This window comes from Hippopotamus amphibius, chromosome 2, assembly GCF_030028045.1.
Source record: "Hippopotamus amphibius kiboko isolate mHipAmp2 chromosome 2, mHipAmp2.hap2, whole genome shotgun sequence".
In the NCBI taxonomy this organism is placed as follows: domain Eukaryota; kingdom Metazoa; phylum Chordata; class Mammalia; order Artiodactyla; family Hippopotamidae; genus Hippopotamus; species Hippopotamus amphibius.
The window spans coordinates 47,825,042-47,897,130 of NC_080187.1; the positions used below are offsets into that span (position 1 = coordinate 47,825,042).

General features: G+C 37.3%; 1 protein-coding gene across 1 annotated transcript; it reads right to left on the bottom strand.

The window, feature by feature from the left end:
- Positions 1–24,519: 24,519 nt before the first annotated feature.
- On the bottom strand, positions 24,520–42,772 carry LOC130846820 (cytochrome P450 1A4-like). Its single transcript, XM_057725284.1, has 7 exons — positions 42,754–42,772; positions 38,842–39,680; positions 37,414–37,537; positions 32,525–32,614; positions 32,315–32,435; positions 29,233–29,319; positions 24,520–26,631 (listed from the first exon to the last, which is right to left on the bottom strand). Exons 2-7 carry the CDS (start codon positions 39,661–39,663, stop codon positions 26,331–26,333), a joined length of 1,545 nt encoding a protein of 514 aa, XP_057581267.1. The 5' UTR covers positions 39,664–39,680; positions 42,754–42,772; the 3' UTR covers positions 24,520–26,330.
- Between the last annotated feature and the right edge of the window lie 29,317 nt (positions 42,773–72,089).

Genomic DNA, 72,089 nt, shown 5'->3' on the forward strand with positions numbered 1-72,089 from the left:
CTCCCACGACTCCTTCCCACCCTCCCTATCCCATCCCTCTAAGTCATCCCCCATCATGGAATTGATCTCCCTCTGTTATGCAGCAGCTTCCCACTAGCTATTTTACATTTGGTAGTGTATATATGTCAATGCTACTCTCTCAGTTTGTCCTGGCTTCCCCTTGGCCCCTCCCCCTTCTCGACCCCATCTCCTCAAGTCTGTTCTCTACAATTGCATCTTTATTCTTGTCCTGTCACTGGGTTCATCTGTACCATTTCTTTAGATTCCATATATATGTGTTAGCATACGGTATTTGTTTTTCTCTTTCTGGCTTACTTCGCTCTGTATAACAGACTCTAGGTCCATCCACCTCACTACAAATAACTCAATTTTATTTCTTCTTATGGCTGAGTAATATTCCATTATATATATGTGCCACATCTTCTTTATCCATTCATCTGTTGATGGGCATTTAGGTTGCTTCCATGTCCTGGCTATTGTAAATAGTGCTGCAATGAACATTATGGTACATGTTTCTTTTTGGATTACAGTTTTCTCAGGGTATATGCCCAGTGGTGAGATTGCTGGGTCATATGTTAGTTCCATTTTTAGTTTTTTAAAGAACCTCCATATTGTCTTCCGTAGTGGTTGTACCAATTTACATTCCCACCAACAGTGCAGGAGGGTTCCCTTTTCTCTGCACACTCTCCAGCATTTACTGTTTCTAGATTTTTTGATGATGGCCATTCTGAGTGGTGTGAGGTGATACCGCATTGTGGCTTTGATTTGCATTTCTCTAATGATGAGTGATGTTGAGCATATTTTCATGTGTTTGTTAGCCGTCTGCATGTCTTCTTTGAAGAACTGTCTACTTAGGTCTTCCACCCATTTGTGGATTGGATTATTTGCTTTTTTGGTATTAAGCTGCGTGAGCTGCTTGTATATTTTGGAGATTAATCCTTTGTCCGTTGGTTATTTGGCAAGTATTTTCGCCCATTCTGAGGGCTGTCTTGTCTTATTTATGGTTTCTTTCGCTGTGCAAAAGCTTTTAAGTTTCATTGGTCCATTTGTTTATTTTTGATTTCATTTATGTTATTCTAGGAGGTGGGTCAAAAAGGATCTTGCTTTGATGTATGTCATAGAGTGTTCTGCCTATGTTTTCCTCTAAGAGTTTTATACTGTCTGGCCTTACATTTAGGTTTTTAATCCATTCGGAGTTTATTTTTGTGTATGGTGTTAGAAAGTGTTCTAATTTCATTTTTACACTTAGCTGTCCAATTTTCCCAGCACCACTTATTGAAGAGGTTGTCTTTTTTCCATTGTATATTCTTGCCTCCTTTGTCAAAGATAAGGTGCCCATATGTGCATGGGTTTATCTTGGGGCTCTCTCTTGTGTTCCATTGATCTTCCTTTCTATTTTTGTGCCAGTACCATACTGTCTTGATCACTGTGGCCTTATAGTATAGTTTGAAGTCAGGAAGCCTGATTCCACCAACTTCGTCTTTCCTTCTTAAGATTGCTTTGGCTATTTGGGGTCTTTTGCGTTTCCATACAAGTTGTAAAATTTCTGGTTCTAGTTCTGTGAAGAATGCCACTGGTAATTTGATAGGCATTGAATTGAATCTGTAAATTGCTTTGGGTAGTATAGTCATTTTCACAATGTTGATTCTTCCAATCCAGGAACATGGTATGTCCCTCCATCTGTTTGTATCGTCTTTGATTTCTTTCATTAGTGTCTTAAAGTTTTCTGCATACAGGTCTTTTGCCTCCTTAGGCAGGTTTATTCCTAGGTATTTTATTCTTTTTGTTACAATGGCAAATGGGAGTGTTTCCTTAATTTCTCTTTCTGCTCTTTCGTTGTTAGTGTATAGGAATGCAAGAGATTTCTGTGCATTAATTTTGTATTCTGCTACTTTACTAAATTCATGGATTAGTACCAGCAGTTTTCTGGTAGCATCTTTAGGGTTTTCTATGTAGAATATCATGTCGTCTGCAAAGAGTGACAATTTTACTTCTTCTTTTCCAATTTGCATTCATTTTAGTTCATTTTCTTCTCTGATTGCTGTGGTTAAAACTTCCAAAACTATATTGAATAATAGTGGTGAGAGTGGGCACCCTTGTCTTGTTCCTGTTCTTAGAGGGAATGTTTTCAGTTTTTCACCATTTAGAATGATGTTGGCTGTTGGTTTGTTATATATGACTTTTATTATGTTGAGGTAATTTCATTCTATGCCCATTTTTCTGGAGAGTTTTTATCATAAATGGGTGTTGAATTTTGCCAAAAGCCTTTCTGCACCTATTGAGATTATCATATGCTTTTTATCCTTCAATTTGTTGATATGATGTATCACATGGATTAATTTGTGTATATTGAAGAATCCTTGCATTCCAAGGATAAAACCCCTTTGATCATGATGTGTGATCTTTTCAATGTGCTGTTGGATTCTGTTTGCTAGAATTTTGTTGAGGATTTTTGCATCTATATTCGTCAGTGATATTGGTCTGTAATTTTCTTTTTTGTCACATCTTTGCCTGGTTTTGGTATCAGGGTGATGGTGGCCTCATAGAATGAGTTTGGGAGTGTTCCGCCTTCTGCTATATTTTGGAAGAGTTTGAGAAGAATAGATGTTAGCTCTTCTCTAAATGTTTGATAGAATCCGCCTGTGAAGCCATCTGGCCGTGGGCTTTTGTTTGTTGGGAAATTTTTTATCACAGTCTCAATTTCCATACTTGTGATTGGTCTGTTTTCATATTTGCTATTTCTTCCTGGTTCGGTCTTGGAAGATTGTATTTTTCTAAGAATTTATCCATTTCTTCCAGTTTATCCAATTTATTGGCATATAGTTGTTTTTAGTAGTCTCTCATGATCTTTTGTATTTCTGTGGTGTCAGTTGTTACTTCTCCTTTTTCATTTCTAATTCTGTTGATTTGTGACTTCTCCCCTTTTTTCCTGATGAGTCTGGCTAATGGTTTATCAATTTTGTTTATCTTCTCAAAGAACCAGCTTTTAGTTTTATTGATCTTTGCTATTGTTTCCTTCATTTCTTTTTCATATATTTCTGATCTGATCTTTATGATTTCTTTTCTTCTGTTCACTTTGGGTTTCTTTGTTCTTCTTTCTCTAATTGTTTTAGGTGTAAGGTTAGGTTGTTTATTTGAGGTAGGATTGTATTCCTATAAACTTCTTAGAACTGCTTTTGCTGAATCCCATAAGTTTTGGCTCATGTTTTCGTTGTCATTTCTTTCCAGGTATTTTTTGATTTCCTCTTTGATTTCTTCAGTGATTTCTTGGTTGTTTAATAATGTATTGGTTAGCCTCCACGTGTTTGTATTTTTTACAGTTTTTGTTTTTTCCTGTAATTGATATCTAGTCTCATGGTGTTATGTTGTAGAAGATGCTTGACAGGACTTCAATTTTCTTGAATTTACCGAGGCTTGATTTGTGATCCAAGATGTGATCTATCCTGGAGAATGTTCCGTGTGCACTTGACAAGAAAGTGTATTCTGTAGTTTTTGGATGGAATGTCCTATAAATATCAGTTAAGTCGAGATGGTCTAATGTGTCATTTAAAGCTTGTATTTCCTTATTTATTTTCTATTTGGATGATCTGTCCACTGGTGTAAGTGGGGTATTAAAGTTTCCTACTGCCAATTTCCCCTTTTATGACTGTTAGCATTTGACTTATATATTGATGTGCTCCTATGCTGGGTGCATAGATATTTACAATTGTTATATGTTCTTCTTGGATTGATCCCTAGTTCATTATGTAGTGTCCTTCCTTGTCTCTTGTAATAGTCTTTATTTTAAAGTCTAATTTCTCTTATATGAGCATTGCTACTCTGGCTTTCTTTTGATTTCCATTTGCATGGAATATCTTTTTCCATCTCTTTACCTTCAGTCTGCATGTGTCCCTAGGTCTGAGGTGGGTTTCTTGTAGACAGCATATAGAAGGGTCTTGTTTTTGTATCCATTCAGCCAGTCTGTGTCTTTTGGTTGGAGCATTTAATCCATTTACATTTAAGAAAATTATTGACATGTATGTTCCTATTACCATTTTCTTAATTGTTTTTGGTTTGTTTTTGTAGGTCTTTTCCTTCTCCTGTGTTTCCTGCCTAGAGAAATTCCTTTAGCAATTGTTGTAAGGCTGGTTTGGTGGTGCTGAATTCTCTTAACTTTTGCTTGTCTGGAAAGCTTTTGATTTCTCCATCGAATCTGAATGAGATTCATGCTGGGTAGAGTATTCTTGTCTGTAGGTGTTTCTCTTTTAAGACTTTAAGTATATACTGCCATTCCCTTCTGGCCTGCAGAGTTTCTGCAGAAAGATCAGCTGTTATCCTTATGGGTTTTCCCTTATATGTTATTTGTTGCTTTTCTCTTGCTGCTTTTAATATTTTTTCTTTGTGTTTAATTGTTGTTAGTTTGATTAATATGTGCCTTGGTGTGTTTCTCCTTGGGTTTATTCTGTATGGGACTCTCTGTGCTTCTTGGACTTGATTAATTATCTTCTTTTCCATGGTGGGGAAGTTTTCCACTATAACCTCTTCAAATATTTTCTCAGACCCTTTCTTGTTTTCTTCTTCTTCTGGAATGCCTATGATTTGAATGTTGGTGCACTTAATGTTGTCCCCTAGGTCTCTGAGTCTGTCTTCCATTCTTTTTATTCTTTTTTTCTTTTTCTTGCTCTGTGGCAGTTATTTCTACCATTCTATCTTCCAACTCACTTATTCATTCTTCTGCCTCAGTTCTTCTGCTATTGATACCATCTAGAGTATTTTTAATTTCAGTTATTGTGTTGTTCATTACTCTTTGTTAGCTCTTTAGTTCTTCTAGGTCCTTATTAACTGTTTCTTGTATTTTCTCTATTTTGTTTTTAAGACTTTGGATCATCTTTACTATCATTACTCTGAATTCTTTTTCAGACAATTTTCCTATTTCCTCTTCATTTATTTGGCCTTGTAGGGTTTTGTCTTGCTCCTTTGCCTGCAAGGTGTTTCTTTGTTTTCTCATTTTTGCCTATTTTATAGTATTTGCTGTCTCCTTTCCCTATGCTTCCTAGTAGTAATCCCTCTTGTTTCTTTACTCTGCCCTCTGTTGTGGGGTTGGTCCAGTGTCTTGAGTAGGCTTCCTGGTGGGAGGGTCTGGTACCTGCTCTCTGGTGTGTGGATCTGAGTCTTTTCCCTCTGATGATCAGGGCTGTGTCAGATGTTGTGTTTTAGGGTAAGTGTGAGCTTAATATGGCTTTAGGTAGTCTCTGTGCTGATGGGTGGGTTTGTGTTCCTGTCTTGTTTGTAGTTTGTTGTGAGTTATCTAGCACTGGCAGTTGCAGGCAGTCAGGCGAAGCCAAGTCTTAGACTCTGATAGAGGCCTCTGTGAGAATTTTCTGTGGTTAATCTTCCCTGTGGCTGAGGACTCTCTAGTGGTCTAGTGTTCTGGACTCGGTGCACCCTCCCCAGAGCCTCCGACTTAACATCTGGTCAAGGAATCTAGACTCCAGAGGTAGCTCGTCCCGGCAATAAAGAGGATTAAAAAAGACTATCCAAGCTCCAGACTAATGGTAAAAGGTTAAGTCAAACAAACACTGAATCAAGGAAACACGTACATGCACAAGAAACACAAAAACAGAACCCAATAGAACATAAAGTACTAGAACAACCTGACAGAAAAACCCCAGAATGCAATCAGTTAATGAGAAAACCAACAAAAATTCAAAACAAAAAACAAACCAACCAACCAACCAGGGAAATTATGAAAATGAGGACCAAATATGATAGGGACCAAATAGAGACAGGGAGCAAATAAAACAAGGAGCAAGAGAACAACCAGATAGATGGAAGATCTCCAAAATGAAATCAAACAATTATAATTATAACTAAGATAAAGACAAAACCTAGTAACAAAAACCAAAGTAGTGCGTCATTTGAAGACTAAAGCAAGGAAACAGAGGAGACCAATAATACTGATTAAAAGTATAAGATAAAATAAAATAAAAAGGGATAGAACACAGAGCAACAGAAGAACATAGTATGTCTGGAAATGCAAAAAGAAAAAGAAAAAAATAGAAACGTATTAAAGATAGAGAAGAAAAGAAGATGGGGAGATAAACGCAACACTACAAAAAAGCTAACTAGAAATAGAAATATATAAAAAGGCTAAAAATAAAAAGTAAAAAATAGAATAAAAAATATGTTATAAAACATGAAGATCCCTTAGGACTAAGATCATAAGAAAATTAAAAAAAAAAAAAAAAGCTAGAACTAACCACAGAATGGATCAGATCAATAGAATTATTAATAATTCTGTTTCCTTGGGGTCTCAGTTGTAAGTGTCCTTGTACACACCTTGAGCCTCAGGCCACCTTCACCACCCCAAGAAGCCCTCTTCTGCCCCTGGGTTGGGCTCTGGACCTGCTGTGCATCCTATGGGGTCCATTTAGGTTCTGATCTGGCCCAATTCCTGTGTGTGCTTGCTCCCACAGTCCACAGCTGCCAGAGCTAGAACTTTTTGATTTGTGGGAAAGTTTATTGTTTACTCTGGTATTCCAAAGACATAGGGTCTACCTAGCTGATCATGGGGATTTAGTCTGCAGCATGTATATCTGATGGAAAGAATTTAGAACCTCTTCTTTAGTCTCCCTGTCCCTGGTGTTCAGCTTTGGTTTTGTCCCTGCTTCTGCATGTGGTCTAACCACCAGAGTCTAGTCCTAAGGCTGCCTTGGAGCTCTTTGGGTCTGCCTCAGTGACGGTTTCCTTTATTGTTCATCTGCAGATACAGATGTGTGGGGAGAGAGAGGTTTTGATAGTGGCTCCTCTCCCTCTGTGTGACTCAACAGTAGCACCCTGCTTGGATCAAGGGAGCCCTGGGTATGACGCTGAATGTGCAGGGATGCTGGCAGCTGTGGGTATGAGAAATCTGGCCTTAGTGTGGTTCTTTACTGGCTTTTTGTATTACTCTGTGGCCAGTAGAGCTTCCTTTATTGTTCGTCTGTAGGCATCAATGTGTGGGGAGAGAGAGGGTACAATAGTGGCTCCTTCCCCTGAGTGTGAGCCAGCAGTAGTGCCCTGCCTGGATCGTGGGAGCCTTGGTGGCAGCAGCAGCTGTGGTTCCAATTGCAGAGGGAAGCTGTTGGGCTAGGGTGTAATAGGAATGTCTCCAGTGCTGTCCTTCTCTGATGACTTCTGGCTCTTGGCAGCAGGCACACCAGGCCAGCCCCCCAGGGGGCTTTTTCTATCCCTTGTCGACTGCAATAGCCAGGCCCAGAGGGGCCTCCCTTTGTTCATTGCAGGCACCAAAAGAGAGGCTACAACAGTGACTCCTCCCCCCTGCTTGTGAGTCAGCACTAGCGCGCCACCACCATGGCCACCCAGCTTTCTGCAGTAGGCATTCTCTGCTGTGGATTTCTTCTCTCCTATCCCCTCAGTCCATCTCCCCACAGCCAACAATGTTTCTCACCCAAAACAGTTCTCCAGTTCCCATGTTCCAGCTCCCAGACCCCCTGTACAGCTGTGAACCCACATCTCGGTCCAGGACACGCAGAGCCGTGGTACGGACCCTCTGCATGTTTCTCACTCTTTCCCATCTGCCACAGTTCAACCACTACACCCTCTTTGGACAATTCCAAATGCCTCCCTTCTGACCCAATCAAATTCCCTGTTGGAGAGGGGGTTTCCCCATCAGATAAAGGGGGTTCCCCAAATTCGGCACTCTCTCCTCTGTTTCAGCGCCTCCCACCCCAGGGTGTAGGACCCATCCCTGTCCTTTCTTATCCTCCTCTTTTTTTCTTTTTTTTTCCCTCTGTCCTACCCAGTTATGTTGGGATCTTTGCAGTCCTGTCTGGTGTTCAAGGTCTTCTGCTAGTGTTCAGCTGGTTTTCTGTGGGAATTATTGCATCTTTTTATGTATTCCTGATGCATCTGTGGAGAGAGATGCACTCCACATCCTTCTACTTTGCTGCCTTCTTTTTCCTCCACCAGGTATACTAATTTTCTATTGCTTTATAACAAGTTACCACAGAGAGTTGATTAAAACAACATACATATAATATTCCAGTTTGTATGAATCATTAGTTTAGGTACAACTTACCTTGGTCATCTGCTCAGGATCCCACAAAGTTGTAACCAAGATATTGGTCTTTCTAGAGCTTGGAGTCCTCTTCCAATTTCATGTGACTATTGGCAGAAATTATTTCCTTGTGGTGATAAGACTGAAGTCCCCATTTTCCTGCTGGCTGTTAGCTAGGAGCTGAGCTCAGCTACTAGAGGCTGCTTGCAATTCCTTGCCACATGGCCCTCTCACAGACCTCTCACAATATGGAGCTCACTTCCTGGGGACCAGTATGAGAAAATCTCTGACTTCAGAGAGGACCCTGATCCTTCCTTTAAAGGGCTTACCTGATTAAACCAGACCTAACCAAGATAATCTCCCCTTTGCTTAACTCAAAGTCAACTGATTAGGGATCTTAATTATATCTGAAAAATTCCTTTTGCCAAAAAAATATAACATAATCATGGGAATAATACCCCATCATATTCACAGTCCTGTCCACAGTCAAGGATAGGAGATTACATAAGGCATATACACTAAAGGTCAGATATGTTGGTCATATTGGAAGATATTAATTTATAAGTCATGAGGCAACAGATTAAAGTTAGTGTGCCCTGGTTTTGATGTTGTTTTGTAGGATAGTAGAGGTATTAATTAGTTTATACTTTTAAAGTTATGTATGTTAATTTAATTTTAAGTCCAGGCAACAAAAAAATTTACATTCATTTAAAAGAAGAAAAATAAAGAGTGAACAAAACATAGACATATAGAGAATAAAATTATTGAAATAAATCCAAATATGTTAGTAATGAAAATATGTGTACATAGACTAAAATGGCTGTGGTCATTCCCATTGCATTTGAGAGTATAGCAAAACTTGTATGACTTTTTACTACAGGTGACATTGTTAAATGCAATGCACTTTGGTAGAAGGAAATTTGGCAATTTGACAAAGCAATTTGACAGCCATTCTGATAGTTTTTTAATAGGAAGATCAGAAAACGTAGAGAAAACTGTGAATGCAATGCATTATTTAAAATTCTAGAAAGGAGGGAAGGAAAGAAGAAAAGAATGGAGGGAGGGAGGAGAAAAGAAAGAAAGAAAAGCAAACAATTTAGTGCTCAGAAATATATGAGGATGTTAACATAAATTATGGTATGGTCATTTGCTAGATAACTTTGCAAGCATTTGATACCTAAGACACTATGTAACACTATGGCAAAAATTACGATCAAATAACAGAGCTGTTTTATGAACACTATTATTGCAATAATATATACAATATATGAATAGGAAAAAATATTTTAAACTATGTAAATATTGTTTAGAGTCATGTAAATATGGGTGACTTTATTGTGTTCCTTCCAAACTTTCTACAATGTAATTTAAATTTAAATTTAAAGAAAGGATTTCTTACTTCATAAATTGCCTCAGTGTACTATACCTCCGAATCTTTGTGAAGATACACATAAATTAGATGGTCTCCGTGTTTTTAGATATCTCAGGTATACATTTCACAAGTGGCCATCTAAAAATATCACAACTGCATTTTAGGCTAACTTACATAAATATTTGCTCCCACACTTTGCATTTTCTTTTGTTCCTATCATGGAGAAGCTAAAGTATACAAAAGTCAGGTCTGCCATTTCTACCAAATCTTCTGGAATAAACCCTTCTGGAATAATATTGCTTCATCTATTGTTATGATCTTGGGCAGAATACTTCACTTCTGTCTCTCTCTCTCTCTCTGTGTTTAATTAAATGTGGGTAGAGGGCTGGCTATATGACCTCTGATCTCTTGGCTCTAATTATCTATAATTCCATCTCACTTGTTCCTTTCATTTTAGTATAGAGGCAAACAGAATGACAGCCAGTATAAATGCTGAATTATTAGATTTCAACCCTAATTTATAAGGTTGGCAGAATCATAGTAAGGATAACAGAGCTGAAAGAAACTTTAGACATGGTATAGCCAGCCCTTCTCTCAAGGAAACTAAGCTCTAGGGAGTAGTGCTCAAATTTTACTTAGAAAGTTAATAACAAAACTGAGAGTAAAATCAAGGTTCTGGACCCTCTGTCCAGTAAATAAAATAATATCTGCAAAGTGATTAGCAGAGTGGCTGGCTCATAGCCATGATAATAATGTTTTGTTTTTCTTTCTGCTGTACTATACACAATACATATTCTGCTATGTATTCAGACAGGAAACAGTGATTAAATATTTTCAAATAGGTTTCTAAAGGAAATCATCAGAATCTCAAGGATGGGAATAGCACCACTATTTATTTGCAAGTAATTTCATGTTTTCCAAATAGTTAATTCAAAAGGCATTTATGAAGTTCCTACTATATATAACCCCCTGCTATGCACTCTGAGGTGACGGAGATGAATGAAAGTATGGACCTTGTCTTCAGAAAGGAATAATAATGGAAAACATTTTTTGCACATTTACCACAAAGAGTTTGTGTACATATGCATCATTCAGTTCTCACAGCATTGCTATGAGTTACGTATTATTAGCATTGCTTTTTTTCCAGGTGAGAAAATAGAGAATTGGGGCGGTTGTGCAGCCTCACAGCTGGTTAATGGAAAAGTTGGGATTCAAGGGAGTCCAGGCGTAGAAATGCTAAACATTAATATTAATGTTTAATATATACAATAATGCCTTTCTGAATCTAATTTGCTACAAGTTATCATTTTAAGGTGAAAACCTGGCATGAACCTCTTCTTTCCTCATCTTCAACCTGTCCACATATCATAAAAGTATTTGAGACAATTGTATATGGGAGTTATATTGAACAGGAGTATTTCTAATAGGTAGAAGGAAATACAGAATGTTGAATGCAGAAGCAATAGGAAATAAAACGATACAGGAAGGAGAAAAAGCAAGAAAATAAATGAAAGTTTGGGGAAAGAATCGGATTCAGGGGTTTAGCTTTGTAACTTGGGGCACTGCAAACTAATGCCCAGTAGGTGGTGCCAGAGCATATATATTCCAACATCCAAAAAGGTCGGCTGGGTCCCTTTCGTGCCACGCACAAAGCCAAAACAAAACAGAAAAAACCCACAACCAATCAAACACGGGGAACTGAGCCTTGCTTATTCGTTAATGATGCCAGCTTTAAATGAAATTATGTTTTCAGTCATATGATGAAAAAAGAGACTATTAGAAGTGTGGTGCTGCTGTGAGAAAGTGCTGGAACACCAACACACATCGCAATCCTTTATTCTGCACTTTCCTCTGAGGTTTTCTTCCAGTTTTCACAGATGTTTTCCGTGGCCACTTCTTAAATACAAAGTCACTGGAACTTTAGAGTTTCCCAGCTCCACACAGTAAATGCGATGTAAAAAGACATTTACAGATACTTGCTTCCCCAACATATTTCTCACACTGAGTGAGAGAGAACAGTAAAGTGTCAATATAATACGATGTTAGTTAAGAACACACTGACAGGTTAAAAAAACAACAAAAATCCAACTTTTAAATTTCTCAATCAATTCACACAGTTATACATCCCCAAGAAACTAAAGCTCACAGCTGTTCCATTCCTGGCCGAGGTCAGCCTCCTACAAACACATATTGAAGCGTCATCTGTCTGTGAGCCCTGCTGCTCCAAGATAGACTTTCTAGTATGCTGAGAATGATCACTCGTCATTTTCAGTGCAACAATATCTTTAATTATAAATGAATATTGGACAAGCCATTTATAAAAAGTAAACATATCTCCATTGGTCTCTTACCAAATTACATTCATCTATTGTTCCTGGCCACATCTTTCCACCTCAGTCTCATCTGCCCATGGGCAGTCAGAGATGATTCCATTTCTTTAATGACCTGAAGGGTACAGCTGGTGTAAAGGGTTTAGATAGATTGCAAGAGAATATGATGCATTTGCTTATGTAGAATGACGTAACTTTTAAATAAATGTGGCATTTGTAATTTAAGTTTCCTTCTTCCTTCTAGTTTTGGATTTCAAGAATAAAAAAGAAATGGTGATTGTAATCAGATTATAAAGGCGAGGCTGCTGATGGAGGTTTAGGGCACTCCTTCAATCACCGACAAATTGAACAGCATGATTGATTGAGATATTAACCCGTGTTTTGTCCTCGATGCACTTTTTCCCACTCCCATCCATTCCAAAAAATGTCAGTCCCTTCATGCTTTCTTGCTTCATAGGAGGTTTTGCTGTAGGAATCAAAGGATAATTGTCTTCCTAGTACTTGAAGGGATTATGTCCAGGAAGGGAAAGGGAGACAAGTACCTCCTGGAAAAGAGGAGGAAGAAGAAGTGTCCTCCAGAAACTGAGGATGCAGAGGGAGATCTGGAAGTTCCCATTTGGAACCTACAGCTGGCTTCCTCACAGCGCCCTAGGAGGTGAGAAGATTTTTTGGTTAGGTGGGAACAGGATGGCTGCATGGTATGCCTGAGAGGCTGGAGTCTGGTCTCAGTTTGCTGGGCTTCCAGATGGGACAGAAACCCAAGCCTCTTGGATTTCAGTAGCCTATATGAGCTAAGATAATGCATCAAGAGGTAGGCAAGTGGGTATAAGACCAAAGGACTTCCCCCAAATGCTTTATTTTTTATCAGATGGATGTGAATGAGACAGCACCTAAATAGATTCAGATTGAATTATCATGGAATTGGAGCTCAGAGAAAGGTCTAAGTTTATTTTAAAAATAAATGCTTTAACCTAAATGCCCATCAACAAATGAATGGATACAGAAGATGTGGCATATATATACAATGGAATATTACTCAGCTATAAAAAGGGATGAGATGGAGCTATATGTAATGAGGTGGATAGAACTACAATCTGCCATACATAGTGAAGTAAGTCAGAAAGAGAAGGACAAATATTGTATGCTAACTCACATATACGGAATCTAAAAATGGTACTGATGAACTCAGTGACAAGAACAAGGAAGCAGATACAGAGAATGGACTGGAGAACTCGAGGTATGGGAGGGGGCTGGGGGTGAAGGGGAAACTGAGAAGAAGCGAGAGAGTAGCACAGACATATATATACTACCAACTGTAAAATAGTCAGTGGGAAGTTGTTGTATAACAAAGGGAGTCCAACTGGAGGATGGAAGATGCCTTAGAGGACTGGGGCAGGGAGGGTGGGGGGACTCGAGGGGGGGGCGTCAAGGAAGGGAGGGAATATGGGGATATGTGTATAAAAACAGTTGATTGAACCTGGTGTACCCCCCCAAAAAAAATAAAAAAAAAATAAAAAAATAAAAAAATAAATAAAATAAAAATAAATAAATAAATAAATAAATAAATAAATGCTTTTTCTGAGATTTTGGACTAAGACATTTACAATTTAGTTCAAGTTTAGTTTCTCATGCTGAGAATTTTTTTCCCCTAGGAATTATCATTTTAACTAACTGTCCATCTCAGCCAAGAAAAATAGTGTTGGTTTCAAAGAAAATTAAAAAATGTGAGGAGAGAGGAGGAAATTATATGAGAACAACCCTTTTTCTTTTTTTAATGTTCTTGCCTGGGTAAATACATTAATTGGAGGATCAAAAAACAAAATGAAAACTCAAGTAAATATCATTATTATGTAACAGATCAATTCTTGTGAAATGGGAGTCAGAAGGGTGGAATCTGTAGATTTTAATAGCCTTGTTACCTGCATGTGTGCACTGCAACCAAAGAATCGTGTTTGGGCTTTCATAATGTGAATCAAGAGACACCCTCATGCCTGAGTTATCTAATGAAATAGAGAAGTTATCGTTGGCAACATTCTCCATTAGGGTAACAAGGAGATGACAGACATGAAGTTAGACAAGGGTTCATTCCGTTCTCTTCAAACCTGCCTTTTTCTAGTTCCTCAAGCAAACAAGGTGTCTGCTAACTTGTGGTTAGAATTCTCAGGGGTAATTTTTCTTCTTTTATCCTACCTCAACTAGAGCTAAGGCCAAAGCAGGCAAGTACTTTCACCATCTCCATTTTAAAGGAAAGACAGCTTTTTTCCCTTGAGATTTTGCCCTTTGAAACCACCAGCGTTATGCTAGGGGTCCTATCTCCTACTCAGCTCTGATCCCAAGCTTTGTTTCCTGTCCCAAGGGCACATCTAGTACTCACTCACCCCCCTCTTCGTGGCTTTCTTATCATTTCAGGCCTCTGCTTTCCCACCAAGCTTTAAAAAAGTGATCATTAAATTGTATTGAAATTTTTCAATGTTCTTTACCAAAAAAGATTTTTCTGAATATCAAATCGACTATCTTGACCCCATTTTTCATTAAATACATTTGAGTCAATCTTTTGCCCACATCACAACACCAAAATTAGTGTTAAAAGATAAGTTTCAGAAAAAAGTAAAAAATCATGATTTTTCATAGAGATGTAAAACAAACACGTGTTAAAGAATTTCTTTTATCCCTATGATAGAACCAGACCAATGTTATAACTGTTTCAAAAGAAAAGTCAAAACAGCACAAATTTATATGGAGTAAAGGAATGTTGAAATGAATTGCAAATGGATACAAAACTGGGCTTTTCCAAGCCAATCAAGTCATTACCAAACTGGATAGAAAGTGTTAATTAAATGCTACCAGACAAGTCAGCATTTACCTGTCACTTACCTACATTTACAAAGAGTTGCAAAATAGCTCAAAGACAATGAACTGGTCTAGAATCTGATAACCCAGAAGGGTTGTCAGGCAAAGCATAGTTTCTACTGAAGCACAAAATTTTTATCTACACTAACCTTGTCAAGTTCATTAATGACTTCTACACCAAAAAATTTAATGTTATTTCTCAGTAATTACCTTGCTCTAGCCATTAAGAGCCTTTTAAAATAGTACTGTGTAACTTTTTAAAAAAATAAATAAATTTATTTATTTATTTATTGGCTGAGTTGGGTGTTGTTGCTGCGTGTGGGCTTTCTCTAGTTGTGGTGAGCAGAGGCTACTCTTCAAAGTTGTGGTGCACGAGCTCCTCATTGCAGTGGCTTCTCTTGTTGCAGAGCATGGGCTCCAGGCCCGCAGGTTTCAGTAGTTGTGGCTCACAGGCTCTACAGCGCAGGGTCAGTAGTTGTGGTGCGTAAGCTTAGTTGCTTTGCGGCATGTGGGATGTGGGATCTTCCCAGATTAGAGCTTGAACCCGTGTCTCCTGCATTGACAGGCAGATTCATAACCATTAGTGTCACCAAGGAAGTCCTACCCATTAACAGCTTTTGACATAACTAATGACTCCCTCCTTTTTGAAAAAAATCTTTTTGCTGTCCCCTTTGCAGGTTCCTCTTGATTATTTTCATAAGCTCTTTTCAAGCTATACTCATTGCCTAGGTGATTTCATCTAGTTCCAGAGGTTTAAATAACAACTATATACTTAAAATTCCTAATATTATATCTTCAATCCTAATTTCTTCTGGGAACTCCAGACATACATCTTAAAAGTTCACATTTACTGTCACCTTGCCATCTTAAAATTATGGTATCCAAAATTCTACTTTGATTTCTTTCAATCTATTCTTTTTTAACACACACACACAGCACTTATTGTCGTGAGGTTCTAGTTACTCAAGCCAGGTGTATAGAGTCATCTTAGATATCTTCCATTTGTCTCTCCAGGCTCATTCTCCACCCTTCCACACCCTGATTCATGACATTGAATGCTGACCTGAAGGAATTAAATAAGGTTCTCCCTTGTCCTTTGTTTTACAATTGGTTTCAGTCAATGGGGAGAATTTGCTGAAGTTTGGAGGAAAGGAGGGAAGTGAGGTCAAAGTACTGATTCCTTCATCGATACATTCATGGGGCAGTTTTGATCTGGGTGCTTTCCTTAAGGCTGGTCTGTTAAAATTCCACTTAACATAGGTTTTCATATTCACTCTTCAGGGAATTGCACTATTCCTTGGATTTGTCTATATCCTGCTCGCATCTTTCTAAATAATTCCTTTATTAAATACACCGCTAATTATCTTAATTTAATGTGCCATATCTTTTCTGATAGAACATTCTCTACATCTATTTTCAAAATGTATCAAGTATGACCACCTCTCACTTAGAGTTCCTTGTCCAAACACCATCATCTCTCTTCTGTGTTACTGTAATAGCCATTTCACTGGTTTTGCACTAGGGTCTGAAAGCCCAAAAGAGGGTGCTATGGAAAATGTGTAATTATCTTTTGAAACATAAAATTTATTTTTTCTACACTAATCTTGTCAAGGTCATTAATGACCTCCACATTGAAAAATTCAATGTCATTTCTTAGTCACCATCTTGCTGGTGTGTAATAGCTCTTTACACCTGCCCTTCTACAGTCTATTCTCATACACAAATAGAGCAATCTTCTAGTACAAATATCATATCCCTTATGATCAAGCCCTCCTCCACCTATTTTCTCTCCTGGATCCTCATTCTACTCTAGCCCTGCTACTTTTTAAATATGCTTAGCATACTCTTTTTGTTTTAAGCTTTTCTTTTTAATGTGGAGCATTTTTAAAGTCTTTATTGAATTTGTTACAATATTGCTTCTGTTTTATTTATTTATTTTTTTGGTTTTTTGGCAGAGTGGCATGTGGGAATTTCAGCTCCCTAACCAGGGATCAAACCCACGACCTATGCATTGGAAGGCGAAATCTTAACCACTAGACCACCAGGGAAGTCCCACGCTTAGCATACTCTTGTCTCAGAGTCTCTTCACTTGTCTGGAACATGCTTTCCTTAGATATCCATTTAGTCCCCATTTCACTACAACTCTCTGCATAAAGGTCACCTTATCAGAGGGGACTTTCCTCACTATCATATGAAAGGGCATGCTCTATCATTTTACTTCACATTCATTCATAGTACTTACCACCACTTGGCATAATTTATATTTTGCTTACAGGTTTATTTGCTTGTCCTCTTTGGAATCTAAGTTCCATGAGAGCAAGATCTTTGTTTTCTGGTGATGTTTATGCCGTGTCTAGAAAAGTACCTGGATTATAGTCACACCCAGTTAAACATATGTGGAGTGAAGTGAAAGAATGAATAAGTGAATTATCAAATGATACAAAAATTATGTTTTGAAACCCTGAGTGATAAATGGTCAGCCCAAATCCTACTTGAGTCTCAACTATTTTTCAACAGGAAGCAGAGGAGTTCCCTAAGTATAATTTCAAACATGATCAAATATTTGAAAGCTGTTGTTTGGTCTCAGAGTGACTTTAAAGCTGAAACACAAACAAAAGCAGAGTTGTACAACAAGTTGTAAGGAAGTCAATAACAGAGAAACCAGCCTGCTGGATAAACAAGATGGGTACAGAAGAAACTTCAGAATGTCACAGTGGATTCAAACTACCTTTTCTTCAAGTAAAAGAATATAATTATGCTACTTATAATTAATGTTTGCTTTTTAATTAATAAAAATGCTTTGAATAAAATAATGCTTGTAAAATGAATTTCTAAACTCTCCATTAGAAAGGAAATATTAATATATCAAATTTATATTGTACGGGCAACAGAAGATGAGTCCTTCATCATCCTTTCATACAACTGATTTGCTTTATTTTTACAGTCTTGAGTTTGGAAACTCCCATACTTTTTATTGTATCAGTATTTCTTAAAACTGGGCTTTTTAATGAAGTAACCTCAGTTTTATCCTACATAGCTTTGCTAACATTTCAACACCTCTCTTAAGTTCAGCTCTACTCCCATTAAATTATTTTTTCCATGACAGTAGCAGAATATAACTTGGATTTTTCTGAAGATTCCCATCATCAAAATCATCTGGGAGAGTCAAGTTCAAATGTCCATACCTACCTTATTTGGTAAGCAAAGAAAAATAAGACCTACTTAAACTTGCTTAAATCAAATGGAAATATGGGAAGCTTATTGGCTTGAGTAATTGAAAGGGACAAATGAAAATGGTTTCAGATATGGTTTGTTCCAGAAATTCAAATAATAGCTCTAGTACCTACTATGTCTCCACCTCTAGATTCTATTTCCTTCATGTTGAGTTGATTCCCAGGAATCAGTTATGTGTTCATGGCAAAAGTTTCCGTAAACAAAATAAAGAGGCAAAGTTAAACATAGGTCTGTAAATTAAGTATGGAAAAGGTTTTATTTTTCTTAGAGACTAGTTACTGAAGAATCATTGCATGTAAGATCCATGTGGAATTGATAAGGTCACCTAACAGAAAGAGAAATTTCAAACTTTCTCAAATTGTTGACAGAATTTCACAGTTAAAACTTAAGTTTTATTGCCCAGAAATACCTTTCTACTCAAGGGAGACTTCTAGAAAAATATGAAAAATTACTCCCTTTATACTAAATTAAGTAAATAATAGGCAGTATGGTATTAGTTGGATAACAGAGTGAAACAGAACAAAACAAACACAAAGGCAATGGAAAATAATTAATAAGATCTCAAAATATTCTCTTCCAGATTTTATTTTCTTGTCAGAAAGACAAAATTTGAAAGGGTCAACAGACTTACACTTTTAACCAAAAAGGAATTCTAGAAATGCGAGTCAATAGAGAAAATATCCTGTTTTTTCAGTACCAACTGTTTCAGTGAAAAGTAGAATTCTGAAAAAAATAAAAGGCATATGCTACAAAACAAATTGATATAAATAACTGCTTCTAGATTACCCTGAAATTATAAACCAAACACAGACATTATAATAACTGAGATACATTTTAAAGGCAGAAATTGTTTTGGTTAAAGGGGGAAGTCCTGTAGAATCTCTCCCCAAGGAAATTTAAACAAAGACAGTCTTGGCAAAAACTGCTTTGTCAGGAGGCCCTGGTAATTGTGAGCTAAGATCATTTGTGTTTGGGGGTGGGGAGTGGCAGGGGGTTTGGTGATCATTCACTTTTGAAGGACTTCAGTGGATGAATGCACTCAATCTGTCCCAGATTCATTTCATTAAGAGAGAATAAACTAGCTAACATTGCCAAAATCAAGTTCATGTAAGGTAACAGGCCAGGGATTTTTCTGACCATCTGTCTCCTTAATAAGGGTATGTTTGCCACCACTGTGGCTGAAACAAAACTACAAAAAACAAGGCGGAAAACATCAACTGCTGAAATGGGATAACCAGAGAACTCTTTCACCTTGCTGGTGGGAACATAAATTGGTACAACCATGCTGAAAAATTAGTTGGAATTTCTCCGTTAAACAAACAAACGCTTTGTGACTCAGCAATTCCAGTCCTATATTTATATGGGCCAAGGAAAAAGTTTACATATATTCATCAAAAAATATGCACGAGAATGTTCATAGCACCACTTGTTCACAACGACCCAAAGTAGAAATGGCCCAAGTGGCTTCTATCAACAAAATACATTGTGGTATAGTCACTGAAAGGAACACTACAGCAATGAACAATGGGAATGAATGAAGTACAACTACACACAACTTTATTAATCTTTCAAATCGAGCATGGATAAATCTTGCAAACACGTATTCCAAAAGAAGTCAAGCACAAAAGGGCACATTTTGTTTCATTCCCTAATGTACAATTCGAAAACAGGCAAACCAAACTATGGCACTGGAAGTCATGATAAAGGTCATCCTTGTGGCACAGAGATGGGAGAGTATAAGGAGGCACAAAAGGCTGGGGGGTCTCTGGATTTCTGGTGGTATTCAGTTTGTGAAAATTCACCAAGCTTTAAACTTACATTTTGTGCATTTTTCTATATGGATATCTTAATAAAAAGTTCCTCAGCATACTTGCATTTGTTGTATACAGCAAGAAGCAGTGGGGAGGAGAAGTGATTAATTTAACTTTCTTTAAATGGTGGAAATATTTTTTAAAAAATCTTAACTAAAAAGCAAACAGCAGCTTTCCATATATTGAGTAATTGGGTTTGTATCTATCTTGCCCAAAAGTCTGAGGAAAACACCACGTTTGATTCTTGTTTCAAAACCTAAAGCTATTATTGCTCCTGCTCCAAAGAACAGTTTTCATATACTTGGCTTCATTTTCCAATTTTCTGAAATATGTAGAGTAAAAATATTGTTAACCAAAGAGATACCATCTTGTAAATCACTTCACTGCCCAGAGCAATTTTAACTTTGGAAAGCATTTTCACACAATACTTTTCCCTGGCCCACAGAGGCCCATTGAAGTGTATTGCCAACAAATACTTGAATGGGAGCGATTCCTCTGAATACATGTTGAAGGCCTTTACATTCCAGACACTAAGCTAAGCAAGCACTGCTAAGATGATAGGTGAAGTTCTGCCCTCCAGCTGTGTTAAGCTCTCTTCCCTAGGTGCTGAATTTCTAACCTGCCCTGTTCTCACCTACTGTGAGATGGTAAAACCTGTTGGCAATTCTAAATAGATAGATGAAAGTTAAAATGCCAGGCAGAACAGTCAGAGGCATGGTGAAACCCAGTGAGGACCACTAAGTATGGAATGCTAGGAAATAGTATAAAATAGGCCAAGTTGGCACAAAAGAATCAAGGAACGAAGACTCCTTAGAAGAGTGACCAGCTGTGCAAAGAGGTAAGTTGGCAGAATCATACGAATCTCCTTGATCAACAAAGGGCATTCACCCTGTCAAGGACTCTTCACAAAAAGAGAAAGTTGAAAAGAAATTTTCAAACACACATCCAGTTGAATGCATGAAGAGGGAAAGAGGAAGCTTGAATTTTTATGACCAGTCTTGGAAAGAACAATTAAAATATGTATATTTAACTACGTAATTATACACACACACATGCTATCTATGTGTGCACACACACACACACACATACACACTCTTATCATTATTCACCTGTATCTTAAAGAGCTTCTGAAGTTTGAGATCATTTTAGTCATCTTTTTTTTATGCCTGGCATCTAAAGAGCCTGGCTTAAAGTAGGCACCTAAAGCACACACACATTAAAAACTGAATAAAGTGTTACGTAGGTGTATACAGCTTTTTAATTGATCAGTTAAAGCAACTAAGCCCCTGAGCCGCAAGTGCTGAGCCTGCGGTCTAGAGCCCATCAGCCACAACTACTAAACCCGCGTGCCACAACTACTGAAGACTGCGAGCCTAGAGCCCATGCTCCACAACAAGAAAAGTCATTGCATTGAGAAGCCTGCACACCGCAACAAAGAGTAGCCCCCACTCACCACAACTATAGAAAGCTGGAGTGCAACAACGAAGAGCCAACGCAGCCAAATTAAATAAATAAATAAATTAATTAATTAATTAAAGAAATTACTAGAGAGGAAATAAATGACACCAAAAGCTGGTTCTTCGAAAAGATCAATAAAATTGATAAATCTCTAGCTAGGCTAACTAAAAAGAGAGACGGGGTGGGGGGGGCGGGGGGAGAGAGAAAAACAGAGAGAGAGAGAAAGCACAAATTACAGATCCCATGGGAATTGGGGGTGGGGGATGTGAGAAGCAAAGTTCGCATGTCGGATTACCAAAGAAAGGATACCGAAGCCCGGAGCACAGTAAGGCGAGACTTTATCAGTCTTGCAAGAACGAATGTCTGCAAACAGACACAGGCGTGATGATCACGGAAATTCTTTTTATCCCTAGTCCGCAAACCCCTCCCCTGCTTTCTCATTGGCTGAGTACTACACGGTTCACACGCTTTCCCGAATGTTGCCTACCAATGAGGGTACAACGTGTACTCTACTACTATTTGATTGGAGGGCTTAGGCCTCCTCTATGACGTGTCGTGACAGCTACCATACCTCCCTTTGTTCTGCTACCTTTGGCCGTTACTTTCTGGTACCAGCCGTTGGTCACGTCCGCAAACTTTTACTACATTCCTCGGAAATGAATCACCAGACATCTGTTATCTCTCACGGGGGAGTAGAGGGACAGGGGATTTCTCTTGTCTACAGGAAGCAAAGAGAGCAGGGAACTGGTCCAGGATGAGGTCCTAGGAACAATCTAGTCTTAGGTTTAAGCAGTAGGGGACAGGGCATAATTTTGTGTGTATGTTTATATCGTCCCTTCCAATATTCTCAAATCTCAAGTAAGCTTTCTTTAGAACTACTCCTAATTTTCAGTTATGCCATTGAAAAGTAGGTAAACCCCAACACCCATCCTTGAGTGTAAACATTACAGGGAGAAAGCAGTGAGCCCTTCTCTCCATCGGGAGTGTGCAGGAGAAGTGACAGATGCCATTAGACAACAAATGTGTCTGGTGAACTTAATGAATCGTCAGCTACCTATCTGTATGCATGCACATTGGCAAGATGAAGGGGTCGGTGCGGGAGAAACACTGACTTTTTGGAGCACATTTGAGATGTTACTTTTGGAAAGTTTCCGAAGCACTAGGACACACTTTGACAGCAGTCTGGGGAAAGAGAGAGAGGGGGGCTAATGATATCCAGCTGGGGTCTGATGCCATAAAAATGTGAGTTAAAAAAAAAAGAACTAAAGGTGTATTTGATGAGATCTGGATAGTATAGCAAAAACAGGTGTGAGAGGACTGAACAGATTTTTAAACTGAGGAGATGTAAGCAACAAGGTAGAAATTTTTTTAATTAATTAATTTATTGGCTGCATTGGACCTTTGTTGCTATGTGCAGGCTTTCTCTAGTTGCAGCAAGCGGGGGCTATTCTTCATTGCTGCGTGCAGACTTCCCGTTGTGGTGGTTTCTCTTGTTGCAGGGCACGGGCTCCAGGCACTCGGGCTTCAGTAGTTGCAGCACTTGGGCTCAGTAGTTGTGGCTCGAGGGCGCTAGAGGGCCGGCTCAGTAGTTGTGGTGCACCAGCTTAGCTGCTCCACGATGTGGGATCTTCCCAGGCCAGGGATTGAACCCATGTCCCCTGCACTGGCAGGCGGATTCTTAACCACTGCATCACCAGGGAAGTTCCAACAAGGTAGAAATTAAAATAGGAGCAGAGATTCCCCAAATACTATCCATACTAGAAACTCTCAGATACTTCCTTCTGCTAAAGCTTTTCTGGCTCCTTCCCATGATTCATTCATTTCATCATTACTTCATTCCCATATTCACTGAACAACCGTTTGTTGGTTGTCTGCTATGTGCCTGAAACAGTGCTGGACACCAGGGGAACAATGGAAGCCAAGCAGACTTGGCCCTGCATTTGCAGAGCTTGCAGGAAGTTGGGAAGATCAGCATTAAGATAATGGATGAAATCAGGTATTGAGGCAGGGATAGAGGATGGGTCAAGAGTGCATCAAATGAGTACAGCCTAGTGCCGTTCCTTTAGTAATAAATGTCAATATCAAGTCCGGAAAAGATAAAACTATGTTTAGTAAATGCGTTTTAAAACATCAAAAAGACTTTAATTAATATTCATTAAAATGAACATTTTGGAACTTGGTCATCACACTTAACTGAAAAATGCATTCACGCAGCATGCTTCCCATCCACAGGGGCAGCGATAAAGGCTACAGTATTGCCCGTGTGTGTGTGGTTTGTGGTTGATGTGGCTTGATAGTAATGCTGAATTAAGGTAAACTATTCTCTGTAAATAACTTGAAGGATAGAAAAAGACCTATAAACTTTTATGATTTGTATTTGTTTTGGCTCTCCCACTGTTAAAAATGTGTATCATAGAGAATCAGTTGCCTGCATCCTGCTTTTTATTCTTATCTGAAGAGGAAGCCAATGGTGCATTCCTCACAGGGCATTTGTTTTTATAGCCTGTTAAGCTGTAAAACAACTCCCTTTAGCTATTTCTGATTTAAGGTGTACATAGTTCGGTGCTTTTTTGTTTGTTTAAAGTATGAATCTTGGATTTTGTGGGGACGTCCTGTGTGAAACATCAAATCACGTATCCACGCATCTGGAGGCCTGGAAGCATCTGTAGATTTTACAGCCTAATTGATAATTATTTAGAGAGTAAAATCCCCGAAGACCCCTTCTATCTCTCAAAAATGGTCCTGATTTCTTACCCTGTCATGTGGGTTGATATCACGTCTGAATTATAGGTTAAACTGGGAAGAAATTAGAGGATTTCAATATGGGAATATATAAATGTCTTTATAAATTTGGGTGTAAGTTTTCTTCTTTGAAAAACACTTGGGACCAGACATATTCTGTGCTCACTTGCATCATGGATTGGATAGTTTCTTATTTGACCTTCATCTTCATGGTGTTACCAAAAGCCCCAAGGAGCTGTAGCTACAAGAAGGGCACGGTGCTATAAGTATCTATATGTACCTTTGTGTAGCTGGATATCTAATTTCTATTACTCTTTTTACTTCATATATAATGGCTTTAAGGACTTCACTCATCTTGGATTACCGCTGATGCATATATCCTTATATTATCAATTGCTCTATAGTCATAATGAATTGTGTGTAGTTTCCAGATTCTTATTTATGTTAATGTAAGTTATTTCAATATAAAATGTTGGTACACTGTGTTGCTTCTAATTATATTTCATAAAATGAATTATTTCCAGATAAGTAAATACATATAATTAAAAATAGCTCATTACATATTAAATGAAAAAGAAAAGTTATTTCTGTTTTGCTTTTAAATGTTCTTTTCCCTGTTTTATTCTTATCCATGTTTCTAAAATTACATAAACTGCAAACTTATGAATTATACAAAAAGCCCAATAGTACACTAATTATGTCTTAGGAGCAGAGTCAAAGTGAAAATCAGCATTTTACAATACAATGTGTTAAAATAAATGCATGGAATCATATTTGCTTACTGCTTAAAAAACAAAACCAACAAAAACAAGAGTTCAGAAAAACACAATTCCTTAAAGAAAATACCAGATAAACAGATAACAAGATTCCTACAGTGTTCCTGTCATTCCCATTATTATTGCCTATACAGAAGACCTGATAGTTTCTTACAGAAAAAAAATGTAAGGATAGTTTCAGTTTGACACACTGTCACGTGGATGATACGAATAATTTCAAAAGCTTTTACAAAAAAGGACAGGCAATCCAATTTGTTTATTCACAGGGATAATGCTAAAATTATTTGTACTTGGAAAGAAAGACGAAGTGGTGACTTTAATCCTCAATGTCTGTCAACATCCTGGTCAAGACGGTCATTATCTAGATGGTCTTAGGTCATTATCCCTAAGTGCTCTCTCCATTTGAATTAGACCCCAGACCTGCTCTCATCTCCCGCCTGGATTTCAAGCCCTTTATAATGCAACTCCCCTCAAAACTTCAGTCTGAAATTCTTAGTTTTTCACTGTCCATTTTTTGTCCCTTATATGCCTTAGCTCATTAACAAGCTAAATTAAAGAAGCACATACTTGGTGCTGGGTACTAGGCTGAAAAAAATTTTAATTGCTGCCTTTTTTTCCCTCATGTTATTATGAGCTGAATTCTATCTCCCCTCTAAGCTCATATGTCGAAATCCCAACCCCCAGTACCACAGAATGTAACTGTACGTGGAGATAAGGTCTTTAAAGATATAGTTAAGCTAAAAGGAGGCTGTGAGAATGAGGCTTGAATTGAATATAACTGTTGTCATAAGAAAAAGGAGAGACACAGGGATGGGTGGGCATAGAGAAAAGGCCATGTGAGGACAGCCCATCTACAGACCCAGGAAAGAAGCTTCAGGAGGAACCAGCCCTGCTGACACCTTGATCTTAGACTTCCTGCCTCCAGACCCGTGAGAAAACAAGTTCCCATTGTTAAAGCCACCCAGACTGTAGTGGTGTGTTACCGCAGCCCTTGCAAACGAATTCACATGTATATCTAGTAGGTATCAAAAGGAATTGTAACACCGTAAAAACACTAATTTGCCCTGAAGTTCAATTCCTAATCCAGAACACATAAGAGCCAATATAAAAATGGACTTTGAAGGACCTCCCCCACTTCACGTGCCTTTCCCCATCTCTCCAGATCTAGCGCAGCCCATCTATTATCACCAGGAAGTGTTCTCTGCTGCTCTGGACAACTCTAGCTCCCTTCTCTGGACCTCTTGAGTACCTAGCTCCTAGTCGTGTGGAAAAAAATATATATACTATCAGAACCTTGCTCTTATTCTGAACCCAACACTTAAAACAAACATCAGTACGCCTGTCTACTGTAGCTGGCGTAAAGGGAAGAAAGACAGAACTCCCCTGCCTGCTCGCTCCACCCACCAGTCATCATCCCCTTCACCCATGCTCACAGTAACACAGTGACACCTGGCACACCATCACCTGACACATGGTTTAAAACCCCTGAAATACATCACACTTCATTATTATCTTAAAATATCCTCATGAGACAAGATCTCTCCTATTAGAACTGGGGCTATACCATCCACTCAAAAAACAACTCTTATATTAGGATGACATAACAATGAACTGAACAGCACAGCTTAGGGGTATGACTTTTAAATTGCTTGTTAAATGAATGTGAAGCCCGTGATTTTTCTGAATTAAACAAAGAAGCCCTCCACCCAGTCTGAGAATCTATGAACAGGAACTTCTCGTGGAGCGGGCCTCTGCTTGAAGTCGGTATGGTTTTGGCTTCATGACTAGTCCATACATGGGTGTCAGGTCAAGCTCAGCTCCGGGGCATTTCTTCAGCTTGAGCTGCTGCAGAACTGTGGTAATGAAAATGAATATCTCATTTCGTGCAACATCTTCTCCGAGACACTTCCGGATTCCCATTCCAAAAATCAACACTTTCTCAACAAGACTTCTATTCAGTTCCATGTGTTCATTTAGAAATCTCTCAGGTCTAAATAAATTGGGATTATCCCAAACAGTTCTGTATAAAATAGACAAAAATAAAAATTATTAAAGAGATCATTTTAGCACTTTTACCTTTGTTGCCAACTTCTCCATAACGATTTTGTTTTGCATAACGTGTTTTGTTCAAGTTCAGAACATCCTTTATAAATTACATATATGTATATAGTTGTGGAGATAAGTAATTATATAATTATTATGGATATATATGTCATTCTTTCCTTTAATATGTTGACGAGTTTAGTTATCATAAAAATTTAGCACAATTATACTTATTTTTCACTGAAATGATTTCTGGCTCATTAAATAGTGAATAAAATACACGAAATGTATTTTAATTTTTTATTATCTTAAATGAATAATTCCACAAAATTCTCGCTAGAATTCTCCAAAATTGTGGTATAAATAAAAGGTAATAAATATTCAATCTCCTTTGCTTAGAGCAAAATGAGCAGGAACAATGAGACTGTTTAAGCCACACCTCTCAGTCTGGTGCTCTCTCACTATGTTAGGAAATAGCCTCCATACATCACACATCATACATCACAGGGAGCAGCCAAGTCTCCTGAGAGCAGCCCTGATTGAGGGGGTTGCTCACAGTTCCCAAGTTGTTGTGCATTTGGTTATCTCTTCTCCCTCCACGTTTTGTTACAGGCACCGCATCTGGCTCATCTATGACAACTAATGCGAGTGTGTTGCCTACATCCTAAGCCATACATCAGGGACTCACTTGTCTTCATAAAGAACTGGGTGTCTTTGCCTATAGATGTCACCCTCTTTCTAGGAGAAAAATTTGTTTTCTCTCTGCACCAGATGTCACGGACTTACAAGTCATACTCCGTCCTCCAATAAACTTCATTTTGTTCTCATACTGTTTTAAAAATAATTCATTGTTGCTAACATTTAAAAATCAGAAGATTCCGCATAAAAATGTACATTTCCAAGTTTTTTTTTTTATAACTGGAAGAGCTGATAACATTGGGACAATGCCCTACTCACCAATAGTTTACTGGGTTGAATTAGATACAACAGATGACCTCTTTCCACTGCTTCAACAAAGTACAGTTCTTTCATTTTGGGTATTTTCCACTGCTCAGTGGGTGCTTGAGTTTGTGACCTTTTAGATTAAACGTGAATATTTTCCCCATAGTATCGAGTCTTGAATTACATACTCATTTAACTTAAACAGGTGCCTCCATACAAATAATATTTCTTTATTAGCACCTGTGTTAACTGAGTTTGATCATTACTCGGTATTCAACATGATCACAAGTTCTTAGGATACTAGAACACTTGGGATATTTGGGGTTGTACCAACAGAAAATAAATGCCATTCAATTTACACTGACTGTATTTCTTCTTATAGTGGGTTTAAAATGCTTAGGTTTATCCAATATGATCACTGAGTGGAGAACAGATGTATCAATCTCTCTGACAATAAGTTTTCCAGTGGGACAGACTATGCAGTGTATTCTACCATTTTGCTGGTTACAGAGATTGTGAAACTGCTCTTAGGTACACAGGATAATCACCTCCCTCCCTAAAAGCCTGGAGCCTAAGCCATTGGTCAGATGAGATCTTGGGTGAAGATGGAGAGGCTGTACAGAGTACTGTACATACAGCCGGCTGAGTGTATAAGAATGCAATCTTGGGAATTCCCTGGCTGTCCAGTGGTTAGGGCTCGGTGCTTTCACTGCCGAGGCCCGGGTTCAATCCCTGGTCGGGGAACTAAGATCCCACAAGCCACACGGTGGCCAAAGGGAGGGAAGAAAAGACTGAAATCTTTACCAGTTTACTGGAGACATCAAGCCCTCACCACATGGAGGATATAATTTCCATTAAATAAGATTTACATATTAAACTGGATTTACCCTAGATATGAGTCCTGCTTCTGTTACCTGCTGAACATGTGATCTTAAGCAATTTGTTCAGTCTGGCTGAAAGTTTCTTCATCAGTAAAATTGGGATCCTGAGAGCACCACTATATAGGGTTACTGCTGAGGTCAGAGGAGATCAGCCTGAGCTTTTTGTGCCCAGCACACAGTGCGGGTCTATAACTATTAACTGTACTCATCGTTATTCCCACCACTGCCATCACCACTCATCACCCTCACTCTTCACTGTCTGAGGTACCTTCAGCTCAGCCTGCCCCTCCATAGTTGACATGGGCAAGCCTCTAGCTGCATTTTATTCACAAATATTTCTGAGTGCCTACCATGTGCTAGGCACTGCTCTAGGTACTGGGGTTGAGGAAAAAGCAAGCAAAGAGAGAGAGAGAGAGAGAGAAATCCCTGGCTTACACTCCAGTGGGGGATTTCAGGCTGCTTTTCAAATATCAGCTGGTCATACCCATGTAGAGGGTGAGCCCATGAAGTCCTTGGCTCACATCTCCCCCAGTGAGCCCACTTTTGAAATTCAATTTACCCTGAACAAATTTGTATTAACATTTCATTATTCCTATTATCTGTGAGGGAAGAAAACTGAATTTCTTTCCAACTTCTTTCAAGAGAAACAGAGGGAATGAAGTTTGGTTAAGAAGAATGTAAATTTTTCCCAGATTAATAAATAGCAAACAAACAACCAGCAAATTTTATCTCAAGAAATAATTTTGGTGACTTACTCATCATGATTTACTTGATACATGTTAATAAAGGTACATGTTTTCCTGGGAATGAAATAACCATTCAGAATGGTGTCTGCTGTGGTACTATAGGAAAGAGAAATACAGCATTACAGCACATCCTGGAAATTCAAATAACCCATCCCTAAGCTGCCTCCCACAATGCATGGACTAATTTTTATTAATCTTATTTTTTAATGTAATAATGATATGACATCTTTATAAATTGCTACTCATTCATTAATTGATATATCTTCTACCTATTGTCAAATCACTAATTTATTCTGTTTCTTGTATTTGTTAAACATATTGAGCACTTAATATATTGAAGGCATTGCTATGAGCTATAATCTCTAGAAAATTATCTCAATATTTCTATAACAGAGTTGGTCATAAGTAGACACATCCAATTACAACCGAAGACTATTAAGGAAATTATAAAGCATTTTCTTTGTACCCCATGTGCTTTTGGCTTTCATTAATAGATTAGAAAAACAAATCAGAACATCATTTAGTACTTGATGAGAGGAACTAGGAATTGAAATGGAATTGGAACTAGGAAATCTGAACTCTAGACACTCCTCTCAGTGAGATGTTGGGTAACTATCCTATCTACTCTATGGTTTCATTTCCCAGCTGTGAAATGATATTGGTTGTATTGGATGATCTCTATGTTGCCTCTAGAACAAGTATTCTATTTTTCTAGTCCCATATTCAGACTTCTTTACGCATACTGTACAGTTTCCCCTTTATACTTCTGTAATTATGCACAATTTATATTAAGTGAAGTTATATTTCCATATGGTACTCCCTAACTTCAGAGGTGGCCCTCACTCTTACTTCTCTACAGAGTAGTGACATTTCAGTGGGATGAGTTTGAGAACAGTCACTGGACACATTTGTCTTAGCCCCTTCTGGGTTCTCTCTCTGATTAGCTAACCTATAGAGAAGGTACATTTGATCCACAGTGATTAATGGGCTGGGCTGAGGAGCAGGGGAGACTGCAGTTGTCCAACTTTGCCAGAGTCTGAGTGGAGGTGTCTAATTCAGGTGAAAAGTATGCATAAGCCTCCTCAGCCTAACACTCAGTCAAACTGTGCAAACAAGCTCTGATCATTAAAAAAGTTAGTATTTGAAACTCCTTCTGACCCACTTTTGTCTTGCAGCTGGTACTGAGCTTTGGCAAATAACATGGACGTTATTCATTAGGTGCCCTCAAAACCTAGCAAAGGAGAAGGCCCAAAAAGGGATGGAGCTATTTGTTGGAAGGATTACCTGCTCCTTTGTGTAGCCACTTGCCTTTCTCAGTACTTTTCTGTCCACCCTCCCTCTGTGGATTTGGCTGCTCAAATTCTAATCTGTATAAAAAAAACCCACGTGCTGCTATTCTGTGGAAACCTAGCATGTAAAATTTGATTTCACTAATATTAAAATATGAGTGACTATATATTCTAAACAAGGACTCAATACACAAATGTATTCCTTGTAGAGTTTCTTTCTCTACATATTTATTTCTGAAACTTCATATATAAAAGTGCCTTTCTACATAACTTTTTAAGAGTGTATATGCGATAAATATTTACTAGGGTATTGTTTGATCTTTCGTTGTGTGCATACATATGTCGTACGTAATAGCAAAACTTTTGCCCCCTTTGCCTAAGATTGTTCCATTTACCTTTTTGAAATTAATTTCATTTTAACCTATTTTCTGCTTTTTGATCCTTTGTCCTTTCAAATGGAAACTGGTAAACATCCAAGTGTAGATTAATTCCAAACAGCATATTAATATATAAGATGCCTTTTATGTTTGTGCTAAAATTCTTGGTTTATATCACACTACTCTCATTGGCCAATGCAGCTGATCTTTTTATTTTATATATTAATTTCTTTCTTCACTTTTAATAATATAATGAATACTTATTTCATAAAATATTTCTCCCTATTAGCAAGGCCCTCAGATATGTTTTCAGGATTCAAAAGTGTTTCATTTCATCCCAAATGATGCCTGCAAACTTGGCAAGTCTGCCTGTTCCTGATTTCTTAGTAAAACTTGCAGGCTGTACTCTTTTATGAAGCACCCAAAGTCACCCTGTGGAAGCCTTTGGGACAGAGAGTTGCATCTTTAAATGTAGGACCTTTTTTATAAACTTAAGTTAAAGATGAAATCTGCTTCAATGAGAAAGGAGATCTGACATAAAGGGATCATTGTGAAGAGAGAACATCAGGTGTGGATATGGGGAGCAAACGAGAGAGGCAAAATACAGGGGACCAAGCAGCTCACTGTCTGGGCTTGATGCTGCTCAGCCAGCGGTCTGGCCCTTTGAGAAACCTGCGCTGAGGCCCCTGCATTCTGCTTGCCAATTACCACGTGGGGTGAGAGACAGTCCCACTTCTTCACTATTTAAAGGTGAGAAGAGAAAAAGCACAGAAAACTTAATTTTTTATTTTAATTTTGTGGAATGGAAACAGTTCAAAATACCAGAACTTTGGTTGTTCACTCACATATTGAATAAACCCTATCTACTTAAACTATATCAGCATGCATTTGGAAGCTAGAGAATCTGGCATACGGTTCAGTAAACTTTCAAATATCTATAAATGTATACTCTGTTTAATCTATTATCTATATCCAACACTAGCTTCCTTGGTCTATTGGCCAGCAAAATTCTTAGCTACTAAAAATGAAGCCACATCATATCAGCAGGTGCCCAAGGCTGCTCACAGAGGGAAGTTAAGTGAGTTTGTATGACGCTTAACAGCCAAATGTAAATTATGGTTGGATTATCCATTGCTCCAAATTCCTATATCCTTCTCGCCCCTACATTAGTAAATATAAGATGAAAGTTAATGGCATCATAGTTTAGCTATGAAAAATATTCACAAAATTTGCCTTGCTCTATGTTAAAATTTCATTAAAGGGTTTCAAAAGAAAATAAAATGCTTTAAAATAATATTAAAATCACATTAACATAATATAGATTTTAAAGCACTTAAAATATTCATTCTAACGCCTTAGATTCCTCCCTCCTCCCCACACCATCTTTGGGACAATTGTTATCCCAAAAGAGAAGCATATCCTTACCAATGAGGAATAGTAAAAGGAAGAAAGGAGGCATGTCTGAATATTTCATTTATAAAAGCTTCTGTGTAGGGTAAAATTTTCCTGTCTTCAAACCTGGGTGATTTCATCCCAATGTTTCCATCTGGGGAAAAACATTTTTTTTTAAAACTTAACTTAAAAGTGAAAGTATTTTCTTATGAGAATTATATTTTTCATCTGAAAGCATGTTACCAATTTCTTCTTGAATTTTGGCTTGAATTTCTGGATAGTGTATCAAATAGAGAAAACTCCAATATAGACATGTTGATATTGTTTCAAACCCTGAAAAAAAAAAAAGAGAGAAAAAGCGTCTTGAAAAAAAGTATTACCAAAATTGGACCCTCAATTTACTCTGTATTTGAATACTAAGAATCCAGGGGAAAGAATCTAAATATGATTATCAATTAATAATACAATTATTCTACATTAAGGTTTATTTCAAAATATAGGCTTAACCTCTTACCCACTAGAAGAGCCACTATCAATACAACAGAGAGCAGCAAATGTTAAGAATGTGGAAAAATTAGAACTCAGTGCATTGCTGGCAGAAATGTAAAATGGTGCACTCACTATGGAAAACAATATAAAGCGTCCTCAAAATATTTAAAAAAGAATTACCATGTGATCCATCAATTCAAAAGAGCTGAAAGCATGGGTTTAAAAAATTATTTGTACAACCACGTTCATGGTAGCATTATTCACAATAGCCTACAGATGGAAACAACCTACATGTCCATCAATGGATGAATGGATAAACAAAACGTGGGATATGCATGGAATGGAATATTATGCAGCCTTAAAAAGAAGGAGATTCTGTCACTTGCTACAGTATGGATGAATCTCAAGGACATTATGCTAAATGAAACAAACCAGTCACAAAAAGGAAAAATACTGAGTTATTCCACTCATATGAAGTATCTAATGTAGTCAAAATCCTAGAAACATAAATTAGAAAGGTAGTTGCCTAGGGCTGGGAGTAGGGGGAAAGGCAAATTGGGGTTTAATGGGCATAGAGTTATAGTTTTGCAAGATGAAAAAGTTCTAAAGATCTGTTGCACAACAATGTGAATATACACAACACTACTGAATTGTACACATAAAAATGTTTAATACAGTAAATTTACTATTATGTGTTTGCAACCACAATAAAAAATGAAATAAAAAATTTTAAATATATAGGTATATCTATAAGGCAAATGAAAACACTGGAAATATTTCACTACAAAATAAACCATTGTTATGATAATAATAATGGCTATGATCTATGTATAATAATAATATAATAAATCATAAATTGCTATTGAATGCTTATTCTGTTCTATGCTCATTTTACTGAAGAGAAAACTGTTGCCTCAAGGACATTATGGACCTTGCGCAAGGTGACAATTCAGAAGAGACAGAGTCAAGACTTAAACTTGGACTTATCTGGCTTCAAGACCATAAGTTTGTATAAGTGCGTAATGGAAGGTTGAGTACATTGAATATTTTTATACTAATTTTTAGTGTACTCGCTTTGTTTTAAAATTCATCCTTTAAAAAAGGTATCTTCACTTTTGATATTATCTATACATTGGTAAGATGTTTTTCATTACAAAAAATAAAATCCAGAAACTATGTAAAACTTCATCTTTTTCTCAAGGATGACTTTACACTACATCAAAGAATGTAATCAGTTCTTGAAAACTAACGCTCAGAAATACCACATTAAACAGCTCTTTTAGGCTGTTTTAATTACAAATTCAGCATGTGCAAGAAAGGCACCCAAATAATAGCTTCAGAGCAAAGTAAACTCCTTCCCAAACATCTCTTCTCAAGACCTGGTTTTACAGTTTTTTGAACAAGGCCATCTCTTACAGTGAGCCGGCAGATTCAACAGTTCTCGTGCCACAAAAGTTCTAATATGAATTCATAGTGCAAGGAATTATCCTAAAAGTAAGTTGTCCAAGTGAAGTTGCCCACAATGGTGTTTGTAGTAACATACAGTACTGTGCGAGAATATGGACTTCTATTCAGAATATATTGATTCTATTCACTACCAAAAGAAAAACAAAACAAGCCATGAATGCTGCATGTAAGACACTGATTTTACACATTGTAGAGCCATGGGCATTACATCCAAGACCTAGGACTACCTGGATAAATAACAGGATTCATATTTCAATCATCATAAATTTTTCTGTTTATATCAAGGCTTAAGCCACCTATTATTTATCTTGGCAAATCATCTAAAAATCGAGCTTATAATAAACTATTTTGGGAATGACTGACTATAGCTAAAGGAGAAACTGAATTATCTCTATGATCAATTTGAAAAGTCAAATACAGAAATATAAATAATAATATAGCAGAGTTGATAAAACTGTGTGCTCACAAATTTCGTACACTAAAATGTGTGGTTTAGCACTCACTCTTTTATTCTAATAAAGCATTCTATTATGTACCACTAGTGAGGTAGCAGACACATGTAGAAGTTTTTAAATTAATTTTCTTTATTACTCTTATCTGAATTCAAAATGCAAACTACTTCAGACAGGTTTGTTGCATGAATAAATGCTTTATACAGTAATGCATTACACTGGATACTATTTATTCTTCACACATTTTATCCAAACCATATTTAACTGGGTTGTGCACATCTGGTGGAACTCTTCTATCTCCTAATCATTTTAGTTATTTGCCATAATTTTGTATCTGTTGATTACTTCAGGATCTCGGCAGTATTATATAGTTCTGAAATACATTTATTAGCTATCTCATGGAATCGAGATGAAAATAAAGCCCACTTGATACACTATTCACACACACACACACCCAGGCTTTTGTCCTCAGTGGTGTTCAGGCTTTAAAAAAATGTCCTGACAAATTCTAACTGTATTTAGCATCAGATAGTCGGCAGAAGAAATGCTAAGAACAGCATGATCAAATCTATATGCTAAGTAACCACTGCATCCATCAGGTTTAAATCATGACCAAAATAATAAATATATACAAATGTGTGGGAAGGGGGAGCAGAGGCATTTGCATGAGGAAAAATAATACAAACCTAAACAAATGCCTCTGTTTGTAAAGAAAACTCAGGAACACAAATACGCGTACATAAATCCTAGAAAAAAGCGAACCCAATTGCCGATAAGTATGGCATAAAGAAAAAAGGAAAAAACAAATTTGAAGAATATTCCACCTAAAATGAAACTACTAAAACACCTTTAGAATTTTGTTGTTGTTGTTGTTGTTATACTAAGGGAATTTGCTTTCTGCAGTCTAATATCTTACAGGAAATATAAGAAATTTGATAGTGTCAACACAAACAATGAACAATCTATAATAGGAATAGAAAAGAGTTTTATTCAAGCTAAGCGGAGGACGATAGCCCAGGAGACACAGATTCAAGAAGCCCTTGAACTGTGTTTCCCCAGAATACAAAATGGGGAAGCTTTGTATAGGCAAAAACTTCAAAGTTACGTAAGCTGTCTGTCAAGAGTGATGGCTGGAGCTGGCAAAATGTAAGTGTAGTTGTTAAACAAGGCTTGGCTGAGGTCTGAAATGGTTGCTTAGTTACAAGGGGAAAACTTCAAACCATAAGGTTGCAGCTGACAGCTACAAGCAGATGTTGTTTTGTAAATGGCTGGTGTCATCTTTGAGTCTCATACAGCGCAGAAAATTCAAGTTCTCAGTGATGCAGGAACATGCCTGAAACCACAACCACAGTGGCCATCCAGCTCCATTATGGATTCCTGAACCACAGTTTTATATTTTGTCAAAACAAAGAATGAACATAAAACATGACGGGTACATTCATTCAAGGTTTCAAAAAAGACAGGTTAGTATATTTACAATGAGTCAGCAGGACCTTGGTGACGGAGAAGGAAACTTCATCTTCAAAGGAGTACTAGCCTTGGTGTCATAGGAAGGACAGGGGAGTGATATATAGATTATCCCTGTCTCCAAGTAGCCATTTTTTTAAAATTGTTAAGCAGATGTACAATGCACGTTTGACAGGCCATAAGACGACACGTCATTCTAGGTGGCATAAAGCTCAGGCCAAATCATGTATCCACCGTGATGATTTCCCCACACCTCAATATGTGAACATTTCTTCCATCAATAGGTAAAAATGATTTGGAAGAAAACCATGAAATGTAAGAATGACAGTAGTGTGGTGTCTTTCTGAAAAGGGCTTTGGTAATCTGTATGAAAAACTCAAGAATCCTTTTATTAGGTGACCCAGAAATTCTGCTTCTTAGCATAAGACTGATGAAAAATGAGGCAAAACCGATGTACAAAGATGGTCATCTTAGTGTTGGCGAGATATTCAATATCTGCGTTACTGAGATAGCAGACTGGTAAGATGTAGGGGGTACTGGCCATGGAGTATTATGCAACTGTTAGAAGCAGCTAATTAGAAATATATCTGACAACCATCATTGGATCTTAAAAATATAGGGCTTCATGAAAAAAGTTAGAAATAAGTTGAGATGTAAATAACAATGGTAATTTACATATATTAAAGTTCATGGTAATATAAGAATATATGCTAATATATGAAAATATAAAGCCTATTTTATAAGAACACATGAAACAAAAAACAGCACTTAAACAGATTAAGAATAAATGTCAATGGGTTGGGAAAGGGACTGGGAGTGGAATGTAGGGATCAAAGTAGTAAATGGCTGATATCAAAAGAGGGAAATACTCTAAACTGTAAACAGTGCAAAACAGAAAATTGCGATTAATCTTTGTTTGCCTTAAATATTTTTTTCATAAATTTATTTATTTATTTATTTATTAGCTGTGTTGGGTCTTCGTTGCTGTGCGCGGGCTTTCTGTATTTGCAGCAAGCAGGGGCTACTCTTCATTGCAGTGCGCTGGCTTCTCATTGTGGTGGCATCTCTTGTTGCGGAGCACGGGCTCTAGAGTGCAGGCTCAGTAGTTGTGGTGCACGGGCTTAGTTGCTCCACAGCATGTGGGATCTTCCCAGACCAGGGCTCGAACCTGTGTCCCCTTTATTGGCAGGCGGATTCTTAACCACTGTGCCACCAGGGAAGCCCTCACCTTAAATATTGATAAATACTCTCACATACCAGCTCCAAAGAGGTCATTCACAGTGCTTATGATTTCATCATCATTTAAGGTGGCTGTTTTGGTAGCAGCATATTTGTTGTGGCACGTATTGATCAGAGCATCAGTGATATCTCGGATATTGTCCTAAGGATACAAACCTTAACGTGATTATTCATCCCAACCTACATTTTACAGCATATATGACTCTCACGCAAGAAGAGCCATATTATCATGTAACTTGAAATGAACCCAATTAGCTTAGAAATACAAAGAACATAAATAGGTCATTTGAAACCTTGCAACCAATTTTGCTTGTCAATGATAACGCTCAGTCTTAAGAGTGTAGAATAGAAAGCCAAGTTACCAAACTCAAATTTCTTCTTAAAAGTTTTGTTTCAATCAATAAAGAGTACACCTATGTCTGGAAACACACTTAGAAAAATCAGAGGTTAACTTTTTATAGAGAAATTGGTAGGCAATAAATATAATAAGAGGTTTTCAAACCTACTGTAAGGATTTGACTATAATCACCATACAGAAGGAAGTGGGGCTGGAGTAGGTCAGGGAGTAGGAAGAAAAATTTATGAATTTCACAAACTTTTTTACATCCGGTCTCTGATCTAGAATTCCCGGCTGGTACCTTGAAACAGATTATTTCCTGCCTCTTCTTTTTAATCGGAGGGCACTTAAGTCTTCACAGTTTTTCATTTGTTCAATCACCCACCTTCTCATTTTTTTTTCCACTGATGCTCTCCTCTCAGCATATTGGTCCCCAAGAACTAGGATTCTTTCTAGTACATGCATACTTCAAGAGAGAAATTTACTCTTCTGTGGGCCATCGAATTAGACCAAAAATACCTCAATGGCCTCACAAGAAGGTTTGCTTCTGTCATCTGGAGAACATTCTACATGTGTTATGGTGTCAAAGTTTATGTCTTCATGGGAAAGAAACTCAAGTAGAATATGAGGGTAAATTGGAAGCTTCCTATAGAATATTTTTTATAATTATCCAAAGCACTTGCTGAAAAAAATATGCTGTTACTTTTAAGACCTCATAGTTTCAGATATAAAATTAGAGAAACAAAATTATTGGGTCATTTATTCAGGAAACTCACCTACATGCTGGTCATCATTTATCAGCCAATTACAGGTTCATAATTCAAGTATGTGCCTTATCTGCACACTAGGGAAATTTCTGAGGTCTCAAAAAATTCAAATCTCTTCTTAGGGTCCCTACATGGGAACTAAGTAATACTGCCCTATAATCTCTCTGGACCTCATATTTACCAATAGTTTGGGTAAATTTCATTATGGAAACATTACAGTGAAAGAACCAAGGAAGTACATAAAGCTGTTTAAGTTCTCAATGCATCGCACCTTTTTTTCTTTTTTCTTTTTTTTTGGCTTCTCACCAAATCCCTTGTTCTGGCATGAATTTAAGCCCTTACCTTATCATATGTTGTAAGATGATCTTGGACATGTAGAGCAATAAACTGATTCAGGGCCTGATAAAACTCCCGGGGAGCGTTTACAATTTGCAGCGGAAGGTAGCGGAAATATGGTATGAAATCGGCAGGATTAGCAGCGCTGGAGGCCTTGAGTAAGTCATCGTTCGTTTTAACTATTCTAAGAAACTCCTCATCACTGTGGTCATATCTCTTGCCAAAGCAAAGGACACAGACAACGTTGGCCACCGCACATGTAATAGCACTTCTGGGTTCAAAGCTGCCACTCTTGGAAGTCAGCTCTGCAAAGACTTTTACCAGCTCAGAAACTTCCTCTATGACACGTTCCTCAAGTAAGCAAGAGCAGGTGGAAGATTTTGCTTCTGCTTTAGAAAATGTTCGTAAAGCATTGGAAGCAATTTTCTTGTGAAGCTTCCAACTCTCTCCATAATTGACCGAAAATGTAAGACTCTTTCCTTTTGCCAGGAAAGAAAATGTATGCATGTTAGGCCGGCCTGCAAAATGCTCTCCGTCCTTGAGTAGTACTTGTTTCACCATTTCTATCCCATTCACCACCAGGACAGGCACCATGCCAAGTTTGATGAGAAAGACATCTCCATATTTCTTTCTCATCTCCATGAATGTAAGGTAAGGACGGTCTCCAAGCTGAAGAAGATTTCCTATGATGGGGAAGGACCATGGGCCAGGAGGAGACACCCGCTTTCTCCCTTTGCTCCTTAATGCTCTTACAAAAACAAAAACCATCACTAAAATTATGAGAGAAGTGGTCACCTCTCCAGGAGTGACTGCCATGCTGAATATCATTTTCAGGAATAAAACACCTAAAAAAGAAAAACGTAACCCTTATTTTTGCCATTCTAAGCATAGACTAAGCAGTCTTTCTCCACTTAAACATTTAGAGGAAAAGTACAGACTCTGTATTTATTTGAAGGCTATTATTAAACAATGCAAGGAGGACAAAATTAAATTCTTGTAAAATGCACTGTATTGTTATCTCAATTCTATTATTTTCACAGTTCTAACCACAAGACCAAATCTTTTTAGGTCAGTCTTCGTCTATGGTTGACACTACAGACAGAAGAGTACAAGTCAATGTAGAAAGCAGCCTGGTGGGTGGGAAAGGGATTGAGGCGATGGCAGCTAATTTCATACTCTTTAGGTGGAATCTTCATCCTGTCACTTAATCTAAGTGCATCCCAGTTGTCTCATTTGTGTCTTACCTAACAGAATTAGTTACACATTCTTTCAACAAATATTTATTGAATACCCCTATGTCAGGCACTAAAAATACAAAACAAAATTTCACCGACTAATGAGGAAACTAGATAAACAAAAATAAGATTACAAAGTAAAAAGTGCTATGGAGAACTGTGTATGTAGTGGTCTGTCATTGAGGATGAAATGAAATCATTATCAAAAAGTACTCAGTGAATTACAAGCCATTTGGTAGATATCTAATTGGCTGTCTGCCTAGCCTGTTCTCGCACTTCTCAGCCTGCTTATAAAAGTGACTTCCTGAAGCAATTTTACTGTTTTGAAACCTGCCCTCATAGTCACGGATAATTGCTCCAAGGATGAACACTTGACCCAAGATGAACCTTCCTTAGGAATATGGAATCGGGACTGTGGAAGTTCATCTTCTCATTGGGCAGCTAGATCTGTAAGATATAAATCTGAAAATACTGTTTGGGGACCTTTCATCTATCAGGAGGACCTGAGAAACTGTGAAAGCAGGTCTGAAAAATAAATGAAGTAGAAAGGAAAAGAAACAGAAAGAGGCCTCATGACTTTGCATTCACTGTTTCTAGTACCTTCATGAGATCTTGTCCTTGGATTGAATTCTTTCCTGCTTAAACTAGCTAGAATTAGTTTCTGTTACTAGAAACCAAGAGGGTCCTACCCACCCCTCTCCTTTGCAAAATAAAGTTTAGTACACATGAAGAGTATTTTTGTTAGCTATTTCATTTTATAGTAACTATAGAGAGAATACAAAACTTTCTGTCCCTTGAAAGAATACAACTAAATTTCACACTTCTCAGATTACTTCCTGAGACAAATAACATTGGTGGGCAGGAGACCCATTGGCCAGTGTAAATATCCAGTTCTTTTTGAGCTTTTGAGTAGGTCAACACTTGATTTCCATAATATGGAGAAACCTGAACACCCAGCCAATTAGACATCCACTAAATGGCATATATATATATATATATGTATATATATATATATATATACATATATATATATATACACACATATACATGCGCATACATACTGGGAAGTATTCTTGCAAGCAGCAATGAATTTGCTTTCCAGTTCAAAAGAAAATGATATGATGATAAAAAGCACTACACTTATGTTGTACTTAAAAAAAGCACTAAGGATCAAAAAAATGTGTTATCTTAATGCTCCCACTCTGAATATGCAAGAAAACCCTTTTCACCTATTTTATCTGATTGTTTCACTTTGCCAACTTCACAGCTCAAATCTGGCTAATTACACCAACTTGGTTGGTACTGTTTCTAAGGAATTAACTTGGTTGGTACTTTCTAAGGAATTAACTTTGGAGTTAAAAGCGAAAGATCAACTTCCTTTTATGGGGGAAAAAAATGTGCCTTTAAACTAAAAAGAAAAACAGAGTCCCTAATCAATGCAACAGCTACAATCTGCAAAACTTTCCTTTTCTCTTAGGAAGAAAACAGTGAGAACATCATTGTGCTGTGGCTTTGCAGCATACTGATTTTGTGAAACCTCTCCTGCTTCCATGATCATTTATTGCTCTCTTACCAGGTGCCAGATCCAGAACTAAGCACTAAATCCACAGTCTTTCAAAACTCATACCTCTGTGAAGTAATGTATCATCCTGTTACGCAAAGGCTTCGCGAGATAAAGTTATTTTCCTCATTTATTTCCCAAGTGTTTGAGCTTAATAATGAATCACCAATTACTTCTAGCATTTGCTTTTTCCCAAAATTCAGTTTATCTTAGGCATTCACCAAACTGCCAATTTGCACATTGACAATTATCAGAGGCGTTTCCAAAGTAGACTACTACATAGATGAGAAGTGGGTGTGGCCGGAAGTTGCTGTGGTTTGACTCCCACAAAGCAGAATGGGTTTCCTCCCCTACCTCTTTCCCTATTTGGCTGTGTTAAATTATAGTGTCTTTTGGCCTCAGTTTCCTCATGTGTGAAATGGTCCCTTCAGACTAGAAGACTCTGAAGGCCAGCTCCAGCCTTCAGTAATCAAAGTTAGAAGGAAAAACTGGGCAGAAGCCTGAGTGTGATGTCCAGGGTTAATTGCTTGGCTACAGTGTGTTGCCAGAGTTTCCAGAGCAGTTAACAGTTCATCAACAAATGTAAGTAACTGTGTGATCACCCTGGATTCTTTTTCAACTTGGGCCCTTCTAGTCTGTAATGAAATTCTCCTTGGCAGTTTACCAGACCCAGACGCGTTGCCAACTTTCCCAGCAACTTTCTTGGAAAGCTCTGAAGGCACATTCTGTCCTGTTGTTTTGGAGTGAACTAGGACTGAAAACAGGGGGTATACAGCTCCCTAAGGGTGGGCTGCTGCATCGTCAAAAATTCAAGGTGAACTCTAACCCCTTAAGAGAAGAACCAGGTGAAAAAAAGCATAAGTAGGTTGAAGACTTTTGCTTTGGTTCTCAAACCTAGACACACACATTGGACCTCCCTCGGAAGCTGTGAAACCATTGCAATATCCACGTCCCAAATGGACCAATTAAATCCAAATCTCTAGGGGTGGGTGCATGTTAAAAAAAATCTCCTCTATATCACTAAGGGATAGTCCAGCTTGAGGACTTTTTGGAGAGAAAACAACCTGCTATGAGACTAACAAATCCATTCGGCCAAATTACAGTGAAACTTGGAAGGTTTACCTGCGCCCAGAAACCTTGCAGTCAGTGAGAGGAATCTGGCGGAGGGATCTAATCACAGAGGTTTTCCAGAAAGTTGAGTGTATCCTAGGAAACAGGAACAGTGTGGTCACAGCAGCAGGCCTGGGGAAAGGCTGGGAGAGAATGCTCTGGGAATAGAGAATGAGGGGTGGAATCTGGACCTGTGTGGGGAGGAGTTTGGAGTTGGATTAGGGCATTTGAGAGCTAGAAAGAGGCATGGAAAGCCCTCTGCAGCCAGAATTGGGCCGTGGAAGCTGGGAGATTCCAGCGTGAGTGGAGCGAGAAGCACCACACCTGGAGTATGGCGTCTGAAGAAGAGTGTAGGATGGAAATTGATCTTGATAAAAAGCAGGGTGGGAGAGGGAGGATGGGAAGATTAATCACTTTAAAATTGCTGGTGATAAGCAGGATTAGGGTTGAAAGATATGTAGCAAGGAAGCAAAGAGCAGAAAGGAAAAAGACAATGGTGCAGAAGTATTGCTTTGCTGTGAATTGCAGGAAACCAGGAACATGCGCGCGGCACTCTGGAGAACCAAGCACAGGGATGGGAAGATGGATGAAATTAAAGAAAAACAGGAAACTTAGGTTGCCTTTCTCAGGCAGGTTTGGTAACTTCTCAGGAGTCTTCATCAGCTGGACAGATTTGTATTTTCCACAAGTAGAACAGTTAACTTCTTAGTATGATATTCATAGCTTTAATTTGAGAAAATATTCTTACCTGTGTTAAGGCGCTTTTGTTCAACCTGGATAAACACCATTTTTTTTTTTACCTCTAGAGCGTGTGAAGTCTAGTTTTTCTACCTGGTATTAGGGAAGTGACGTGTGGCTTGGTGACATCCTCCTGTCAAGGTATCTGTAAGTTATTACATAATAAACCTTTCCTTAAAGCTTTGGAGTTTTTGACCTTATGATTATTTGAGGTTTCAAGCCAGCTTTTAATGAGACTGTCCAAAAAGGATCATCGGTAGCTATCTCAAATTATAAAGAAAGCAAACCCCAAAGAGAGTGCTAAACCTTATATACTCCCTCAAGGGTAACCTTCAGGCCCTGATCTGTGGTGTCATATTCACAAAACGTCGTGGATTTCTAAATATCGAAACTCTTGAAATCATATGGCCAAAAAAATCGGACAAGAGCCTACAAAGCATAGGGACTTTCTGACCCAGGGGCAGAACTTTTCCTCACCAGCATTTAGTCGTATCATACTTAGGTACCAAAAAAAAAAAAATTTTTTTATTACTACTATTTTTCTTTAAGTATTATCTTCTTAATACAACTAATTACAACTATGTAATGGCTATACATTAATCCAATCTATACATTACATAGCCATATCAAATTCCTTGTGCAAAAAGCCGTTTGACAGACAATTGATAAGAATTGCTTGGCAATGCATTATTTAAAAGCTTTGATAGGAGAAGATGAGAATTGCCTTGCGTTCCCATTGGTTAAGAGAAAAATCTGTTCCAAGATATTAATTGTGACAGCTAATGTTTATTGTATGCTTACAAGGAATAAGCATTTGACAGTACTTTACATATTATTTCAATTATTTCTTATACCGAACTTCTAAAAGAATGGCTATTTTTTTCTCTGTTTGACATATAAATTTTGAGGCACAGAGAAATTAGAAAATTTGCTCAGCTTAACAGAGTATAAGCGGTGGAAAAAAAGATTTGAACCCAAGTAATATAACTCTAGTACTGTGCCCTTAGCCTCTGATTATATCACCTTCTACTGGAGAATTCTTCAGCTTAAACTTGAAGCTTTTACTGCTAACGAGCAATCCTTATTGATGTAATTTCATAACACAGGAAATGTATCAGGGTGTAAGGTGTGGGATCCGCCCATGTACTAAATGGTTGGGGATGGTATATTAGTTTCCAAGAGATGTTGTAACAAATCATCACAAACTTGGTGAATTACAACAACAGAAATATATTAACTCACAATCTGGAGGCCAGAAGTCTGAAATCAAGGTATTAGGAGGACTCTTCTCTTTCTAAAGGCTGTAGGGGCAATTTTACCTTGTCTCTTCCAGCTTCTGGTGGCTCTAGGTGTTCTTGGATTGTAGATGCATCACTCACTCTCTGTCTCAGCCTTCACACAGCCTCTCCTCTTCTCCCAATCTCTCCCCTGTGTGACTTTTATTAAAGCATTTGTCTTGGATTTAGGGCTCGATCAAGAGCCCTCTTGAAGAAATGTGCCTAAGATATTAGTCATGCAGATGTCCTCTAAAAGGTATTCCAACCTGGCTGTCTAAGTCTGGGATCAGGAGCTCAGGAATCCATAAATCATTTCACCGGCCTGCCATCCTGTGGTGAAATAGACAATACTTAGTCTGTGGCATATTCTGCACTGTGCTAAATCTTTACACAGTCTCGGTTTTAATAGAGCACAAGCATTTTCTTTCAAATACTGCTTAATGGTTTTCATTCTGATAAATTTCACACATGGAACTTCAACACACCCTAAATACCAAAAACAATGTTGAAAAATAAGAACAAATTTGGAGGTCTCACACTTTCTGGTTTCAAAATTTACTATAAAGCTACAGTAATCAAAAAAGTGTGGTAGTGGCATAAAGATAGACACAGAGATCAATGCAATAGAATAAAGAGCACAGAAACAAATCCACACATATATGGTTAAATGTTTTTCTACAAGAGTGCGAAGACCATTAATGGGGAAAGAACAATCTTTTCAGCAAATGGTGTGAAAATGCAAATGCAAAAGAATGAAGTTGGACTCATACCATATACAAAATTAACTAAAAATAATAAATATACTACAGTAAAAATTAGTTTTACAGATAAAATTATAAAACGTTCAGAAGAAAACTTGGAAAAAAGGTTCATGACATTGCATTTTGCAATAATTTTTTGGACTTGATACCAAAAGCTTAGGGAAAAACCACCACAAAATAGATTAGTTGTACTTCATCAAAATTAAAAACTTTTTTGCATCAAAAGACATTATCAACATAGTAAAATGGTGATCTATAGAACAAGAGAAAATATTTGCAAATCATATAGCTGACAAAGGAATTAATAGCCAGAGGATATAAAGAATTCCTGCAACTCAACGATAACAATCCAAGAGAAAAACATGGGCAAAGGGCTTGAATAGACATTTCTTCAAAGAAGATATACAGTGGTCAAAAAAGCACATGAAAATGCTCAACAACACTAATCATCAGGGGAATGAAAATCAAATCCACAATGAGATATTACTTCCCACCCATTACGATGGCTATTATATTTTTAGAAACATAATGAAATGAAACAAAAATTTCAAGAAATAACACGTGTGATCCAGGTTATGGAGAAATTAGAACCTTTGTGCGTTGCTGGTGGGAACATAAAATGGTGCTAGCAGTTGTGGAAAACAGTATGATGCCCCCACCCCACCCCAAACTAACATTTAATTATCACATGATTGGAAAAGATTCTATCTTTGATCAAGTTTTAATTAGGTTTCTCTGAGGCCTCTTTTTGACTAGGCCTTATCCTGGGCCTTGCAGTCCTGTTGTAGCAAGAAACCTGCTGTCAGTTTAGAGGGAATCTCTCACCCTTGATATTTGTTCAAGTTTCTCTTCCTCAGCATGATAACTGATCCCCTGGCGAGCCAGCCTTCAGCAAGAATACTGTTAGTTCAGTTTAGCATGAATGTCCCTACTCTTGATGTTTCCTCTTAGTTACTTTCCACCCACTGGTCCCCTTAATCTGCTCATTGGCTATAAATCCCTAGCTTTCCTTGCTGTGTTCAGAGTTGAGCCCCATCTCTCTCCCCTGTAGTCATGGTCTTGACAGCTATCACAATGGTCCTGAATAAAGTTTCCTTTACTGGCTTAACAAGTGTCAGATTAATTTTTCCATTATCATGATCCAGAAATTCACATCTGGGTATATACCAAAAATAAACAAAAGTGGGAACTCAGATATTTGTACTCTCATGTTCACAGCTGCACTGTTCACTATAATCCAAACTCAGCTGTCCACGGGTGGATAAACGGACAAACCAAATATGGTATATACATACAATGAAACATTATTCAGCCTTAAAAAGAAAAAAATTCTAACACGTTACAACATGGATAAGCCTTGAAGACATCATGCAAAGTGAAAAAAAAAGAGTCACAAAAGGATAAATATCATAGATTCCACTTATACAAGGGGCCTAGAGTAACCAAATTCATAGAATCAAAAAGTAGGATGGTCACCTTAAATATATTGTGCCACTCCCTTCTGGCCTGAAGAGTTTCTGCTGAAAGATCGACTGAAGCCTTATGGGGATTCCCTTGTATGTTATTTCTTGCTTTTCCCTTGCTGCCTTTAATATTTTTTCTTTGTATTTAATTTTTGTTAGTTTGATTAATTTGTATTAAGTAATGTAAATATACTTAATACCACTGAACTGTATGCTTACAAATGGTTAAAATTTTGTGCACATATATATATACCACAATTTAAAAAAAGAAAATGACAAATTCTCAAGTGAACAAACTATAGTTCTCAACATATTGAGCTTCTTTTTCAGTTCATAGTGTTATAATATAGTTTCAACTTATTTCTTATGTGTTCCTCATTCAGCCGATGTCATGGTATAACTTAAAGAACACGCGGCCAAACTTTTCTTCCAAGCATCTCCCGCTGAGTTTTAAATTTTTAAAAAATTTTAATTAATAAATTTTAATTTAATCAATTTAATTAACATTTAATCCTGTATTCATGCATCACTACTAAACATTTCAGAGCTGAGTAAGCTGTGATTTTTTTTTACCTTTGTTTTAAAATTGTACTGTTGAATATTTGAAATTTTCTTAAATAAATATAAAAGCCACTTCTTTATAAAAATAATTGTAACGAGTAATTGACCCCCGGGAATAATTACTATGACCGCATTAATAGGTTTGGATTTGACTTGAGAATACAGAGAATCCATTTAGAGGGCTGGAAACACACTCAAGAAGATAACCAGTTCATCAGTTCTAAGGACTCAGGCATTCCAGGAAGATGGCCCTGTATTATTTTATTCACTTTTCTATGACTCTTATTAGAAAGTCTATTCTATTTCTTAATAATGCTCTTCCTGAATCAAGTCATACTTATATTCTTTACAAAATTCACTTCCTCTTTTTCTTCCTACTTAGGAAACAATAGTCTGTTCCTATAATGCAAGTTTCTGTAAAAGAAATGTGCTCATGTCAGGAAAATAGTGTTATTTTAAAGAGGAAGTCAGGTTATTTAATTTGTGATTTTCCCCAGCATAATACTGCTTTAAATTAAGCAGGGGCAAACTATCTCTCAGTTAAAGAGAATCACTATCAACATATGAAGACCTCAGGGGTGGGGGAAGCTTACATCCTGAAGTTTTGTGGCTGGTTTTGTGGCTATGATTTCCACATATTTAACTATTTGGTGAAACTAAGAGTGCAGGTGAAGAATCCCCAAAAATATTTGCTCTGTGGTTTAAAAACCAAAAAGTGATTGATTAAGATGTCCATATCTTAGATCATTTTTTTAAAAATTTTGATGAAACTGGTTTCTTTTAAAAATCAAGACCCTCTTCAATCCACCTGCCTGAGGAGAAATCCTGTGCTGAGGCTGAAAGCTACAAAGGGTGGAATTATGAACAGATATTTAACTGTGTTGAAATTTTTTTAGAATTTTAATTATTTTTGTTTGTGCTTTGGTTACACATAAGAATAAATTTTGAGTGATCCACTTTTAACCCTGTTTTTCCGATAAGCCCTGTTGGGGTGCCTTTTGCAGAAATCCAGGTATTTCTGGAACATATATATTGTGTTGTAGCAAAAACACCTAACATCATTTTTTGAGGATTATTTGGAGCTTTATACAAATTGTCTCATTTAATTCTTAATAAGAGCTTCTCGAGTAAGGTATAATTATGCCCATTTAACTGTGGTTCAATGGTTTTTTTTCAAGAATAGTACAAAGAACTCCTGTATAGTCTTCAAACAGTCTCCTGAAATAGTAACACTTATACATAACCTTTATCATTCTCTTTTTCTCTCCAATAACTACAGTGTGACTAAAACCAGGAAATTAACACTGATACACTAATATTACGATATTCAAATTGCCTGATAATGTTCTTTATAGCAGAAGACAATATACTGCCTGTAGTTTCCATGTTGTTCCAAATTCCTTCAACATAGAATCATTCCACAGCTTTCCTTTGTTTTTCACGACTTTAACACTTTAGAAGAGTACAGTCTAGGTCTTTGCTAAAATGTTGTTAAATGTAAGTCTATCTGATGTTTCCTTATGATTATGTTCAAATTATGCATTTTTACCTGAAAGGTCCAATGGTCGTTTGTAGCACAATTAAAGTTACACAGCTAATTAAATTTGAGGCCAGGATTTGAATTTGAGTAAGAATCCAAAAACTACATTCTCAACCTCCATTCATGATATCATGAATAATTACAGAATTTCTCATACAATCTCTATAAATATCACAAAGATTTACTCTTGCATCTGCCTTATTATAAAATATGAAGGCAGGAAAATCAAATGGTATCATGGTATAGACCTATTACAGGAAGTACATGTTTATTATCTATTACTTGGGAAATGCAATTCAAAAATTTGGATTAATCTAAAACTTTATTGACTATTGTGTATGTCTTGGATTATAAATTTTATGGTTCCTTAGTTTACTTGCTTATTTGGCTTCTGTCTTGTTTTCTTGCCCTAAAAAATTGTTACATGATAGAAAACTGTCAGTGTAATTCTACAGTACTTCAACTTACACTAGTCATTTTCTAAAGAACATAATATAAACATTATAATTAAACTTCGCCGCATTCCAGAAATTCAACTCCTAAAAGCTTTGTACACAGGTAGTGATTTCTATGTAATATCCTGTTCTTTTAATTATTTCAATATTCAACAAATTAGCAGAGTCGATGAAAAAATAGTAGCATGAGTCAATATTAATAAAATAAATCTCCATATTTCCAAAGCTCTATATGTCTTGGGTTAATTTTTCTAATGTCATTACTATGTTGTAAATTTAAGCAAGGTGTCATACAATAAATGTAAATATTAATATGTGAAACTTTTGTTTTAGTGTGCATGTATGTGTGTCTTTTGTGTACTGTGTAGAAAGGGAAAATTATTTATTGTGAAAACATCAAAGAAAGCTTGAAAGCTTCTGGTTTAATCAGGATTCAAATCAAACTCATTCTTTGCTGTTATTTCCTACAGGTAACAAATGTGATGTATTTCATTCATTAATGTTTTGTTTCTGCTGCCTGTACTGGATATTTCCAGGGACTTTTTCACAGCCTCTGTCATCCCTCCCTCAGCAATTCATATAGGTAAACTCTTCACCTAGAAATAGTTCCTCCCCTTCCACTCCAGCTTTCTCATAAAAATTATAGCAGTTTCAGCCAGCACATCAGATAGATATTTATTGTAGCCGTTAGAGTTCTCTTCTTCCCATTGGTAATAATTTTTAGTCTCTTCTTCCCTGATGAAATTTGCCTAAACAAAATGTCAGTTTGTCTAATTTGTTTACCTTTATATACTGAGTTCCTACCCCATGGTATGGGCTCTATAAGTATTTATTAAATAAATAATTGAATGGGTACAGACCTATGTACAGAGTGCTCCTATCTACGAGTACACAATGGCCTTTCTAAAACACCCCTCCCTACTAAACTGTTTAATCTGATTCTCAGACTATAGCTTCCTCCTTGAGATTGCACAATTTAAAGGGTAAGGGAGATAGAGGATGCTCCTCTTGATTGAGATTACAATAGGGCTGGCTGCAAATTAAATCCAACCAGCATGGGAGTTTGGGATTAGCAGATGCAAACTATTGTATATAGGATGGATAAACAACAAGGTCCTACTATATAGCATAGGGAACCATATCCTGCGAAAAACCATAATGGAAAAGAATATGAAAAAGAACTATGTGTAACTGAATCACTTGCTGTACAGCAGAAATTAACACACCATTGTAAATCAACCATACTTTAATAAAATAAATTAAAAAATAAATCTAATCAGCAAAAATGGTTTGTTTGGCCCACACACTTTAATCAATGTCCTGTATTTAGGTATTAGAAATTCTCACATAAAAAGTGACCCTGTCTGGGGACTTCCCTGGTGGCGCAGTGGTTAAGAATCTGCCTGACAATGCAGGGGACACAAGTTCGAGCCCTGGGCAGGGAAGATCCCACATGCCGTGGAGCAACTGGGCCCATGTGCCACAACTTGGGAGCCTGTGCTCTAGAGCCCATGAGCCACAACTACTGAGCCCACATGCCACAACTACTAAAAAACTAAACAAAACCAAACTCAGCCTGTCTTGAAAACTCATAGGATCTGACAATGCCAGGTCCACAGCTGGCTGGAGCTGGGGTAGCCGATTCATTTCCATGTGTCACGTGCATAATTCTTTTCTTCAGGTTTGTCTCCCTTACTAGACTGTGAGTTCCCCAGAATCCTCCTATCATGTTTTTTTTCAGTCAGGGCTCAATATGTAGGATGAAGGCATAAATTACGAGTGGGTCACAGTGCTTAAGATCAGTTTTGAAGAAGGCTTATATAATTATAAGGTTCAGTTCTCTCCTCTCTTCCTCACTGCATCTAGAGTTCATCACCCCGAAATCTTATCTTAGCTCATGGTTCAGCTATCCTCTCTGTCATAAAGCTAAATCTGCAAGCCTGGCCTGCTTCCTGGATTCTAATCAGAAATCACGAACTGCCCCTCAACAACTCAAATACCCTGTCACGAGCTTACTCTGTTATCTAGCCAAAACATACTTTCCAACCGATTGCCCCAGTTTTTTTTAATGCTACCATCATCCTCCCATGCACGTAACCTTGAAGCCTCAGCAATTTTAAATTCCTCTTCCTTCCTCGCCAGCTACATTCAGCGAGTTATCAAGTCTAATTTATTCATCCTTCAACATATTGAATGTCTCTTTTTTTCTCTTCTCTTTCCTCTGTTCAAGGTCAAGTTTTATCATCTTGATAAACACTTATTTGATCTCCTTGCCTCAAGCCTTTTGCCTTTCAATATAGATTTATTTATAATAGCAACAAATATTTAGCCAGTGTCCACTCCTGTCTTAGGAGCTAGGGATACAGCAATGAACAAAAGGGACAGAGTCGCTGCTTCATGGATTTGTAATCAGTGAGGGATACAGCAAACAAACAAACTTGTATATAATCATATAATGTCAAATACTAATAAATTACTTGAAAAAATAACTCATATGAGGGATAGAGAATAATGGATTACAGAGGTACAACTTTAAAAAAAATTGTAATTCTTTTAACATTTAAATTCATATGCAATTAAAGGACACACTGCATTTAGTTTCCCAGATTAAGCTTCCTGAAACGTCACATTATGCCACTTCTTTATGCAGACACATTTAAGTTATTCATGTATAAAACAATTGGGATATAGTCCAAAGGGGTTAGTTTAGGATTATTTAATCTGGCCCCAAGTATTCTCTCTTGCCTTTGGTGGATAAACACGAAACTTGGTTAACTTCCTGGCCTTATGCTTCGCTACTTGATTGGCTTAGTACCATCCTAAGCCTCGCTGAAGCACTCCTACCCTTCAGGTCCCAGTGCAAAAGCCCATCTTTCTTCTCCCTGCTCTGGGTCACCCAGTATGACACACAATCCACCACCTTGTAATGAGCTGTCTACTTGTGTTTATATTTTATATTCCCAGGTCTATGGTATACTTTTGAAAGATGACTGTCTTATATTACTTTACACTCTTCTTAGTACTTTACAAAGTGGTTGGCATACAAACACTTTTGTTAAATAAGTGTTGACCAACCAACTACATGAGTTGAACACAGTCAGCCTCTGTGGCTCCAAGTGGGCACATCCTCACATCATTTGCCCTTTTCTCTTGGTGATATTAAGCCTATACCTGAGACAGAACCATGAATTAAATTTTCCACTTGAATATGCCTTTTATTTTCCCCTTAAAAGCAGTATGTCACTGTAATCCAAATAGATTACATCATTTTGTTTCTAGGATGAAATTCCTTGCTTTATCAGGGTGTTTGCTTCCTACACTCGCCACAAGGGGGAGCAGCAGTTCTTTTCCAGGAACCAGAATGACCACACTTTTCATGCTTCTACGGTTGCCACCTCAACATTCCGCTCTTCCCCATATTTGGTCCCTTAAATTTTTCTGTTTTTGCTTTTTCTCCTGCATTTTATTTCCCACAAATGAAAGGAAACTTCTTCACTTCAAGAAATTTTATTTTAGTTTGCTCGATTCCATTTCTCTAGCCATTAATAGTTTAATTTCCATTCAGATTCTTAATTCCCTATTTTTATAGAACTTACCAGCACTTCTGGAAAATACTTACTGTTGGAAAGAACAATTCAAGAGCATACAAGAAATTATCTTTCAATCAATATCTGACATGGACAACAGGTAGCATGTATTTTTTGTCCCTCTGTTTACCTAAAATATCGAGAGCAAATAGGTATTTAATGCTTGCCGAATAGGAAAACTCTTAAGGCATCTTAAAACTGGATGTTCCAATACTCTATACATATGTAATTCTAGGGTTAGCAGGAATATTAGAAATAATCTATACCCAAATCCCGTCACAAATAAGGACTTTAAATCACAGAAAAATCAAATGATGAGCTGAACCAGTTCAAGGGCTCATTCAAGTCCAGTGCTATTTCCATGAAGCTCCATTGTCTCTCTTTTGATCATAATGTAAAACCTGGCCTATAGTTTAAACATAGAGATGAAATAGTTCTTTTACACATCTGACAATACTATGCTAAGGATCATTATAAAAATGTTGCTTTGGGTTCTGAATCCTACAAAACACCTTACATCCACACATAGTCTAAGTGTTACCTTGCAGTTATTAAAGTTATTCAAGTAGATCTATTGGTACTGGTTTGAGGCTCAGATTGAAGAAAGTAAGATAAATAATAATAACAACAATAGAAATAATAACAATAATAATACTATGTAGTATGATTTCTCTTTCTATAAAGAAAACTATACATGTAAATGCATGGATAAAGTTCCATAAGTGTATACAGTCTAAATGGTTAACCCTGTTACTTACTCTAGGGAGGAAGAGAGAAGGGAGCAGGTAAATGCCGTCCAGGGAGGCTTTCATTTTACACTGCATTTATTTCCATAATATTAGAGTTTTTGCAACAAACATGCATAACTTCTGAGTTTATGAGCATTTAACAGGCAAAAATTAAAAGTACAAAAGGAAATACCACATTAAAATTATTATGAGAAGAAAATGTTACTTTTATGAAAGGCCATTGAATTTGATAAAAAAACAAAGTCATCTTTTATTTTCCCACTGAAAACATAGTCAGTGATTAACCAGCATAAGAACAAGAGCTCAAAATTCAGTCCTAATGGTGGCTCCGTACTGAGTTACGACTAACAAAGGATGGACTTGTTTTGCAGGAGTGATTAAAAAATTCTTAGGAGCTACTTCCTAGTACATCAACTACATTAAATCTACTGTTCACCACAGTGAATGTCTTGAAGCGGTAAAGACATCCAGGCTTTATTATTACTCAAAGTTCAGGGTCAGAAGTTTTTCACCCTCCACTAATAGTTGGCCCATGAGAATGGCCAAGCCCTGGAAATCTACTTCCAGGCAGCCCTCTACAGACTTCTTACTAGTGTCTCCTTATGTCCACTAACCCCATCAGCTTTGCTTATTAAAATGAAATTGTGTTAATGTTTCTTTTATTTACATTTAGCTCCATGGTTTCTCCTTTCCTAAAATTGGAACATAACATAAATTTTGAACCTCTTATATGTTTCCTGCTCTTTATATGATTTTGGAATCTTTTGTTAAAAGGAAACATGTATCCACGCCCCTCCCCGACTTCTCACATGGCCATAAAGGAAACGGTACTCAGTCTTAACTCTCTGACTTAGAAGAGTATTAGGACAAGCACTTCTAGTTCCTCTCTCCACCTGGCCATTTCTCTTTTGGACGAAGAAGTAGCTTATCAGAGTGGTGAGTTCAGGGAGACCCTGAATCCACCTGCGCCACGTTTCTCTGCTGGCTGCGATAATTGGTGTTGAAGGCCTTGTCCGCGAAGGACCCCACCTCTGGTCTATTGTTCTTTTCCTCTTGGAGTGTTCTGTTCTCAAGTGGCACATACTGTCATCCTCCAGCTCTTTTGTGTTCGTTTTGTAACTTCCTGTAGGTCATGTCTGTCCTTCTCTAGATTGAGGAGATCAAATCCCAGTGAAAAGAAGCCCTACAATGTATTCAAATCCAATATTTTCAGAATTTGATTCTGGACTTTGATCCCCACTTATCTCCTTGGGTTAGTTCCAAATTGTTTATAAACATAGGGGAAGGTTTTTATGCAACTTGTATTCTCTCTGAGCTCCAGAACTGTATCCACCTGTCTAATGGGTATCTTCTCTTGGGCATCTCAGAGTGACCTCAAAATTGACACACCCAAACAACTCATAATCTTCTCACTTATGTAAAAATAAATTAGCAAAGTTCTGGTTCTCTTTTGAGCATCCTCTACCTCAGCAAATGCCATTGTCTTCTGTCTAGCTGTACAAGCCAGAAGCCAGAAGTCTTCCCTGATTTCTCTTCTCCATTTCACATATTTCAAGTACCCAATTCATCACATTTCTCCCCATCTCCACTACCTCCTCCCTATTCTTAAACAACCTCATCTCTCACCTGAACTATTGCCATCGCCTCATGATTGGCCTACCCACACGTCCTGCGGACGTGTTCACTGAGCTCCCATGTTACAGCCTAAGGCATTTTTTCCATGCCTTTGGCAGCATTCTATTTCCCTTTCAATAAAGACAAAACTCCTGGCATAACCTATAACAGGGTCAGCAAACTTTTCCCTCTGAGGGACTAGATAATAAATATTTTAGGTTTTCCAGGCCATCCAGTCTCTGTTGCAACTTTTCAACACTTTTATTATAATGAAAAAGCAGCCACAAACAATATATAAACAAATACATGGCTGTGGTCCAATAAAACTTCACACGTAAACAAGTGATGGGCTTGGTTTGACACACAGGCTCTAGTTTGCCAATCCCTGTTCTAAAATATTCTGCATACTGCACCCCTATTTACCTCTCTACTCTCTCATATTCTCACATACAGATATCCTACTGCCATCGCCAACCCAGATCCTTCCTCCAGAGCACTTGTCATGGGGAATTCTTATCTCTGCAATTCTTATCTGAGTAATATTTGTCATCTCAATGTCAGATGACCTCCGCTCCCTACCGCCTAATTGTGAGATCCAAAAAGGCAGGGATAGTATCTTTCTCTTGTTTATCGTTGTATCCCCAGGCCCTGGTTCCTAGCACATAATTAGCACTCAGTAAAATTCTTGTTGGCAGACTGAATAAGTGAAGGAAGGCAGGGATGAATTATTCCCACACTCGCCACAACCAGCCTCCTACATCCCACAGTGACTGTGTTTATTTTCTCAAGTCCTGTTTTCATAAACTGTTTCTAGCAATGTGTCATTCTCCCTCTTTCCACATCAATCTCCTTTTTTTCTGCACACTTGAAAGAATTTCTATTGCTGTTAATTTACTTCTCTGTCCTTTGCATATATCTGTCTTTTCTGGTGAGTGTTCTTCTAGCTTTCCTTTGGCCCTCAAGGGCTCATGCCACAGATTTGTCAAATTTCTCCAGCCAAAAATCTCCCAGAACACACTTATAATATAACACAGTTGCTTTTATTCACTTGTTATAACGAGGAAGAAAGTGCACTGAGAATCCTTGGGGGTATCTCAGTGAAAGGGTGTAAGAAGGGACTTAGAAGATTTGGACATATGTTTGGTGATTTTAAGAAACATTCAAGGAAGCAGGGCTTTTGCTCTGGATTGATTGCTGCTATCTGGAATTGAGGATAATTCTTTGAATTCTTTGGGCATCTTAATTATTTTCTAGGAGGTAGAGAGGAATGGTGTACAGCTAAAACTATAACTAGTCAAAAGGCAGTAGTTACTCATATTAGCCAGATTACGGTAACATCTGGCCTTTTTTATCGTTTGGGTAATGTCCTTGTTTTTGTCTAAGACATGATTATAGGAACTTCTTGTTTTTGCCTTGATCCAACAAAGTCGCAGTGTGGCCTTGTCTGGTTTTGGCATTCTCTGAAATTATTTCTGTTCAATAGGAGAATACCATGGCTTAGCTGTGAGTGGTAGGCCAGCTCTTAGCAGCACAAGGCCTTCTTGTAGTGACACGGATCTCCTGGCTTTCAGAAGCTGCTGATCTTCCTCTCGGCGTGAGTCCTCTGATTGAGGACTGGGCATGCATGAAGGGTGTCCACACATACCAAGGCTTTCTGTGCCTCATTCTGTGCCTGGTAGTCTGTGCAGGCAGGCTGACCTTGGCTAGCATGGAGTAGAATTTCAAAAGTGACGACTCCTGTTTATCATTTTTCATTGTGTCCTAGTTGAAGAGTCACATTAAGTTATAAAGTTAGGTAAATAAAATTCCTCACTTAATGAAAAATGCATGGAATCCTTTGGCCTGTGCTCACTATTATAATCACAGATAAGAATTCGAAAGTATAACAGCTCTCAATAATCTCCCTCCAATACATCATTTAAAAAAAATCCCTTGAATAATTCTGCAAAGATTGTCTATATGATATCAACTGAAAAGACAAACAACTGAATTTTGGAAAAGAACAAATCCACTAGCATTAATTATTGACTGCAGCCATCGGCCCTGGGTATGACACGGGAGAAGGATTTATGAAAAGAAGTCAAGTGTAAGGTGCGGTCTGAGGACTGTGATAAGGAAGGGTCTGCATCCTGCATGCAGAGCTTGAGGTTTCATATTAATATTAGATGGTTCAGTGAAACAAGAGTTGCATAAGCTTGCATTGGTTGATAGGAGTAGAAAACACCTGATTCACCCAAGTCCCCCTGAGACCAGTGAAGCACAAATTATAAAAGTTTCTGGAAGTCTCTGTTCAGTACCTATTTCTGGGAGAAGAGTTTTGACCATATCTGAGCTTATGCAAAGGCTGAACAGAAGCAAAATACCGAGTCACTGGTTGGACATACAACTTCCTGCCCGGGGGAGGTGGTGCTGAATTTGAAACAATTTTGTAAATTTCAAGAACCACGCACATGATAAATTCATATTAGTATCATATTATTTACCATTCAATTACATGAAATAATCTATAGATGTGTAAATATTGGCATGTGTGTGATTACCTGTAAAAGGGTCCTAAGGGAAAGGTAATCCACAATGTCTGGAAAACTCGAAGACGGGGGACTGGAATCCTCTGGGGTCTTGTTCATGCACAGGTTGATGATGGCTGCAAACTGAGAGGAGCTGAGGCTCTGGACTGGAACACTTATGTATGGTCTCTCCACGTGCTCTAGGCTTCTTCACAACATGGTGACTGGGTTTCGAAGGCAAGCATCCTGAGAGAGAGAGAGAGAGAGCGCGAACCAGGTGGAAACTTTTTATAATCTAGCCTTAAAAGTCACTTCTGTAGCATCACTTCTGTTCTACTCCATTGGTTATGCAGTCACAGGTCCCCTCTCAGACTTATTATATCACCCTGCTTTTTGTATGTATCATGTCTTATACAAGACATGGAGAAGCTTGGTGATATCAAACTTTTGGGAACTCCGGTGTATTTTTTTCTCATAGAAGTACTGAAAGACTCCACTGAAAAAATTAGAATTGAAACTTAACTTGATGTTATAACTAGCCTGTACCTATCATGGGTACAGTGAGAGGGAATGCCAGAAAAGCAGCCAGAGCAGGAGAGACCCTGAATTCTATGGATAGACGTGGCCCAAGTCTCTGGCTGATCCCTGGACTGTGCACGTATGCAGTGGACGGAAAGGAGAAGTGAGACCTGAGCTGCTGCCCAGCACAGGCAGAGTTCTCAGTGTGAGTCTAATCAAGCTAATTTCCTGATAGACCACAAGCAACCATGTTCTTCAGGGGGTTTAGGATAGACTAGACTAGAATAATATAATACAACACGAAGCAATACAACACAGTACAATACAATACAAATCTGCAAGGCTCTTTTTTTCTCTTAAGCTATTGAGCTCAAGGTCTTCATTTTTCAAGTCTTGTATAAATTTTCAAAATGGAAATTCAATATTACGGTGTCAGATTAATTTACACTTTATTATCCCAATTGTTTTGTAAGAGACATTTGATGTTTAAGGGAACTTTTTTTTTTTTAAGAATAAGCCTTTGTCAACACTATTTCTTTGAGGTAGAAAGTTGTATTTTGCCAAGAAAAACCAGAACTCAAATGTTGGCTTTATTTACATGATCTATAAAGCTGCCATACTGTGTTCTTCTGTTTTTAGAATTACACGTCTTTTAAGAAAATTTAAGTTAATGACGATGTTGTAACAACCTTTTCTGTCTAGTAAAATCTTAATTAGTGAAGCAGTTCTCCATAATTAAACACTACAGTGTGTACTATCTTTAGAAGAACTGATAAACCTAAAAAACATGCTCTAATATTTTTTAACCATTTTAAATTCCAAGTCAGGTATTTCATTGGCTTGTTAGATTTGAGTGCATAATTTATCTTTATTCCAATACACTTGTGTTTTGTTTTGTGTTTTTACTTTGGAAATCTTTACCTCATTTAAGAAACCAAATCATGATTGAGCTCAACAACATTTACACTGAATATTTTGTGGCAGGCATATCTGAGAACCTAAGATTTCTGATTTCCAGCCATGGGCTATTTCTACTGCTTTTCTGGCATTCCCCTCTCACTCTCTGGTAACCCTGGCTGCTCTGGTCTCCCTCTCCTTGTTAAAGTGAATTAGATAACATTACATCCCAATCATGAATTTAGAAGCATTAATATTTTTAAAGTATAGTTGTCAAAATAAGCTTTGACAAACCAGGAATGATTATGTATGAAAAAGGATGATGATTCCTCCTCAGATATATAATTTTTTTAAACCATATACATTTATTTTATTTCTTACAGGGTATTAATTCCATATTTCAGAAGAAAAGAAGATAAGGGATGGTTAACTGCAAATTTCAAGTGCAAAACTTGCAATTTTGCCCATATTCTTGACTACAACTGTTTCATGAAATGAAAATAACACTTCCAAAGAAAAAGAAACAAGTGTTTCAAAGTAATAACTACAATGACAAACTTTTGTCGAACCACGTATATACATGCAGCACTGAGCTATCTTTAGATCCCTTTTTTAGATGCTTCCATCTAGAATGGGACAAAAATACATACTAGCTACCAGAATACATGCTTCATTGTTTAAGACTTACTGAATCATCACAAGCAGATCTATTAATAAGGCATTGGACTCACATGAGGACATGAATCACTACATCTTTAAATTTAAAAAAGATTAGTTTCTTATCCAAAGAATTAAATATGTATATAGTATTTCATATACAGGATATATGCATATATACACACATATATTTGCATAGAAATATACTATATATGTATATATATATTCTGCATGGAAATATATAGTAATCATAGAATGTAAAATTGAGAGAATATCAAAAATTGTTACTACAGACAAAGGAAGGAATTTTATCATGACATAAAGGTTTAAAAGTTAAGAACTGGAAGGGAATCAATCATACAATTTTTGAATGCTAAGAATGCAGAAAGATTTTTTTCCTCTGAAGTGTTTCTTATGTTTCCCTATTTTCTATAATCAGCTGGGTGTTACTTTTAAATCATTAAAAATTCTGCCACAAAAAAAGGCGAATAATTATTTGAGACGATTAGCAATTTAAAATAGTAAATGTAACTCCTATATGATCTGAAAATTGTAACCCTTCTAATTTCAAGGTTAGTAGTCAGTTTAGCATTAAAATATTAGTCAGTTCAGCATCTTAGTAACATAAACAATACTTTCATAGAGACTGTAGTGAAACATTTCTATCAAATTAAAAAAGTATATCAAATCATGTCTCAAATGATACACGAACGAATCACTGGAGTATTGTATTATTTCCATAATTTGATATAACAATAACAAATAGTAACGATAATAAAATTTACCTAACCTATGTAAACAAGGCACATACCCATATTTATAATAGCAAATAACATAACTTATTGACAGAAACAATTATAGATATCTTAACAAGAATAATTAAAATTTGAGGGAGCTACTTTATAAAAGGCTAAAACCCCAAAGTATTTTCCACTTTAACTAAAATTTTTGGTAGGTAACAGAGCTTCACTACTAGGTCTAAATCTAACTAAATTTTTAGGCCAAGAGATAACAGGTTCCATCATCTTCACACAAGAACAGCTAGAAAAGGTACATGCATTCTGGAAAAAAAAAGATTATAAATCAATGTGTAGATGTGAATATCATGTCATTACCCATGTTAAACTTCTCATTCTTGCCCGAGTCTTTTGTCAGAGAAGAAGACTTTCTTCTGGGTCATTTATTTCCACCAATCTTCTTAACCCCACAGGCAATCAAGGCTTAAATTTCTTTGACTTTTAAATAAACGTAGGTCCTCATGGATGGGGAGGAAGCCCAGCTAACAATTTTAAATCATTTTCTTAAAATTCCCAAAAGTTCCATTTGACCAGACTCATTAAATAGAAAATGACAAATACTTGTCTTCAACAAACTCCATTTCAAAGCAGGATTTTGGAGGAAACCAACCAACAAACAACTACAGGTGGAACCAATGCTTGTGTGGGCAAAAAAAAAGAGAGAGATCTGAATTTAGATGGAACATTTCCAGGAACAAGAACAGAGGCATGCTTTCTCATCCTCTTCTTGATCTTCAGTCTGATATGGAGATCCAGTTGGGACTTCTGTTTCCCAGTTAGTCAATTCTAGCCATGGACTTCTGTCCTCTGAATAAGGGTATGGGCTCCTAGTGCCTGCGTATTGAGGTGATCCTTTCACTTCACTGGGAGTAACTTCATGGGATGGAACAGGATACATTTTATCTCCTTGACTATATCTGATTTGGGAACCAGTGAGTTGAGGTACAAGAATTTGCCTTGCAAAAAGAAAGGGAAACCAGCTTGAAGACAATTTTACCCTCATTGGGGACTTTTTTGGGCTCCATGCAGACTCCTCCTGAAATAGCGGATGCTGACTCACTGGCTTTGGGGACACACTTACTGTAGCCAAAATTTTTCATGGCACTTGATTGTGAGATCTTAGATTAGCCACGTTGCTTGGCAACACATGAACGATTTCACTTTGACTTACCTAAATTCACATTTTAAACTTTCGGAAAGAGCACAGATGGCTTTAGGATTTAGCATTTTATATTTATAAAGAAAAAAATATACTCTATTCTAATGTATTCTCCTACCACAAGAAAATCTAAGTTTTGTGCTAAGCAATTCCATTTATATCTAAGTGAAATGTCCCTGCCATTTCCTTCAGTCTCCACCCCAGCTGCTCTCATCACTACCCACAGTCAAAAAATCTCTCCTTATACATTTTTAGTCATACTTTCTGCTCTAGAAAGGAATATGCAGTAATTCAAATAATGCCTCAGCCTAGCATCACAGCATAATTGGCAAAAGAGAGTAGAGGGTGGGTAAGGAAGAAAGAATGAGAGAGAAAGAAGAAGGAGGAGGAGGGGGAGGGGAGGAGAGGAAGGAGGAGAGGAAGGAGGAAGGAAGGAAAGAGGGAGAGAGGAAAGAAGGAGGGAAGGAAAAAGAAAGGGAATTTGCATCTGAATTGCCATTGAAGAAATTACTTTTCTATATGTGACAAATTATTTTCAAGGGACTTATATACAGAGTAATTACCATTAAGTTTCAAACAATGTAATAAGAACTGAGTGAACATTTCTCCAAAATTCAGCATATCAACAAATGTTTGTAAAGAATCTAAAACAAATATTTGTCACAGCATAATTTACCAATACAAATTATTTAACACATGCAAAAATGAGGGAATGATTTATGATATATTAGTGTATCTATGCAGTACAGAGATATACTAATACCCCATATGGACAATAACAATGTGATTGTGGATTATTTAATGACAAGCAAAGATGCTAACAGCATATTAGATTATTAAGCATCAAAGCAGTTTTCCAAAATTGCATGTAGAATATGGCCCCTGTTTCTGCAAATATAAAGATGTGTGTGTGGACACAGAAAACAAACTTATGGTTACCAAAGGGGAAGGGCAGGGATAAACTATGAGTATGGGATTGACAGATAGATACTACTATATATGAAATAGATAAACAACAAGGATTACCTCTGTATAGCACAGGTAACTATAGTCGATATCTTGAGAAGAACAGAAAAAAATAATACATACGTATAACCAAATCACTCTGCTGTACACCTGAAACTAACACAATATTGCAAATCAACTATATTTCAGTTTAGATTGAGATTGCCATATATACATTACTAATAAGAAAAAAAATCAAATTGTACACTTTAAATACATGAAGTTTATTGTATGTCAATTATATCAATAAAAATTCTTAAAAACAAAACAAAACTATACTTCAATTTAAAAAAAGTGTGTGTGTGTGTGTGTGTGTGGAATAAGATACACCAATTTTTTAAAAAATGGTAGGATTATAAGAGATTTTTATTATATTGTTTTACTAAGTTTTACTCAATAAATATGCACTGCTTTTATAATAAGGAAAGTAAGCCAGTTCAAGTGGTTTTTAATCCATGTTGTGCAACAGAGTAAGTTGACAGTGAGTATCACTCTATGTGGTCATTAACCTACTATAAAACCTGTCCTTCTATTTTCTGCTCTGTCATGCTGAGGTTTCAACTTTGCAAATCATCTTTCTCCTTTCCAGCAGGTTTCCTGTTAGATTCTATCAATGGGAGCACTACTGGGAGACTGAAAGGCAAACACAGGGAGAAGGGATGTGCTCCTCCCATTTGCTTGTTTCTGTGGGCACCAACCCAGCAACAGCCTGTCACTTCACAGTTTGTTTCACTCGCCAGCTTACTTCAGCACTCCCAGAACAAGCCTCACCTGCACCCCCTTGGTAGTACTAGCATAAAACGGGCAGTGCCCTCCCACAACTACTAACCCCCCTTACTGAATCACTTCTAAAACTAACACATTTGAGTGGAAGCAAAGCAGGAGAAGGCTTCCCTTCCCCATATCAACATCAAGCTCACATATTTGGTTCCCCGTGCGGGAGGCAGAGGTACAGCGTGGGCAGTGCCACTCTCGAGATTCACAGATGTGGCGGGCCGTCCTGACTGGCAGGGTAGTAAGTCATCCTATACAGCTGTTCTCTTTCAAAGCAGTTATGATACAGCAGAGTTCAAGTCCAGCAGTAGAAATGCACAGCAATTGAGGACAAAGGTTGGTGGCCTCGCCCAGGGCCTGCTGGGACAGACCCCATTTGAGCTCTGCCTGGATTCTGTGACCTGGGCAGCAGCTAGCTTGGGGAGTCACCGGCCGGGGCCAGGAGTTCCACAGCTGAGCACACGGGCCTTTTTTGTTGACCAGGCAGGACAAAATCTCCTTGTGGCACTGAACTAACACTCAAAAAAGGAGGTAGCTGCACAGGCTGGCGAAGTTGGTGTTGATGATCAAAGAAGACTTGTGTAGCTTCTAAACAGGGAGGGAGGCAGGGAGCACACTGGGCTCTCTGAGCACCTATTCATACTTTCGCATCCAATAATAAAAGTTAATAGAAAACTACATAAACCATAAAAAGGCAGGTTACCAAGGATTCAGATCCTTCAGAAATAAAAATTGAGATAAGCCCACTAGTAATGAAATCCAGTCAGCTGAGTTCAAAAGGAACATGAAAAGAGAAAGCTACAAATATTAACCATACTCTCATGATTAGTTTTATAAATGAGGACTGTAGAAGGCATGCATGCTTTCTTCCTTGCTTGTTATGTGTATTCATATTTGTGTTATATATTCATTCATTTATTTTTATCTTTTCTCTTTTTTTTTAACATTTTATATAAGATTTATTGAGTGGTAGTTCTATTACAATTCAGACTGCAGATTAGTCTCCAGGTGAGACCGTAACAGATTTTGAGGAGTAATTAACATCACCCAGAGATGGATACCATGACTCTTTCCAGAGATGAATACCAATGTTGGGACTTTGTGTCTGCCTTTTTCCAGAAAGAGGGGAGAGCAAAGGATTATGTTTCTAGGCAAAAGCATAGTTTTTGCTTTCTGGAAGTTCAAAAGTGGGTAGAGAGGTGGTATAATGCAGAGTAGTCAAAGAGTGAACTATGCCAGTTCATAGTTCTTTTCAACTTCAGACTCTTCACTCATCTCTGTTCTCAGCCGAGACTGTAATCTGCATTTCCCCTTGGCCATATTGTCTTTCTAGATGACCAGTAGGAGGCACTAGAGGGAGAATGGAAGGCAGGAGGAAGGAGGAAGTAGAAACTCCGTGCTAGTTGCTTGCTCTCCCTTTAGCATCTCCCTGCGGGTAGTCTTTTTCCCTGCCAGCAGAAGAAACAGCCCCTAAAGAGTGCAAGACAAGCCAAATTCTGTCCCCACCGGGCTGGATCCCACCTCTGTAGACCCTCTTCCCAGGGCTTGGATAACCCACCCCAACACCTTCCTGTTTTCTCCCAGCTCTACAGGTATAACTGCTTCCTGCAGTTAATTTCTCTGTTTCCTCCGTGTTCCTCTTTTTACCTTTTTAGTCCTTCTCCATTTTCAAGTCTCTCTGTTAAATAGTGTGGGTTCTGATTTCCTGACTGGACTGTGCTAATGCAAATAATTATCAGGTACTGTGTCTTAGATCCATTGTTTTACCTATTTTCACAACAACCCTGTCCAGAATATACTAGAATCCAGTATACTGGGGCTAAGGAAACTGAATTTAAGCTTTGTTTCTCTTTCCATGGTCACAAAGGAAATGACTGTCAAAACCTGGCTTTAAACCCAGATCAGACTAACCCAAATGTCCACCAACTGATGAATGGATAAATAATATTTGGTATAACCTACCATGGAATGTGATTCAGTAATAAAAAAGAGAATGAAGTATTTATACATGCTACAACATGAATGAAACTTGAAATCATTAGGTGAAGGAAGCCAGGCCAAAAAGGTAACATACTGTTTGATTCTGTGAATATGAAATATCCACAATCGGAAAATCTGTAGAGACAGAAAATAGATTAGCGTTCGCCAGGGGCTAGGGGGAGAAGGAATAAGGAGTGACTGCTAATGAGTATGGGGTTTCTTTTTGGAATGATGAAAATCTTCTAATATTACACAGTGGTGACGAATTGCCAAAAGCCACTGAATCGTACACTTGAAAAGGATGAATGGATTTTATGATATATACATTCTATCTCAAGAAAACTGTTCCAAAAATTGTAATTAAAACCAAATAATGAAACATGAGGATGAATAGCTTCATTAGGTTTTACTCCAGGAAAGTATTTATCTTTGTTAATCAGCCTGAAATGATTTCAGAGAATAGTGTTTTTTGTGTCAGCCACTATTTTGCCTGTGTTTGTAGGTGTATTTTCCATGAAAGGCTTTCACACAGAGATGGCCTTAATTTTTCATGGTGTTGCCATGTTGATCTCCGAGACTTTGCAAAGTATTTTTGATCCTGGACTAAAAAAAGGGCATTTCACAGAAGAGGAAGTATGAATGGCTAATAATATAAAAAAGATGCTCAACTTCAGTGAGAGAATGTAAATGAATTAACAGTAAGCTATTACCTTACACCCTCAGACTGGCGAACACTGAAGTTGTAACAAGTGAGGAAGAGAACTCTCATACATTACTGGCGGTAGGTAGTATAAATAGTGACAGCTGTTTAGGAGAGCATTCTGGCACTATATATTAAAGTTAATAATCCACATATCCTTTTATTCAGCAATCCCACTCCTTGTATTCTAGTCCATAGAAATAAAAGTACTAGTGCATAAGGAAGAGTAACAAAGATACATTTTACAGCTTCAGAAACAATTGGGGACTAATTTACTACATTGTGATAGTTTCATGCAATATGAGAGCCATTAAAAGGAATGAACTAGATCTACATATGTTTCCCGGGAAATATGTTCAGGATATACAGCTAAGGGACAAAAACAAAATTCAGAGAAATATATACACTGTTCCATTTATGTAAAACAAAGTGACAAAATGTGTTTTATACGTGCCCTGTGTTTTTGTATGTGTGCATATATGATTCCATATGCATGGGGAAAGGTATAGAAAGTTCTAGAAATCACCTACACCAGGTAGGTAATTTTTGACTATATAGTTGGTGAATAGGAGATAAGATGGGGAGGGCAGTATGGAATAGAGGGAGAGGAGATGTTAGTTCATAAAAACAACTGACCCAGCATGTATTATATTGTCCCATTTATGCCATTTTATATACAATATAAATATATGTGATTGTATGAAGATGCATAAATGAATTTAACCAAAATGCTGCAAATGGATATATGAGGGTAGCAGGATTTCAGAGGATATTTTCATTCTTTCAGAGGATATTCTTCTTTCATATGGTATTCTTTAAAGTTTTACAAAGGTTATGCACTATTTATATAATCAGAAAAATTGATAGGACAGTTTTCAGTGGGGAAAATAGATAACATAAGCAATATTTTGTTACTGTTATTTTTAAAGGCATTGACCTTGGAATACTTTTGTTAACTTGTAGGTTCAGAAATTGAAACACTTTGGAGAATAACTGGGATTGAAGATTACCTTTGCTAAACTGGAAATAAAACTTTCCAGCTAATTAATAGTGTAAATCCCACATGAGGAAGAGATGTGTGTAACTCACAGACAGTGGTTTTCAAAATCTCTAACCCTAGTTCCCCCACCCAAGTCAAGGGTGTAGCATCATGAAAATGGAACCACTGAGATCCAGTATGTTGTCCTTGCCCTAACATTCATATCTTAAGTGGTCTCAGCATCTCCTCATTTCTGGGCCTGGAGTTTCTGATCTGTTAAGTGGCCTGGACTGGGTTAGATGTTCTCCAACCCAATGTCAACAGACTCCTCCAGTGTGAGGTCCATACCAAGCATAATGAATCAGAACCTCTGGAGCTGGAGGTTAGAAGTCTATATCTTTAAAAATCCCTCAAGTCTGGAAGATTTGAGAACCACATGGAACACCATGTCACATCCAGCCACGATTGTTTTAAATCTCTGCCTCATTTTCTCACTGTTGCTGTAGCACCCTCATCGTGTGGAAAACAAGTTATCGCCAATGATCTCTTGCTGCTTTAGTGACTGACGCTCATGACTGACTTGACGTTGCTGATACGTGCTCGCCCCAGTAGTTTCTCGAGGTCTGGGGGAGGAAGGAGAGATGGCTTTTCTTTCTGTGTTATGAGCAGCTAAGGTTGTTGAGGTTGAGCAGGTACTGCCTGGACACAAGCGAATCCTTTACCTGCTTTCATTTCTGTACCTTTGTGGTGAAAAACTAGGTCTGTCTTTCAGAAGTGATGAATTGAATTTTCTGGGTATATGCTATATTAGTTGATCTAACTATTAAAGAGGTTTTCTTCAATGTACAAATAAAATGTTGAAAACAAAAGGAGGGAAAATTTATATTTGTTACATAAGTTACATTCTGGAACATTGTAAGTCAATTTAAACCACTTCTATTAAAAGTCTAAAGGATCTAGAACATGGTGTGTTTCAAATAGGAAAAATGTGTCCTCTTCTTATTGCTCTATATATTCTAAATACCAAATAAGACAAAAGTATATTATGTATTTCAAATAGGGTGCTTTCTACTCTTCGATGTAGTAGAGAATGTTCACATAATAAATATCTTCTTTTGCTAGTTTCTAATTCTCAGAGAGTTGGAAACATAATGTGATCAGTTAAATTCATTGCCAGTGATGAACCCATTAGAAAATTTATCTTTTCATATATTTTACACATGTTTCAATGTGTGAAAATGAGAGGTATGTTGTATGTTAAAAAATTAATTGCTATTATTTTAAAATTATATTGTTAAAACAAGTAGTGTGATATGAGGTCTTAGTTCTTTCATTTTTTACTTATTAAATATCTTAATTAAGAACCTATTATGCCCCAAACATTTTGCTAAGTGCTGAAGATTCAAGGATGAACAAAATATAATTACCATTTCCCTAGATCCTGGATTTAGTTGGTACACTGCCATATAGACAAAGAACTGTGATAAAATGTAATGAAATGGCCACAATAAAGGCATATAAAAACTTTCAACTCATTTATAACTTCCCATTTTCCCCATTTCTCCTTAATATAATAAAGTACAGTGATATATTTAAATACTTTGGTATGTTTGTACGCTTTTAGCCACCAAGTAAAATGTGTTTTTTTTTTTTTTTTTTTTTTTGGCACACAGGCTTAGTTGCTCCGTGGCATGTGGGATCTTCCTGGAGCCGGGATCGAACCCATGTCCTCTGCATTGGCAGCCGGATTCTTAACCACTGCGCCACCTAGGAAGCCCTAAAATGTGTTTTAATATTATTATTGACCTTGTTTCCTATTTTAAGGAAAGGTAGCTTATAAAAATGGCATGAGTTGAATGAATTGCCTGCTAATTTTGAAATATTAGTGTTTTTAAGTGTATAGAATCATATGTACATATTATATTTAATAATATGACCAAGGAATCATATATATTATATTCAATAATATATTTAATAATATAATTATAAATGTCAAATTCCATTTTTTTTTCTATTGGAAAGGAATAGACATATGAAAATGAGAGGTATGTTGTATTTCAATAACATTTTTAAAAAATGCTCTCTGTGGAATTTTCTCCTCTTTCCTCACTCATTTCTTTCTCTCCTCAGTGTCAGAGTCATAGTGTTAAAGCAAGTGAGGTGTTAAAATAAATTTAAAAAAATAGAAATAATAACAACAATAACAAAAAGGGAAAGAAAAGAAAGTCAGAAACACAACATTTAGAGAATGCATATTTAACCAAGTCTGGGAGATCAAGCCAGACAGCACTTGGTAAATACTCTTTGAAGACAGTAATGCTCAAAGGTTGTGTTTGCTGTTGTGCTTGAAGTTTGCTTTGCGTGGGATCAAAGACACCAGATGACCAGTAATCTCCCTTGCCCTTTCTTTTTCTACTCTCTGTGGGCTCTGTGCACACCCCCTTTCCCCTGCAACCTTGCTTGCCCCTGGCCATCTCCCAGCTCACTTGTTCTCCTAAAGATGTCTGAGGTGGTTAGGATTCAGCAGGTCACACCTTAGCCTGTCAGGACCTGGCGCCTCCTATGCCCAGCATTAGTTCATCGCTTCATTTCCCCTCCAAAGGGCCCAGTGACAAGTCTGCCTTGTTAGACATAAATCTCAGTGAGCCCAAGGCAGCCAGCAGTCTCCTGTTTGGTTACCTGTCACATCTCCTTATGTTTTGGCAGTCTGAGACAACCGCAGTTCTCAACCTCAGCCAGGGCCATGCCAAGGAGGGTGAATATATGAGAGACGATTCCACTCAAGGGCTTTTAGACTTAATCTGCACAAGGTCACCATTTACAGACTGCATAGGGTTAGACACAAACCCACGGTAAATTTTTTTAAAGCTTTAGTTTAGTTTAATGCAACTCCCCAATCATTTATTAAAGCTATGGAAGCTAAGGGAAACTGCACATGGCACTGAAGTTTTAGAATTTAACTTATCCAACCATTACCAGATCTTCACAACAACCTTGCAAGATAGATGGTAAATATTTCTTCCATTGCATTGCATTCCATTCATTTATTCACCTATTCATTCCCTTAAACTTTTTTTTTTTTTTTAAAGAATCTACTGTATCTGGTACTGCTCTTAGAGTAGAGCTAAAACAAAAAGACTGATGAAATATTGTCCTCACTCTACAGAGACTACCTGTCCTTCAGGAGAGGCACAAAATTAGGCAGATACTACATAGAGTAAATGCAATGACAGAGATAAACAAAGGAGAGTATGTCCAATGAGGTGGAATAAGAGGGTATATACAAGGGCTGGAGGCTCCAAGGAGGTGATGCCTGAGGTGAAGCACAAAGAGAAGTAAGAGTTTGCCAGGAAAACAAAAAATCCTGACGTATTTTGCCCCTATTTTGTAATTTCATAAAACCCTCTGAAGTTCTTATTCATATTATTGCCTCTCTTCAGATGTTTCAATCCAGGTTTAATGTAGTTACGGGAACTAGGCAAAGTCACTTAGCAAATAACTGGCAGAAATGAGACAAAGAAAACTCATTCTGTCTAATTCACATGTAGTGCTCTTTTCATGAAGCAATTATTTCCTTAGGAGGAACTAATTCCATTTTGAAGAAAATATTGATAGTGGAGAAGAAGTGAATTATAAGATGAAATCACTTTAATCTAATTATAAGCCAGAGAGCCAAAATAAGTTTAAGAATTTTGTCTGATATACTCCAATTTTCTAACTCCTCTGTACAAAATAAGTGGACAAAAATTTCCATTTATATTTTAAATTAGGCTTATTATGTTGTAAATATTTGGTAATTTTTGTGAAGCACAGACTACCATTCAAACTTTGCTAAATAAGAATGGAGTTCAATTTACAGTTTAATTCCATATTGAAGAAGTTGGTGTTTTTTGTTTTGTTTTGTTTTTTTCAATAATCACCAGAGAACTGGAAAGCACACTCTTACCCAGCCAAAGAGAATGTTTAAAATCATTTTCTTGAATAATTAGAGGATGTGAAATCAGGTAAAAAAATATAAGTGCATTTCTCTTGTAGACTTTCCTGGAAAAACAGCAGGAAGAACATTACAAAAGATCACTAAGAAAAATTACACCATGGAAAACCACTAGACAAGAAATTCCAGTGCTGCCAAGATTTGCTGTGTAACTCTGAGTACATCACTTTACCAAGGTGAGCCCTCTGCTTTCTTTTGTTTCATGAAGATAATGGCCCTATTGTGCTCCAACTTACAAGGTTCCAGTGCATAAATTAAATGATATTTGGGGGATAATTTGAAACACAAAACACTATGCATAAAGTACTGAAAAGAAGAATGTTTGTACTGATTATTACAAATTAAACATTTTGAGTGTATTAATAAAGAAGAAGGTTGGTATTAGCAGATCTTCAAGGGGAAGTGTTGATATACACATCTTAGGAAAACCCTGAGTCCTCTCATGAGTAGATTGTAACAACTCTTGTTAAGTTGCCTACAATTTATTTTAAATATCACAGCATAGATAGTATAATAAAGGGGGTATAATTTAACTATAATCTACATGCTAGAATGGATTACTAATATTTCAAGTATTCTGACTAGGATAATTAGATAGCATTTGAAAGACCCTAATCAGTGTGGTATGTCTTCCA

Excerpts from the sequence above, each read along its gene's own strand:
- LOC130846820 (XM_057725284.1), bottom strand. The coding sequence starts at position 39,663 with ATGATATTCAGCATGGCAGTCACTCCTGGAGAGGTGACCACTTCTCTC. Across the intron at positions 37,538-38,841 it reads ATCTTACAACATATGATAAG|GACAATATCCGAGATATCAC; the intron begins GTAAGGGCTTAA and ends TTGTATCCTTAG. Across the intron at positions 26,632-29,232 it reads TATCAAGTAAATCATGATGA|AACTGTTTGGGATAATCCCA; the intron begins GTAAGTCACCAA and ends TATTTTATACAG.